This window comes from Balaenoptera musculus, chromosome 6, assembly GCF_009873245.2.
Source record: "Balaenoptera musculus isolate JJ_BM4_2016_0621 chromosome 6, mBalMus1.pri.v3, whole genome shotgun sequence".
Taxonomy (NCBI): domain Eukaryota; kingdom Metazoa; phylum Chordata; class Mammalia; order Artiodactyla; family Balaenopteridae; genus Balaenoptera; species Balaenoptera musculus.
In genome coordinates this window covers 79,722,478-79,783,425 of record NC_045790.1, presented here as the reverse complement: position 1 = coordinate 79,783,425, position 60,948 = coordinate 79,722,478, and the positions used below count along the sequence as shown (strand labels likewise).

General features: G+C 43.4%; 3 protein-coding genes, 1 non-coding gene and 1 pseudogene across 4 annotated transcripts; 2 read left to right on the top strand and 3 right to left on the bottom strand.

The window, feature by feature from the left end:
- Positions 1 to 2,431: 2,431 nt before the first annotated feature.
- On the bottom strand, positions 2,432 to 5,194 carry LOC118896391 (olfactory receptor 13C7-like). The gene is made up of 2 exons (XM_036854164.1): positions 5,140 to 5,194; positions 2,432 to 3,495 (listed from the first exon to the last, which is right to left on the bottom strand). Exon 2 carries the CDS (start codon positions 3,401 to 3,403, stop codon positions 2,432 to 2,434), a length of 972 nt encoding a protein of 323 aa, XP_036710059.1. The 5' UTR covers positions 3,404 to 3,495; positions 5,140 to 5,194.
- A 3,647-nt stretch (positions 5,195 to 8,841) lies between these two features.
- Positions 8,842 to 8,998, bottom strand: LOC118897582. Its single transcript, XR_005020474.1, has one exon. It is a non-coding gene; the product is annotated as a small nucleolar RNA SNORA69 (small nucleolar RNA).
- A 15,536-nt stretch (positions 8,999 to 24,534) lies between these two features.
- LOC118897506 (olfactory receptor 13C7-like) lies at positions 24,535 to 25,495 on the bottom strand. The gene is given in 2 exon segments (XM_036856784.1): positions 24,535 to 25,353; positions 25,355 to 25,495. Coding segments are annotated over 2 exon segments (960 nt in total).
- Positions 25,496 to 36,952: 11,457 nt separating this feature from the next.
- LOC118896390 (olfactory receptor 13C7) lies at positions 36,953 to 37,969 on the top strand. The gene has a single exon (XM_036854163.1). It carries the CDS (start codon positions 36,953 to 36,955, stop codon positions 37,967 to 37,969), a length of 1,017 nt encoding a protein of 338 aa, XP_036710058.1.
- Positions 37,970 to 47,288: 9,319 nt separating this feature from the next.
- LOC118897507 lies at positions 47,289 to 48,250 on the top strand (annotated as a pseudogene).
- The last annotated feature ends 12,698 nt before the right edge of the window (positions 48,251 to 60,948 follow it).

The following is a 60,948-nucleotide window of genomic DNA, read 5'->3' as shown; positions in this document are numbered from 1 at the left end:
TATGAAAGAAGTTCTATTTGTTACAATTTGAGAGCTTCCCCCTTAGAAATTAAGGCCATTGTTTTGTATTTATACTCTCAAGCCCCTGGTCAATCACTCCGCCTTCCTTTATACTCTGACAACACGCATCATTTTTTCCTTGACACAGTCTGTCATGTCTGGAATTATGTTTTTTCCCAATTATTTGGTACTTGTTACTACTGCAAATAGGATATTATTTCTGTTTTGTTTTGTTTTTTTGTTCTATACTGATGGTATGTAGGAATACAATTGATTTTTGAGAAGTTATTTCTGTCTCCTTAGCTTTTCTGAACTCATATTACTGATAATATTTTTCTGGTTAATTTTTAGAAATACAATTTTGTTTTCTGCAAAATTTGACATCCGTTTCTTTCTCTACTATATTTATGCCTCTAATTTTGCACTTGACAACATTGTTTTATCTATTTGCACTTGCACTTGACTGCACTTTTAGAGCTATTTGAAGTGGGAACGGTTGGTTTCTGGTCTAGCATGGAAGAAGCTTGGAAGACACCACTCTGTACTAACAAGTGAAAAGCTGAACAAACTGATAAACCAAAAATTCTTCTTAGACCTGTAAGAGCAGAGAGGTCACAGGGCAAACTGCTGCCCCCAGAGTGCAGAGAGCAGCCTCGGTTGCCGATGCTGGAGGACTTGGCACACACAGGAGTTGCTTCCCTGACTCTCCCTTCAGACCCTTGGCCCTAGTCGCACATCTTGCAGAGCCTGCTACTCAAAGTGTGGTCCGAAGGGCAGCAGCATAGGCATCACCTGGGAACTTGTCAGAGATGCAGAATCTCCAACCTCACCTCAGACTCAGTGAATCCGAACTGGCATTTTCACAACATCCCCAGGTGAATCAGGAGCACGTTAAAGTTCCAGAAGCACTGATCTCAGGAGCTTGCAGAATGTCCACCAGATGGCGGGTTTGCAGCAGGCACAGGTATCCAGAGCCACAATCAGCCCACCCAAGTCTCCTTCCAATAGTGCCCTAAGTGGCCTTAGAAATTTGGAGCCATTGCTCTTGATCTGCGAAGGATGGGGAGAGAGCCCAGAGGAGATCCCTAATCAATGAGCGGCAGTTTGTGGGGTGTGAGCCCTGAACTACTCCTCTCTGGGCTTTCCCCAGGTGTTTTTACACGCATTGTCTAGTGAGAGGGATGGGCCATAAGCTCTTATTTTACAGACAAAGGACTTAAGGTCCAGAGAGGGAAAGACACTTAGCCAAGCGCTCAGCAGTGGCAAATGGTGTTGGAGGTGGAATTGGAAGGCCGGTTTCTGGCTGCCTGGCCTGGGCTGAGAGCACCTCTAGATGGACAGGGCAGGATGGTTCAGCCCCAGTCTATGCTGACCTGGGTGGCCTGCTTATCCCCTTCCCTGTCCTCTCCCACCCAGCTGCTCTTTGAACAGCTATCTTGTTTTCTCTGGGAGTACTAGAAGCAGCTGTTGTAATAATACAATAATTTGGAATGTTAATGGGCTTTTCCCAATACTTAGGGTTCTGGACTTAACCCCCAGGGGAACAAAGCATCAGATTTAATTGGGAACAAACAGGACAAGCCATGGTCCCCAGACAGTCCCCCTGGGAATCTTGATGGTCCCTGAGTCTATGGCCAGGACCAGCTATGAGCCACTGACTCTTCAATGAACTTTCATCCCAATCTATTTAGTTTTGTTTTTTCAGTTATAAGAACAAAGAGTCAGCTTCTGGTTGCAGAGGATCTTAGATTTCATTGGCATAAAGTAGCTATGATGTGACATCACCATGGTTATGCACAAAGCCAACAACTAGCCAGCATTTCTAGAAATGCGAAGCTCTTTCCTTCTAGATTCTTAGATAGAAGATTCCATTGCCTATGTAACAAGGGGAGGAGGGCCAGTTTACTTTTTAGTCTTACTCACATGGTCCACAACATGAACCTTGGGAGACTCCCTTCTCTACACTGGGCTCCCACTTCCCCAGGAGGACACTGAGGAGTTTGGAGATCATGTGTTCTGGCAGTGTGGAATTCCATGACAGTCACTCAGATAGGTGTTCCTTTTTTTTTTTTTTAATTTAAATTTCTTTTTTAAAAAATTAATTTTTATTGGAGTATAGTTGCTTTACACTGTTGTGTTAGTTTCTACTGTACGGCAAAGTGAATCAGCTATACATATACATATATCCACTCTTTTTTGGGTTTCTTTCCCATTTAGGTCACCACAGAACACTGAATAGAGTTTCCTGAGCTATACAGTAGGTTCTCATTAGTTATCTATTTTATACATGGTATCAATAGTGTATATATGTCAATCCCAATCGCCCAATTCATCCCACCTTCCCCCCTTTCCCCCTTGGTATCCATACGTTTGTTCTCTACATCTGTGTCTCTATTTCTGCTTTGCAAATAAGATCATCTATACTATTTTTCTAGATATACAATGCAACATTACTCAGGTGTTTCTGACACACAAAGTTCTTCACAGCATCCTTTACATCTTTGTTCCTCAGGCTGTAGATGATGGGGTTGAGCATGGGAGTCACCACCCCATAGAAGAGGGAGATGAGCTTGCCTGAAAGGTCCTGTTTATCTGTCCCCAGTGGGTCCTTAGACTTGGGCTTGGCATACATAAAGACAATGGTCCCATAGAATATGACCACAACTGTGAGGTGGGCAGAGCAGGTGGAGAAGGCCTTTTCCCTCCCCTCAGCTGAGGGGATCCTCAGGATGGTAGCAATGATGAACACATAGGAGAAAAAGATGAACAGAACTGGGATGCCCAGGAAGATAATAATTGTTGTCCTCAGACTGGTCACACTGATGGAGATGTCAGCACAGGCCAACTTCAGGACAGCCAGGATCTCACAGGTGAAGCGGTTGATGATGTTGTCCCCACAGAGGGGCAGTCGTATTGCAAGGGATGTTTGGACCACAGTGTTGATGATACCAGCTGCCCAGGAGCTGGCCATGGGCAAATAGGCAGCCTTGCTCATGACCACAGAGTACCTCAGGGGGTTGCAGATGGCCACGGAGCGATCAAACGCCATCATGCTCAGGAGCACATACTCCGTGGTTCCCATGGCAAAGGAGAGGAACATCTGCCCAAAACAAGCTGAGAAGGAGATGGTTTTCCTGGGGGTCAGGAAGCTATCCAGGATGAGGGGGACTGAGGAGGCTGTGTAGCAGATGTCCAGCAAGGAGAGGTTCCTCAGGAAGAAGTACATGGGCTTGTGTAGGCGGGAGTCAAGGATGGTCACCAGGATGAGGACCCCGCTGCCCAGCAGGATCACCAGGTACATGGGCAGGATGAGCACAAAGAACATTTTCTCCAGCCTTGGGTGGGCTGAGAGGCCCAGGAGAATGAACCTCACCAGGGGGAAGGTCCAATTGGACCTGGCCATGGTGCATCTGCTCTGTCACCTGCAGGAACTCAGGTCAACCTCAGCATCCTCTGACTCTGCAGTTGCTGGCTTGCTAGTGAGGAACGCCCTCTCTGCTGAGCAAAAGGAAAACAGCTTTAACAATGGATGGTCTCTCTGTGATTCTCAGTAAAATTCAGGGGACTAGAAAAGAATCTACTTTGACATCTTAAGCCACTCTCTGTGCGAGAGACATTCGAGATGCCCCTGTGGTGATTTAATTTACCTGATCAGACATATTCATTTCTACTGGTATATGCTGGATGATGGACTTATCTTGTTAAATCTTGTTATCTTGTTAAATCTTGGTCAGAAAAGTGAGATGAGATTCACTTCATGTTTTTCTCCCTTGGTGCCCAGGGCTGGTGAAATGATCAGCCCTGAATCTACAGCTCTTGGCAGGCTTTCTTCTCTTCATGTTACCCTCACAGAAACATCTTCTGACCTTCCCCTTATCCTCCTGTAATAGACAGCCCAGGCCCCAGGCCATCCTCTCATCTGTCCGTTTACGCCATCCTGTCTTCCTCTCTCCATTCATCAGCCAACATGACTCACTCACACATGACAGAAAATCCACAGCCTTTCAGGGAAGGATGCATTGGCTCCAGAATAGACTACAGTTCCATGGCGGGGGCACTGATAGGTCACTTTGGAAGGGCAGGATGGACAGGAAGGCCACCTGGGGAAGGTGACATCCAATCAGGTCCTTGAAGGAGGCTGAGGGCTGGGCTTGGGCAGCTGTGTTGTGGAGTATGGTTGCATTCTAAGGCGCTTATCATCCCCCTGGCTGTAGTGCTGTCCTGGCCAGTCTGCACCGATGCCCTGGGAAGCCAGGCTGCATTAACAGCCACCATCTCAGCCTCCAGAGAGCTCCAGTTCCCTGGGTAGCTTCTCATACCACTGCCACTGAAGTCAGGCTAATGCCGCATCCCTGACTTTAAAGACTTCAGCCTTGGAAAAGGGACCTCCAAACATCTAGTCTCCCTGAATTTTCCTTTTTTACATCCAAGCTGCTACTATCCAGTGTTTGCTTGATCCCATCCACCAGTGAAGATCTCATCACCTTTTTAGGAAGCCAATTCTAGCTTTATACATCTTTTATCATCTGAAAAATTTGTCTCTTGGGTCAAGTCTCTTTATATTTTCCTAGTTTTAGTCCTAGTCCTGCTCTCTGGGGACACACAGAGCATGTCACCCCTTTCTGCCCCATAACAGCTCATCAGAGATCTAAAGATAATGGTTCCCTTAATTCTCCTCTTTTCCTAGGTTACACGCTGGGCCAAGTAAATCCAAATGTCTGTGATGGAATCCAGGCATCAGGACTTTTTAAAGCTCCCCAGATGGTTTCAATGTCCAGCCAAGGCTGACAACACTATCCTAACTTTGTATTCCCAGGTATTCCATTCTGCTGTCACGACCTTTTGAAAACAGACAATCAACAGACAAACAAATGAAAAGCATTCTTTAGAGACTTGCGCGATTTCTTCCTGGACATTTGCCTGATCAAAAGACTTCCCCAGAATAAGCAATGTCCACTGACAGGTTTTGAGGACAAGCCATCCTCACCCTCCTTGGGTTTTTCTGAGGCCCTATTACCAGCCGTGTTATCCCCTCTGCCCCTAAATGCAAAGGTCAGGCTAGATGACTGAATGCCCATCACGCCTGACCTCTTCCCCACACAGGTGGTGTCTGCAGGAACTCTGTATGGGGCCCCATACCTCCGAGGTCAGAGTCCCTCTCCGATCCAGGGGTTGGATGTCATGAATCCCCTTGAGCAGCTCCTCTTCCACTGGAGGAAGGAAACCATTTGGTTTATTCATGACTGGAATCATGGTTCCAACCTCCCCCTCCCTAAGAATAAAGAATGCTTCCCTTTGGCATCACTTAAGCCCAATTAATTGATTTGGAAGTAATTCATGTTTGGAAAGATTTTCCAAAATATTTTCTTTCAGCAGATGTGCAAAAATAGTCATAGAAACAGTCATGGGGTGGATGCCACCTGCTTATGCAGGGCTTCCTAAAACACACCTTCTTGGCCATCCTTCAGTTCTGGCTTTCATTATGCTGACAGACAACTGTAGATCCAGGCGTGGGAGAGGCCTGAGGGTCGACCCAGGCCAACCACCGCACCCCCACCCCCAAAGCATGCAGGCCCACTACTTCCTTGACCATGGTCCTCTGGCCTCAGCTGGAATACCTGAGTAAAACAGGCTCTCTGGTTGCTGAGGAGGTTTATTACATTTTAAAGTATCAATCCTATAGATAGGAAATCTGCCTCCCTGCAATTTCCACCTGGCTCTGCCTTCTGCAGTCCTCAAGCAAAGTTAGTTCTTCCCCCATGCCCTCCAGATATTCAGAAATCAGTTGGTTTTGGCAATAAGATGATAGAGAATCAACGTTGCTACTCTTATAGCGTCCAAAAAAAATGTCATATAGTTGAGAGGAACTGTGCATAATTCCTGAATAATTTTTAGATGTCTTTCAGGATATTATGTCCCACCATGAGGGGCTGTGCTGCATTCAGCACTTGCCATACCACTGAAATCACCTCTTTTCCCCCATTTTGAGCCCTATTCCACTGAACAATCAGATCTATTCTTAGAAATGAGCTTGTGCTAATGAAAATCTCAGAGTCCTTTTACCAAAACCTTCACTTGCCTTTATCAGAAACATGATGTGAAAGAGTGATCACTCTTCTAAGGGTTGGGAACAGGCCACGTATCAGAAATAGCCACACTGGGTCTAAAGCAGGAAGAGGGGGGAGATTGTCAGTCCCTGTGATGGATGAAGGTCCAGGTCTCCCCACTCCACTTGCCTTGGTGCTCCAGGAATGATCTCCAAAGAACTTGCCATTGCCTATAGAAGGTAATTTGAGTCTCAGTTTCCTTTTGGGGACCAGTTTTGTCCCTAAAGTCATTAAAGTTTGGAAAGTGAGTTGTACTCAGTTTAGAAACTGTGTATTGGGACTTCCCTGGTGGTGCAGTGGTTAAGAATCTGCCTGCCAATGCAAGGGACACAGGTTTGAGCCCTGGTTCGGGAAGATCCCACATGTCACGGAGCAACCAAGCCCATGCACCACAACTACTGAGCCTGTGCTCTAGAGCCCGCGAGCCACAACTACTGAGCCGCGGGCCACAACTACTAAAGCCCGCGCACCTAGAGCCTGTGCTCCGCAAGAAGAGAAGCTACCGCAATGAGAAGCCCGCACACCGCAACAAACAGTAGCCCTAGCTCACCACAACTAGAGAAAGCCTGTGCGCAGCAACAAAGACCCAACACAGCCAAAAATAAATAAATCAAATAAATAAATTTATTAAAAAAACAACTGTGTATTGTTCTGGGATAATATCCCCAAATCTATTGATACTGAAGGCCCCGGAGGAGGTTTTCTTCTTGCTGCCTCTCTCCCTCCTTTCCACGTCCTCCTCTCCTTTCTTCGGTCAACGTATTCCTATGAAGACATCACCCAGAGCCCAGAGCCTGCTGGTCGGTCATCCTGTAGCCCACTCAGCCCCCAGGTCCTTTTCCCTCAGCTGCAGCAGCAGCTCCATCATCCCCAGGCTGGACTTTGCAGTGGTTTTGGGAGGAGAGTTAGAGTTTGATTTCAGGATGGCTACTCATCCACAGAGTGGTTAGGCTCCTTGAAGCAACATGCTGTGTTCCTTCTGGATCCTCAGTCTGCCTCTAGTAAGTTACTGTCCTTTCAGCTTCCTGTCCTCTGTGCATGCTCAATTCCTCATCTGAGTCACTGACAGGAGCACAACACAGGACAGGAATGGTACAGAGCCCTGAGGCACTCCATGAGAGACTGTCTCTGTGGACATCACTTTTTCAGGATGGAGTGGGAGGCATCCACATGTAGAGGAGTAGCACACTGGCTCAGTCTTTAGGGCACTCACCCTCTGTATTGAGAAAGGTGAGTTAAAAGTCAAGTATCGCTCTTCTTAAGTTGGAACATCAACCTCTTTACTCAGACACCACAGCTCCTTGTCCTCGGGCCTTCAGACTCTGACTGAATTATACCTTGGCTTTCCTGGTTCTCTAGCATGCAGATAGCAGACTGTGGGACTTCTCGGCCTCTGTAACTTTTATCAATACAGTACTTCCACCCAAAAGTAGCAAAATATACATTCTTTTCAGGTATACCTGGAACTTTCTCCAGAACAGATCACATCTTAGGTCACAAGACAAGTCTTAACAAATTTAAGAAGAATGAAATTATGCCAAGCATCTTTTCTGACTACAATCAAATGAAACTAGAAATCAATAGCAGAAATAAAACTGGAAAATTCAAATATGTGGAAATAAAACAACACACTCGTGAACAACCATTGGGTCAAAGAAGAAATAAAAAAGGAACTTAGAAAATACCTCAAGACAAACAAAAACAAAACACAATATACCAAAACTTATGGAATGTAGCAAAAGCAGTACTAAAAGATGTGTGGGAGGATATTGGTTGTATTGGGCAATAACTGATCTCCAACAACACTAGAAACCAAGTATTTTGGTTAACTCAAGAATAGTATAAAGGGGCTTCCCTGGTGGCGCAGTGGTTGAGAATCTGCCTGCCAATGCAGGGGAAAACGGGTTCGAGCCCTGGTCTGGGAGGATCCCACATGCCGCGGAGCAACTGGGCCCGTGAGCCACAGCTACTGAGCCTGCGCGACTGGAGCCTGTGCTCCGCAACAAGAGAGGTCGCGATAGTGAGAGGCCCACGCACCGCGATGAAGAGTGGCCCCCGCTTGCCACAACTAGAGAAAGCCCTTGCACAGAAACGAAGACCCAACACAGCCAAAAATAAATAAATAAATAAATAAAAATTAAAAAAAAAAAGAATAGTATAAGGAACTTGGATGCTCTTCCCAGCACATACTTCTAAAACTTCATAGTGTAAGTGATAAATTCAGACAAAGTATTAGTACGAGAGCTTACTGAATGGGAAAGACCAAAGGAAAAGATGAATGAACCTATGACTGTGATGTGAACTATGTGGATTCTGCATTGAATGTGGAACCCAGGAACAGGGATCACACCCATCGACTGTGAAGTAGAGCTGAAGAAAAGGTAGAGCTGGGATTGTGAGTGCAAACAAGACGGATGATGAATCTAGAATGAAGGATGGAATATGACGGTTGGCCTTTATATAACAATGTTTATGTAACTGGAAGAAGGGGGCTGGAGTTGGCTGGGCGAAGAAAAACAGGTGACAACAATGGCTTCTCATCAGAGACATCTTATTCTGACAGCTAAAACTGACGTGCTCATGATAGTGGTCTTGTATTCTTCAACTAATCAGAGCTGGATTAAAATATCCTCAGATTACTTAGCCAAGGGTTGTACAAATGTACTGTTTCTTTTTTAAAGGGCAATATACTGAATTGTAGACTGTCTCAGGTAGTATGGGTGTTTTTTCTCAGATTTTTTAATGTCAATCTGTCATGAGTTTACCCCCATAAAGGCAAAATCAAAAACGATCAACACAAATTTTCTTTCAGCGGGATAATGTCAGTAGTATGGTTATTTTAACAATATTAATTCTTCTAATCCATGAACACAGTATATCTTTCCATCTGTTTGTGTCATCTTCAATTTCTTTCATCAGTGTCTTATAGTTTTCTGAATACAGGTCTTTTACTTCCTTAGGTAAGTTTATTCCTAGGTATTTTATTCTTTTTGATGTGATCGTAAGTGGAACTGTTTCCTTAATTTCTCTTTCTGATAGTTCATTGTTAGTGTATAGAAATGCAACAGATTTCTGTACATTAATTTTATATCATGCAACTTTACTGAATTCACTGATGAGCTCTAGTAGTTTTTTGGTAGTGTCTTTAGAATTTTTTATGTATAGTATCATTCTTCCCAGTTTTATTCTTCCCTTCCAATTTGGATTCCTTTTATTTCTTTTTTTTATCTGGTTGCTGTGGGTAGGACTTCCAACACTATGTTGAATAAAAGTGGCAAGAGTGAGCATCCTTGTCTTGTTCCTGATATTACAGGAAATATTTTGAATTGAATCTACAAATTCAGTGCAATCCCTATCAAAATACCAATGGCATTCTTCACAGAACTAGAACAAATAATTTTAAAATTTGCATGGAAACACAAAAGACCCTGAATAGACAAAACAATCTTGAGAAAGAACAGAGCTGGAAGTATCACACTCCCTGACTTCAGACTATACTACAAAGCTACAGTAATTAAAACAGTACAGTACTGGAACAAAAACAGACACATAGATTAATGGAACAGAATTCAGAGCCTAGAAATAAACTCATGCATTTATGGTCAATTAATCTATGACAAAAGAGGCAAGAATATACAATGGAGAGAAGATAGTGTCTTCAATAGTGGTGCTGGGAAAACTGCACAGCTACATTAAAATAATGAAATTAGAACATTTTCTCACACTATATACAAAAATAAACTCAAAATGGATTAAAAACCTAAATGTAAGACTGGAAACCATAAAACTCCTAGAACAAAACACAAGCAGAATACCCTTTGACATAAATTGTAGCAATATATATTTGGATCTGTCTCCTAAGGCAAAGGAAACAAAAGCAAAACTAAACAAATGGGACCTAGTTAAACTTAAAAGCTTTTGCACAGCAAAGGAAACCACTGACAGAATGAAAAGACAACCTACTGAATGGGAGAAAATATTTGCAAATAATATGATTGATAAGGGATTAATATCCAAAAAATATAAGCAGCTCATACAACCCAACATCAAAAAAAAACCCCAAACAAACCAAGATTAAAAAATGAGCAGAAGACCTGAATAGTCGTTTTTCCAAAGAAGACTTTAAGATGGCCAACAGGCACATGAAAAGATGCTCAACATCACTAATCACTGGAGAATTGCAAATCAAAACCACAATGAGATATCACTTCACACTTGTCAGAATGGCTATCATCAAAAAGATCACAAATCACAAATGTCGGTGAGAATGTGAAGAAAAGGGACCCTTGTACACTGTTGGTAGGGACATAAATTGGTGCAGCCACTGTGGAAAATAGTACGGAGGTTCCCTAAAAAATTAAAAACAGAACTATCATATAATCCAGCAATTCCACTCCTGGGTATACATCTGAAGAAAATGAAAACACTAATTCGAAAAGATATATGCACACCAATGTTCATAGCAGCATTATTTACAATAGCCAAGATATGGAAGCAACCTAAGTGTCCATCAACAGATGAATGTTGCTGTACAGCAGAGACTGGCACAACACTGTAAATCAACTATACTTCAAAAAACAAACAAACAAACAAATGAATGGATAAAGAAGATGTGGTATATATACACAATAGAATACTACTCAGCCATAAAAAAGAATGAAATTTTGCCATCTGCAACAACATGGATGGACTTGGAGGGTATTATGCTCAGTGAAATAAGTCAGACAGAGGAAGATAAATACTGTATGTTATATGCAGAATTTAAAAAATAAAACAAACTAGTAAATAGAGCAAAAAAGAAACAGACTCACAGATACAGAGAACAAACTAGTGGTTACCAGTGGGGAGAGGGAAGGGGAGGAGCAAGATACAGGTAGGGGACTAACAGGTATAACTACTATGTATAAAATAAGCTACGAAGATATATTGTACAGTACAGGGAATATGGCCAATATTTTATAATAATTATAAATGGAGTATAACCTTTAAAAATTGTGAATTACTATGTTTTACACCTGAAAATTATATAATATTATAAATCAACTGTACCTCAATTTAAAAATTCATTAAAAAATCTTTTTTAAAAAGGGCAATTTAAAATCTTTTCCTCAGTTATAATAGTGATTAATATGCATTGTGATGCCATGGGCTGTTTTTGTAGAAAGAAAATATTTGAAAGCATTTTTGCACACTGTTTCTTCAGATGTGGTTGTTAAAGATTTTGTTTTGTTCATGTATTCTTTTTACAGTAGGAAGTCAAAAAACGTGGGAAATGACTGATTGGAATAAAGGTCTGTGTGAAGGAAATAACTGAGTTATGTTAGTAAACTATGGGAGAAAGCTTAAATGGGGCAGCCATAAATCAAGGCATTGTTATTAATCTTTTTCCATTCCAGTTATGTAATAAAACTTCACACAGAGACATATACATGCACACACATACATACATCATTCTTAAAAGGGATACCATTTTCAATAAGATAATTTTTTCAGATATTGTAGATAGTACAATGTATAGTAGGTAACATGGATTCCAAACTTCTATTTTTTTTTCAACTCAAATAAGTTCCAAATATGTAGACTTTATATAGTTTTCATTTCTACTATCCCTCTTTTGAAAATTAGTGTGTATGGGAAAGCAAAGTTGATTTTTCACAGAATTTAATAACAGCTGGATTCCAAAGTGCTGAAAATAAAAGATTTATTTTGTTTATTTTTTTATACAGCAGGTTCTTATTAGCTATCCATTTAATACATATTAGTGTATATATGTCAATTTCAACCTCCCAATTCAACACACCACCACCACCCCCGCCACTTTCCCCCCTTGGTGTCCATACGTTTGTTCTCTACATCTGTATCTCTATTTCTGCCCTGCAAACCGGTTCATCTGTACCATTTTTCTAGATTCCACATATATGCGTTAGTATACGGTATTTGTTTTTCTCTTTCTGACTTACTTCACTCTGTATGACAGTCTCTAGGGCCATCCACCTCACTACAAATAACTCAATTTCGTTTCTTTTTATGGCTGAGTAATATTCCATTGTATATATGTGCCACATCTTCCTTATCCATTCATCTGTCGATGGACACTTAGGTTGCTTCCATGACCTGGCTATTGTAAATAGTGCTGCAATGAACATTGGGGTGCATGTGTCTTTTTGAACTATGGTTTCCTCTGGGTATATGACCAGTAGTGGGATTGCTGGGTCATACAGTAATTCTATTTTTAGTTTTTTAAGGAACCTCCATACTGTTCTCCACAGTGGCTGTATCAATTTACATTCCCACCAACAGTGCAAGAGGGTTCCCTTTTCTCCACACCCTCTCCAGCATTTACTGTTTGTAGATTTTCTCATGATGCCCATTCTAACTGGTGTGAGGTGATACCTCATTGTAGTTTTAATTTGCATTTCTCTAATGATTAGTGATGCTGAGCAGCTTTTCATGTGCTTCTTGGCCATCTGTATTTCTTCTTTGGAGAAATGTTTATTTAGGTCTTCTGCCCATTTTTTGATTGGGTTGTTTGTTTTTTTAATATTGAGCTGCATGAGCTGTTTATATATTTTGGAGATTAATCCATTGTCTGTTGATTCATTTGCGAATATTTTCTCCCATTCTGAGGGTTGTCTTTTCGTCTTGTTTATGGTTTCCTTTGCTGTGCAAAAGCTTTTAAGTTTCATTAGGTCCCATTTATTTTTGTTTTTATTTCCATTACTCTAGGAGGTGGATCAAAAAAGATCTTCTGGTTATTTATGTGAAAGAGTGTTCTTCCTATGTTTTCCTCTAAGAGTTTTATAGTGTCCAGTCTTACATTTAGGTCTCGAATCCATTTTGAGTTTATTTTTGTGTATGGTGTTAGGGAGTATTCTAATTTCATTCTTTTACATGTAGCTATCCAATTTTCTCAGCACCACTTATTGAAGAGACTGTCTTCTCTCCATTGTATATCCTTGCATCCTTTGTCATAGATTAGTTGCCCATAGGTGCGTGGGTTTATCTCTGGGCTTTCTATACTGTTCCATTGATCTATATTTCTGTTTTTGTGCCAGTCCCATATTGTCTTGATTACTGTAGCTTTGTAGTATAGTCTGAAGTCAGGGAGTCTGATTCCTCCAGATCCGTTTTTTTCCCTCAAGACTGCTTTAGCTATTCGGGGTCTTTTGTGTCTCCATACGAATTTTAAGATTTTTTATTCTAGCTCTGTAAAAAATGCCATTGGTAATTTGATAGGGATTGCATTGGATCTGTAGATTGCTTTGGGTAGTATAGTCATTTTCACAATATTGATTCTTCCAATCCAAGAACATGGTATATCTCTCCATCTGTTGGTATCATCTTTCTTTCATCAGTGTCTTATAGTTTTCTGCATACAGGTCTTTTGTCTCCCTAGGTAGGTTTATTCCTAGGTATTTTATTCTTTTTGTTGCAATGGTAAATGGGAGTGTTTCCTTACTTTCTGTTTCAGATTTTTCATCATTAGTGTATAGGAATGCAAGAGATTCCTGTGCATTAATTTTGGGTTTTTTTTGAATTTTTGAATTTTATTTTTTTATATATCAGCTTCTTATTAGTTATGTGCATTAATTTTGTATCCTGAAACTTTACCAAATTCATTGATTAGCTCTAGTAGTTTTCTGGTGGCATCTTTAGGATTGTCTATGTATAGTACCATGTCATCTGCAAACAGTGACAGTTTTACTTCTTCTTTTCCAATTTGTATTCCTTTTATTTCTTTTTCTTCTCTGACTGCCGAAGCTAGGACTTCCAAAACTATGTTTAGTAATAGTGGCAAGAGTGGACATCCTTGTCTTGTTCCTGATCTTAGAGGAAATGTTTTCAGTTTTTCACCATTGAGAATGATGTTTGCTGTGAGTTTGTCATATATGGCCTTTATTATGCTGAGGTAGGTTCCCTCTATGCCCACTTTCTGGAGAGTTTTTATCATAAACGGGTGTGGAATTTTGTCAAAAGCTTTTTTCTGAATCTATTGAGATGATCATATGGTTTTTATTCTTCAATTTGTTAATATGGTGTATCACATTGATTGATTTGCGTATATTGAAGAATCGTTGTGTCCCTGGGATAAATCCCACTTGATCATGGTATATGATCCTTCTAATGTGTTGTTGGATTCTGTTTGCTAGTATTTTGTTGAGGATTTTTGCATCTATATTCGTAAGTGATATTGGTCTGTAATTTTCTTTTTTTGTAGTATCTTTGTCTGGTTTTGGTATCAGGGTGATGGTGGCCTCATAGAATGAGTTTGGGAGTGTTCCTTCCTCTGCAATTTTTTGGAAGAGTTTGAGAAGGATGGGTGTTAGCTCTTCTCTAAATGTTTGATAGAAGTCACCTGTGAAGCCATCTGCTCCTGGACTTTTGTTTGTTGGAAGATTTTTAAGCACAGTTTCAATTTCATTACTTGTGATTTGTCTGTTCATATTTTCTAGTTCTTCCTGGTTCAGTCTTGGAACGTTACACCTTTCTAAGAATTTGTCCATTTCTTCCCAGTTGTCCATTTTATTGGCATAGAATTGCTTGTAGTAATCTCTTAGAATACTTTGTATTTCTGCAGTGTCTGTTGTAACTTCTTTTTCATTTCCAATTTTATTGATTTGAGTCCTCTCCCTCTTTTTCTTGATGAGTCTGGCTAATGGTTTATCAATTTTGTTTATCTTCTCAAAGAACCAGCTTTTAATTTCATTGATCTTTGCTACTGTTTTGTTTCTATTTCATTTATTTCTGCTCTGATCTTTATGATTTCTTTCCTTCTACTAACTTTGGGTTTTGTTTGTTCTTCTTTCTCTAGTTCCTTTAGGTGTAAGGTTAGATTGTTTATTTGAGATTTTTCTTGTTTCTTGAGGTAGTCTTGTATTGCTATAAACTTCCCACTTAGAACTGCTTTTGCTGCATCCCATAGGTTTTGGATCGTCGTGTTTTCACTGTCATTTGTCTCTACGAATTTTTTTATTTCCTCTTTGATTTCTTCAGTGAGCTCTTGGTTATTTAGTAATGAATTGTTTAGCCTCCATGTGTTTGTGTTTTTTACATTTTTTTCCCTGTAATTGATTTCTAATCTCCTAGCGTTGTGGTCAGAAAAGATGCTTGATACTATTTCAATTTTCTTAAATTTACTGAGGCTTGATTTGTGACCCAAGATGTGATCTATCCTGGAGAATGTTCCATGCACACTTGAGAAGAAAGTGTAATCTACTGTTTTTGGATGGAATGTCCTATAAATATCAATTAAATCTATCTGGTCTATTGTGTCATTTAAAGCTTGTGTTTCCTTATTAATTTTCTGTTTGGATGGTCTGTCCATTGGTGTAAGTGAGGTGTTAAAGTCCCCCACTATTACTGTGTTACTGTCAATTTCCTCTTTTATAGCTGTTAGCAGTTGCCTTATGTATTGAGGTGCTCCTATGGTGCACCATATATATTTATAATATTATATATATTTATAATTGTTATATCTTCTTCTTGGATTGATCCCTTGATCATTATGTAGTGTCCTTCCTTGTCTCTTGTAACATTCTTTATTTTAAAGTCCATTTTATCTGATATGAGTATTGCTACTCCAGCTTTCTTTTGATTTCCATTTGCATGGAATATCTTTTTCCATCCCCTCACTTTCAGTCTATATGTGTCCCTAGGTCTGAAGTGCGTCTCTTGTAGACAGCATATATATGGGTCTTGTTTTTGTATCCATTCAGCAAGCCTGTGTCTTTTGGTTGGAGCATTTTATCCATTCATGTTTAAGGTAATTATCGATATGTATGTTCCTATGACCATTTTCTTAATTGTTATGGGTTTGTTTTTGTAGGTCCTTTTCTTCTCTTGTGTTTCCCACTTACAGAAGCTCCTTTAGCATTTGTTGTAGAGCTGGTTTAGCGGTGCCAAATTCTCTTAGCTTTTGCTTGTCTGCAAAGCTTTTGATTTCTCCATCGAATCTGAATGAGATCCTTGCCAGGTAGAGTAATCTTGGTTGTCTGTTCTTCCCTTTCATCTCTTTAAATATATCATGCCACTCCCTTCTGGCTTGTAGAGTTTCTGCTGAGAAATCAGCTGTTAACCTTATGGGAGTTCCCTTGTATGTTATTTGTTGTTTTTCCCTTGTTGCTTTCAATAATTTTTGTCTTTAATTTTTGTCAATTTGATTACTATGTGTCTTGGCATGTTTCTCCTTGGGTTTATCCTGCCTGGAACTCTCTGTGTTTCCTGGACTTGGGTGGCTATTTCCTTTCCCATGTTAGGGAAGTTTTTGACTATAATCCCTTCAAATATTTTCTTGGGTCCTTTCTCTCTCTCTTCTCCTTCTGGGACCCCTATAATGCGAATGTTGTTGCATTTAATGTTGTCCCAGATGTCTCTTAGGCTGTCTTCATTTCTTTTCATTCTTTTTTCTGTTCCGCAGCAGTGAATTCCACCATTCTGTCTTCCAGGTCACTTATCCGTTCTTCTGCTTCAGTTATTCTGCTATTGATTATTTCTAGTGTATTTTTCATTTCAGTTATTGTATTGTTCATCTCTGTTTGTTTGCTCTTCAATTCTTCTAGGTCTTTGTTAAACATTTCTTGCATCTTCTCGATCTTTGCCTCCATTCTTTTTCCGAGATCCTGGGTCATCTTCACTATCATTATTCTGAATTCTTTTTCTGGAAGGTTGCCTATCTCCACTTCATTTAGTTGTTCTTCTGGGGTTTTATCTTGTTCCTTCATCTGGTGTATAGCCCTCTGCCTTTTCATCTTGTCTATCTTTCTGTGAATGTGGTTTTTGTTCCACAGGCTGCAGGGCTGTAGTTCTTCTTGCTTCTGCTCTAAAAGATTTAAAAGGTACCTGCAAACATTTTTTGGTCAACTTCTATGGCTTTTCTTCCTCTTTCATCTGATAATCATATACTCATTTCTCTTAGGACATAAAAACAATGCTAACTATTTCTATTTATCTAAGATTGTAGTATATTTCTTATCTGTATTGAAATAGCTGTCATAGCATTAATAATAGTAAAATTGACATTTTGGTTAGGCTCAATTTTATTTGGTGTACTTAAAAAAATACTTGTATATATTCAGAAAACCAAAAACTGAGTTTTTCTATTTTCTTGCTCTTTACTAACATTAAGTAATATAATCCATGTGATTTACTGTTTTATAATCAGTTAAAATATTGTTTTGAGTGTACCATGTATTATAAGTGAGACAGAGGGTAATAAAATAAGGCAGGTATCATGCAAACAGATTGTGTATGGGGGCGCCTCATCCTTTGACCTGATGGGTCACGCTGGGGGTTCTCACCATCCCAGGCTTACACAAGTGGACACAGAACAAGGTGCTTAACGACCCATAGACTGCTTTTGGCAGTGATTCATCTGAGGCCTCCTCATTGTCCCAGAGACGATGAAACATCAGATGCTGATCACCCAGAGTGAGGTGGATGTTTATGAAGCACTTGCTGTGGTTCTTCGCATCCTTCAAAGTCCAGTTCAAATACTCTTTTTTTCTTTTTTAAACTTGAACAACATAAATTTATTTTCTTTCTGTTTTGGAGGCTGGAATTTTGAGATCAGGGTGCCAACATGTTCAGGTTTTGGTAAGAGCTCTCTTCTTGGCTTGCAGACATCTTCTTGCCATGTCCTCACATGTCAGAAAGAAAGAGAGCTCTCTGTTGCCTCTTCTAAGGACACTAATCTCATGCCAGCTCAAACACTCTTTCTTCCTTGAAGCCTTCCTGAGGATCAGTTTCTAGTTGCATTTTTCTCTGGTTGTACTCATGTATGTCTAAGAGGAGTTAACTTCTTTTTTGCTGCATTCTTTTTTCACTCTGCCACTTACAAGGACATCTGACAGGCTGCCTGCCGTGTGCTGGTTATTTGGGGATGTGCTTGTGTGTCTGTCCCTCTTTCCAGCCCTTTGAGGGCAGGAACTGAGATGGATTCTTCCCAGCTTTCTTTCAGCACCCTGCACTAACAGGAGCTCTACAGAAGTGGGATAGATTTGTTTAGAGTTTATTTGTGACTGGGCCATCCAAACCATTAGATCTCCAGAAGTAAACATCTTTGGGGTGAGGAGAGCCATAGAACCTCCATTTTTCTATTTACACATCCCCTGTTCCTATCCTGACCCATGTCAATCGCTCCCAAGGTTGCTCCCTCCATTTATATCATCACCTGCCTTTATTCCCTTCTGCCTTCAGACATGCCCAGGCCTTTCTGATCTAGACTGGTTGTATAAAAGGTGCCCGTTTGTTTTTGCACAAACAGCATTGGACATTATTTCTTTCTGAACATGCTTGAAACTAGAGTTTATGTTTTCTAGTATCAGAGTCACGGCAATATCTCCCAGTTTATAGATAAAACAACTGAAGCCCAGATAGGAAAAGGAGCTTGCCAAGGTCACTGCACTAGTATACAGTGCTAGAGGCAGAACTAAAAGGCAGTGGTACTCTTGGCTGTGTAGTCTGGGATGGGACTTCCTCTACTGGAACAAAGAAGGGCAAATGAATCAACCTAGTCTATGGTGGCCTCTGTGGTCTGTGGTCGCACAGAGGCCAAACCTGTCTCATATCTACCTTCTTTGAACAGCCACCTGCCATACTGAGAGTGTGATAGAAGCAGCTGTTGTAGTAATTTACTTGGGATGGTTAATGGACCCCCCCATTCTCTCCTCCTCCTCCTCGTAATACCTAGGATCTCCTCCTTATAATATTCAGGGTCCTCAGGGAATTCCCTGGCAGTCCAGTGATTAAGACACCATGCTTCCACTGCAGGGGGCATGGGTTCGATCCCTGGTTGGGGAACTAAGATCCTGCATGCTGCGTGGCATGGCCAAAATATAGGGGAAAAAAGTTAACTCTAAATTAACTCTCAAGGGCACACTGAACCAGCATTAATTGGGACCAAACAGGTCAGCCCTGGTTTCCCCACTGGGGTTCCCCAAGAAGCCTGCTGGTTTCTAAACTAGGGCCAGGACTGGTTGTGAGCAACTGGCTCTCAATAACTCTCATCCTGATCTAGCTTAGTTTTGCTCTTTTGGTTATAAGAAACCAAGACCCGCTCAGGCTAGCTCAGGGAAATTTTCATTGCTGCAGTGGTTCTAAATAAAGATGCATTTGGGGCAATTATGGAATCATATAAATCAAAGAAAAAGATTCTTAACAGGGAAAAGTGAAAGGATTGTAGAGATGGAGAGTATTCTTGATAGCAGGCAGCTCCAGGAAACCCAGAAACAGAATTCACAGGTTCACCTTCTGAATCTCCTCTATTAATGAGACAGACGCTTTCTTTTTTTTAAATTAATTAATTTGGCTGCGTTGGGTCTTAGTTGCAGCATGTGGGATCTTTAGTTGCATGTGAGATCTCACTCCCTGACCAGGGATTGAACCCAGGCCCCCTGCATTGGGAGCGCAGAGTCTCAACCAATGGACCACCAGGGAAGTCCTGACACTTTCTACATATGTTTCTTTTTTTCCTCTTTTCTAATGGGCTTCATCTGCTAACTCAGAGTTTTTTCTTCCCACCCCACTGCTATAACATCAACCTTACCTCATGGAATCTTTGGTGGGTCCTTTCTGATTTGAGTCTCACTAAACTGATGTAGTCTCCCTGTTTCCCAATTCCAAGTTCCCCAAAGATCAATCTAATTAGCCCAGTTTGTCCTTTTGCTTCAGATATATTACCCTCAAATTTATAGGTTACCTCCTCTTGGATCAGTTGCTCTGGTCCAGTGAACTGCAGCTGCAGGATAACTGGTAGTGTCACGGGGCTGAAGCTGGAACAGATCCCTTTGGAGGAAATGTGGATAGGGCAGGCTCTATGACATCTCTAAGATGTGACATGAGCTTGGCTCTACAGATCTATCCATAATTAGCAAATGCTACGGTATCTCACTTCCCAATCTCTCAGTCCACCTATGATTTCAGGTGGACAGTTTGTGCATGTTAGACTCACCTTGAGCTAACAGTATCCCACCTCAAACACCATCCATCCTTCTGCTTCTCTGCCCCAGGCCTTCTCCAATGCTATGGAAGCCACCTGTATGTAGTCCAGAAGAACAGGGGTTACAACTGTGGTAGGCAGGATTCTAAGCTGCCCCCAAGTTTTCTCTCCCCCTGGTGTATACACCCTGCATAATCCCCAGGACTGTAAAAATGATGGCTTTTACTCCCATGATTGGGTTATACTACATGACATAGTTGGCCTTAACATAGGGAGATTATCCAGGTGGGCCTGACCTAATCATGAATCCTTTAAAGGCAGAGAGTTTTTCTCTAGCTAGTGACAGAAATGGAAGTCAGAGATTCAAAGCACTGAAAGGATTTGATGCACCATTACTGACATGAAGATGGAAGGAGCCACGCAGCAAGGAAATGGGGACCTCAGTACTGTAGCTGCAAAAAACTGAATTTTGCAACATAAATGAGCTTGAAAGTGGACTTTTCCTCAGAGCCTCCAGATGAGAACTTACTCCAGCTGACACTTTGATTTCAGCCATTTGATACCCTAAGAACCGAGTCATGCCATGCTGGATTTCCAACATACAGAACTGTGAGCTAATAAATAGGCATTGATTTAAGCTGCTAAATTGTGGTGATTTGCTACACATCAATAGAAAACTGACACAACCTTGGAGGAACTATAAACCAGTAGGGGAAGGTAGCTGGGGATAAAGTCACCAGCCTCCCATCCTTCACGTAGACAATTCTGAGAGGCATTGTTCATGCTCTTTGGGTCCCTCCAGCAGAACTGATCCCCTATTGCGCACAGCAGCCACCTTAATCATGCGCCCCTGTATTGGCTTTTCCTCCTTTCACATCTCACTCCTCCTGTTCCCTCATGCCAGCTTCCTGAGATCACCTCCAAAATAAACTGCCTGCTCCCAAGTCCTTGCCTCAGGCTCTGCTTTGGGGGGAACACAACTGCTACCAGGAGTAGCCCTAGAAAACATGCCCTCCCCACTCAGACGGCAACAAGGACCCCATTTCTGTTGGTAAGTGAAGTGGCGATAACCCCTGGCCTGTTGTAGCATCATACTCATTAAGACATTCACCTGCAGGGGGCTGAAATGTTTTACAGGTTGAAGGGGATGCATGAGTTATTCAGTAGCTCTAGTACTTTGATAATATGAGGTATTTTTAACGGTGGTAAAATTGACCCTCTTTTGTTAACTACCTTATAAGACTTAAAGAAAGAAAAACAGGCTCAGGTAAGCTAAGTGTAAACACAGAACGTGCTATGAAAGCCAGAAGGCATCCATGGCAATTTTTAAAGAGATTCTCATCTCCTGCACCCACAAGGCAGATTGTGCTACAAGGCAGGGCCAGGACTTGACTGTAAAAATGGCAGAGCTACAAAGGAGACTGTGCAGCCTTGCCAGGTTTCCAATGCTAAAGTTGGGGCCTTGACAGGGAAAGAGTGGGACCCTGCATCCTGGGATCAGGGTATCTGGGTGGATGCTCCTGAGAATCTAGAGCCCTCAGATTCCTCTGAACCCTCCAGACCCACAGAATCAGCCCCTGAGTCCCCTCCCTGGTGGTGCCACAGAGCAGCCTCCGCTTGCCTGGAGACCGTGCAGGGATCTCATCTGAGGCAGATACTCTTCTCAAGATAAAGCCTGGACTCCCCTCAGTACAGTTCCTGCTCTGAGAGGAAACAGCGACTCCGCAAAAGGATGCTAGGACCTGGGGAATCTGTGTGGGAGTGGACCTGGAGGGTGCTGGAGTGGAGAGCAGGGTGTGGGCACACTGGCTACACGGGGACAGCGTCTTGATGTGGACAAGCTCTCCTTGACTCAGGACTGAAGACTCAGCAAGAATGCCGGAGCTGTCCTAATGTGCAGGACGATGGGTTCATGAAGCTGGGATGTGACAGTGGTCCACATTAAATGAGGTGAGGAGGCTGGCACCGCCTTGGCAGCGTGTGGAGGAAGAAATGAGAAGGTTCAGGGAGTGTGAATGTTAGAAAGGGCTTCTGAGGGGAGATCAAAGAACCCACCACCCTGGAAAAATCCAGAGGCCACCCCCCACTAAGGCAATAAGGCATGCACTGGTGAGGCATCTTCGAAAAGCTTGGTGTTGGCTGTCCTCCGTGCGAGCATTAAGCAGCCACTCTCTCCGAGACCCCAGGACACTGTCTAAGGGTAGGGATGAGTCCCACCCAGAGTAGGATCTGCCAACCTCCACACCTCCACACCTCCCCGCCTCTAGGAATCTCTCCTCCTTCATCTCACAGATGATCTTTCCCTTCCGCTTCAGGACATCTAAATGAGTTTCTTTAATGGGCTTAGGCTTTTAAGAAAGTGAAGGGAACTGATGAATGCCAGCTCTGGCATTCTGTTTTAGTTCTCTGGACCATCCCCCATATGGTTCCACTGCACTTCCACCTACAAAAACATATCTGAGGCAAGGACATGGATCTGGTTTAAGGGACAGGAGGGAAGAGGGAGGAAAGAAAGAGAGGAAACGTGTTACATACTCACAAAAGTCAAAGGACCAAAATTTGGCAATCGCTGACTTTTACAAATGTAAAATGGATTAAAAATCATCACTATAGGGGCTTCCCTGGTGGCTCAGTGGTTGAGGATCCGCCTGCCAATGCAGGGGACACGGGTTCGATCCCTGGTCTGGGAAGATCTCACATGCCGCGGAGCAACTAGGCCCGTGAGCCACAACTACTGAGTCTGCGCGTCTGGAGCCTGTGCTCCGCAACAAGAGAGGCTGCGATAGTGAGAGGCCCACGCATCACGATGAAGAGTGGCCCCCACTCGCCACAACTAGAGAAAGCCCTCGCACAGAAACGAAGACCCAACACAGCCAAAAATAAATTAATTAATTAATTAATTAATTTAAAAAAATCATCACTATAATACAGTAAATCTCACTTCTATTTCAATACGTTCCTTGAGCTTGGGAGAAAATCATGGACATAGAGCTCTGGGAGCGGCACTGGCCTCACAGCCCATCTTGCCTGTGCCACAGAAGGTAAGGGGTGACCAACACTGCTGCTCTCATTAGTTGTAGGGTTGAGAACATTTCTGCATTTGCTTTCCTACTGTCTTTCTGGGGTTTCATCTCAGTGTGGGCATACTCATGGAGCGTGTGCTGGGTGTAACTGGCATCCATGAGCCATGTGGGTTGCGTGGACACTAGTGTAGGAGCTGCAGGCCCCCTGTCCTGCGGCACTCTACTTCTGCTGCGGCGGAGTGGCACACTTACCTCTGACCTCCCTGCAGTGACAACAAAGAGGAGAACATGGTACATGACAATATTCTTAGTGTCCATCAGATCAAAACAAAGCGACAGCTCAAGATAAGCCTCACTATGTCTAGTGCTAACATACGAGAGGAATGCCTGCCATGGTGCTAACGAGCACTATTGTACATTGAGGCAGTTGTCATTTTCCAATTTATCAGATGAAGCCAAGGTCTCTAGGATGAGACCAAAGCAGAACAGGGGAAGCAATAGTTCTGAAACGGAGCAGGACCCTATGGTCCTTCCCCCATGTCCTCCACCTGCCTTTTGTCTGTTAAGAAAATCTTTAGTCAAAAAATAAATTTAATCAGAGAAATGAAAAAATGCAGAAGCAAAGGACAAAATAATAGTTTAGTCATTAAAGTCAAGGGCCTCTAGTTCCTCCTCAAGAGCTATAGATAATATTCTGAGCCATGTCCTGGGAGCTGTCTTGTAGATACTAAAACCTCCATCAGGTGGAAGAAGTTAACTACATGATGACCAGACTGTAGCCATGACATAAGCTGCCACAATTCCCTGAACTGGCCTCAAAAGAAATGGCAACAAACTGACCCTGGAACTGAAGACTAACTGCACTTAAAACAATCAAGATGACGCTGATCAGACCACCGCATGACCAATTTCAAGACTACTGTCAGAGCTGACTGTGCTGTTTCGGCATGTAGCCCCTCCCTCTGCCTATAAAAGCTCTTGCCCACTGATTGTCAGTGGAGGGGGAATCGGCCTTCGAACGGGAGTCTGCCACCCACCCCCAACCCCAGTTGTCAGCCTCCAAAATAAAGCAATCTTTCCTTTCCACTAACTTTGCCTCTTTATTGGCTTTTGAGCAGCAAGTAGCTGGACCCCACTTTTGGTAACAGATATACACAGAGAAAAACAAAATACTCGAAAGTCTCAGTACCACCAAAATTTCTGTTTGTCTCTCTTGACTATATTTATAACTTTTTTATGGGTATTCATCAAATTCTGGTATCAGAGGATTTCAGATTTAGGCAGCAAAATAAGCTATGATATGATACAGTATCATTCTGGGTGAAGCCAACAAACTAATCAGCAGCACCAGAAATGAAAAGGCTCTTACCACCGACAACCTGAGGACCTCCCTGGGTTACCACTCCCCCACGAGGACAATGAGGAGTTTGTAGGCCTTGCACTCTGGCAGTCGGAGAATCTGTGACAGTCACTCAGTTAGGTGTTTCTCATGAAGCAGGTCCCTCACAGCGGCCTTCACATCCTTGTTCCTCAGGCTGTAGATGATGGGGTTGAGCATGGGGGTCACCAGCCCATAGAAGAGGGAGGTGCGCTTGTCTGCAAGGTCCTGTTTGTCTGCCCCCAGGGAGTCCTTGGATTTGGGCTTCCCATACATGAAGAGGATGGTCCCATAGGAGAAAAGCACAACTGTGAGATGGGCAGAGCAGGTGGAGAAGGCCTTTTTCCTCCCCTCTGCTGAGGGGATCCTCAGGATGGTAGCAATGTTGAACACATAGGAGAAAAAGATGAACAGAACTGGGATGCCCAGGAAGATCACATTGGCCACCGCCAGACTGATTATATTGATGGAGATGTCAGCACAGGTCAACTTCAGGATAGCCAGGATCTCACAGGTGAAGTGGTTGATGACATTGTCCCCACAGAAGGGCAGCCTCACAGCCTGGGATGTCTGAACTACAGAGTTGGTGATACCAGCTGCCCAGGAGCTGGCAGCCATGGGCACGTAGGCAGCCTTGCTCATGACCATGGGGTACCTCAGGGGGTTGCAGATGGCCACATGGCGATCAAACGCCATCATGCCCAGAAGCACACACTCTGTGGCTCCCATGGCAAAGGAGAGAAACATTTGCCCAAAACATGCTGAGTAAGAGACGGTTTTCCTGGGGGTCAGGAAGCTGTCAAGGATGAGGGGGACGGAGGAGGCTGTGTAGCAGATGTCCAGCAAGGAGAGGTTCCTCAGGAAGAAGTACATGGGCTTGTGTAGGCGGGAGTCAAGGGTGGTCACCAGGAATGAGGACCCCGTTGCCCAGCAGGGTCACCAGGTACATGGATAGGATGAGCACAAAGAATGTTTTCTCCAGCCTTGGGTGGGCTGAGAGGCCCAGGAGAACGAACCCCACCAGGGGGGAGGTCTGATTGGACCTGTCCATGGTGCCTCTGATCTGTCACCTGAAGGAAGTCTCTGAGGTCAATCTCAGCACTCTCTGACTCCAAAAGTACCTGGGAAGCAGGGCAAAAATCTTCACCCTGCTGAGCAACTGGAGAATAGCTCTGACAATTCTGTCATGTCTAAGGGGTTCTAGAAAAAATATAGTAGAGATCAGTATTTAACTTGTTTTCAGTAAGAATGAAGAGTTAATTTGGATTAACTCATCTGCAGGTGACAATTTTAAAAACTGGGCAAATGATTTTTTTTAATAAATAAATTATTTATTTTTATTTATTTTTGGCTGCCTTGGGTCTTCATTGCTGCACACAGGCTTCCTCTGGTTGCAGCGAGTGGGGGTTACTCTTTGTGGCAGTGAGCGGGCTTCTCATTGCAGTGGCTTCTCTTGTTGCGAAGCATGGGCTCTAGGTGCGTGGGCTTCAGTAGTTGTGGCACATGGGCTCAGTAGTGTGGCTCGCGGGCTCTAGAGCACAGAAAACTGGGCAAATGATTTAAAACATCTGTGTAAAGCACTGGTGAGGTAAGTAAGACAACAAAGAATCATAGGGTCATAACTCTGGGGGAAAAAAGGAATTCAGAGAAGTAAATCTAGCATTTGAGGCTATGTTTCAACTAGGGCATTTGCAGCTTCTGGAGGTGGCCACTGAGAGGCCAAGAAGCACTACGCATAGCCTCCTGGAGGTGGGAACAGGTTTTGAAGTGCAAGGCCCACTGTGAAGGGCTCCTAACTAAACCGCCTCCCTTTGGTAGGGAACCCAAAGGGCAGCACCATAGGAATGAGTGAATCAGAAAGAAACAGGCATTTACAGGTGCTGCAGCTCAGCTTCAAATCAAGCCCTGAAATTGGATTGAGGTGGTCCCAAATTTTTGATGCTCCCAAATACCTAACAGAAGCAAACATAAATCTACCTTGAAGGAAGGCAGTATCACCCCGTCTCTAAATCATGTCTACAAGTAATTTTGCAAATACAACATCCAGCACACATTGAAAAAGAATAAGGCACACAGGAGACAAGACAACATAAATGAAAACCAACAGGAAAAAAAAGAAAATCAAGCCTCTTCTCTTAGGGGGAGGTGGGAGCCTGTAGTTCCTCTGCCCTGGTGTTGCCTGTTGAGAGAATTAACCCAGACACAGTGCCAAGGTCTTAACCTCCAGTTGATCCTTTTGTACATTTGGGGTACAAGTGAGCCTCTTCTGCACTGTGGCCAAGTTGAAGGAGAGTTTGACTGAATGTCCCTTCTTTTCTTCATTCTCCATCTGCCTCACCAGAGGCACTGGCTTCTTCCTAAGACGGTTCACAGAGCCCTGAGTCCTGCTCAGTCAGGCCTTCTTTCTGGGAAGCTTGAATCTCTCCTTAAACTTCTAAGAGCTCCCCAAACTAGGATTTATTCTGGACCAGTGAAAAACTGTAGGTGACATTGAGGATGTTGGGCATTTGGTTTTATTTGCTCCGTATCGAAAATATTCATGAACTTCCCAGATCTCCATCTCTTCAAGTGCTCTCAGTCATCCAGCCCCTGCCTCAATTATATGGGGGCACTTCCTGCCTGGGGAGCTCTGAGACACTCCGCTGGCAGTGCTCAGCATTGTAGTTGTGACCAAGTCAGTGCCACAATAATTCAATTCAGGTTGACATATTTATTGAGCATCTGTGCTAAGCAAGGCATAATTCTAGGTGCTGGGATCACAGCAAAGACAGTCACAGCCCATAACCTCAAAGAGCTCAAAATCTAGTAGCGGAAATAGTCATGCAAATAGTCACACACACAAGTGATTATATCATCCTCATCCTTATCAACCCAAACGATCGCTCTGATGCTACTGACAACAGGCCTTGGGATCTGTTTCGCAATCTGCTCCCTTTCCAATGTGGAAAGCCCCTTGCTGCGTTCCTCAGTCCTCTGGCCTGCATTTGGCTCCTTGAATGATGTGGGGCGCTGTACTTCCTGGCAAGGCTCACTGCACTTTGAAGTAGTTCCCCTTTGATACTGAGCCAAAATCTGCTCCTTTGCAACATTAATCCCTCTTCCACAGACAGCCCTCCAAGTGTCTAGAAATAGCTTGGCTTCAGCATGAAGATAAACAAGAGTCCATCTCCCTTTTCCTCCCAGGGCCTTAAAACAGATATATCTCTCACACGGGCAAATGTACCAGCCAGGAACTGACTACAAAGGTTGGTCAGCACTGAGAACGGCCCCCAGCTTGAGGATGGCTCACGTGCCACACTGCTAGGTGGATGTGTGTTCTGGGGCAGTAGATCAGTCCCAGGCTGGGGTTTCACTCTACGTCAGCCAGCCCTCCAACCTCTCTCCAAAACCTGGATCCTGTGAAGAAGATATTCCCTCCATGTCATCATCACGAGATCCAGAATCGTGGCTCATTATTATCGCTGGACTTTGGATTCTCAACTACAAAAGAAGAAACAGCACCACCCCACACACCAGTCTCAATCAAGAAGAGACAACTGTGTGAGAAGGTTAGGACTGCGGGGTCCCAGGCAAGACCTTTCCCGTCAGCACAAAGTGGGGTGAGGGCAGAGGACCTCAGAGACACTTGCAGTTTGATGGGTCTATTTGACTCTGTGAGAATAACATCATATCAATGAAAGGGCTTCCCACCTCCCCTTTTCAACTCCATTCCATTACAATCAAGTCTGACGGCCGAAATGCAGCCGCACTAACGAAACTTTTGGTGTGATCAAATCCTGTGCTTACCTTTATCAGAGACATGGTGAGCAAGAAGGATCTGCTTCCTAAGAGTTGGGAAGAGGTCACATATCAGAAATAGCAATACCAGCTGGGAAACATCAGGGTGAGGGTTCGGAATGTGTGACAGGTGAAGGGTCCAGCCAGTCCTCTGCCCTCCACCTGTCTCCTGTGTTCAGGGCGCAATCTCCAAAGGACTGGCCATCACCCTTAGAAGATCATTTAAATTCCAGTCTGTTCTTCGGGACCATTTTAGTCCCTGAAGTCATTTAAAGTTTGGAAAGTGAGTTGACTCAGTTTAGAAACTTTGTATCCTTCTGGGATTACATCTCCAAGATCCAATTATGTTGAAGGTACTGGAGGAAGTTTACTGCCTGCTTCCTTTCTCCCTCCCTCCTTCTCTCCCTCCCTCCCTTCCTTCTCTCTGAACATCATAATCCCATTAACAGAGTCCAGCAGCCTGCTGGTCAGAACATGACTCACTCAGACGCCAAGTCTTTTCTCCTGTGCTGTTGTCAAGTCTCATTACCCCAAGTGTGTGCTTATGCAGTGGTTTTTAGGGGTCTGAGTGAATATCTTATATTCTCCTCTGGATTTTCAACTTGTTGGATTAGGGCCCTTGAAGTAACCTGCCATGTTCTTCCTGAATCCTCACTTGGCATCCATCTAAGTCACTGTCCTTTCAGTGACCTACCATCTGCACGCATGCTCCTAGACCTTACGGTAGTCACGGACAGAATGTGACCCAGAACAGGGATGGGTCCAGAAAATGGGTACCCTCCTTTATCCAGCAAACGATTATTAAGTGTGTACTACATAGAAGGCAGAAATGTGCCGAGAACCATGGTCTAGAGACAGGAATGTGAAAAGAAAACTACCAAACAAGGAAGGAAGTGCAGGCCAGGGAGAATGCCCACGCTGATGTGGCAGCCCAGAGGAGGCAGGGGCCAGACCTCCTGGAGGAGGTGACCCAAGGTCTGTGGTGTGCTGGCGCTGGCTCGCAATTGTGCACGTCTCTTCCCAACTCCGATTCAGTGACTTTGTTGGTAGCTTGAAATGGGTCATCCTGGGAGTGTTTATATCACAGAAATCATCAAATGCTCCAGATCAGGGCTTTTTTTTGACTTGGAGATGGCAGTCGTTAAATATTCACCAGCACACCACTGGAATGGAGGAATGTCAATCTGCCCAATGAAGGGGAGTGGGTAATTATCCCAGGCAGAGGGGGCTGCATAACCAAAGACACAGAAATGAGAAAGAGCCCCAGGAGTGAGGAGTGACCAGCAGTGCAGTGTTGCTGGAGCACAAAGGGGCTGCTGATGGGGAGGAAGGCAGGGCTGGACCCAAGCTGATCTTTTGGGACATCCTAAGGAGTTAGGACTTTCTGCTGTAGGGGATGAGAAGGCACTTAGAAATTTTAAGTAAAGGTCCGACATGATGAAATTTGCATCTTAGGTTGATCCTTCTGGGCACAATGTCGAGGCAAGACCTGGGGCAGGAGGACAAGGTCTAAAGAGACAGGGAAACACTTCAGGCAAACAAAGATAAGAACATTGACTGGGGAGTGATTGAGGGGTGAAGATGGGGAGATTCAGGAAAGGTTTGGTAAGTACAAAATACAATAGTAGATTTTGGTTGGATATAGCAGGCGGGAAAGAGGATAGAATCAATATTTCTAGCTGAAATGATGGGTGGATGATGGTGACACCACCAAAGTAGAGAATATCAACCGAGTTTTGGTTTTTGGGGAGAAGATGAATTCATTTTGGAGTATAGTGTGTTTGAGGAACTTCCAGCTAGAGATGGGGGAGATGTCTGAGCTGGAGACTCATCAACTTATCCAGCACTTAGGGAGAGTGGCTGGAACCCTGGAGATGCTAGCACTGCTCTGCTGTCTGTAGATACAAGTCTAACTGTACTGCCATGCAAGATTGTTGGGGGCCCCCTGAAATGCAATTCATAATATCTACATGGTTTCCCTGACCTCTGGGCCACTAGGGACCCATCCACTCTGTCATGAGAACCCTCTGAGCAAGTGGATTCTGAGGATAGGAACGAGGTTTGCTGCTGGCAGAGGAGAGGGTAAGGCCCCAGAGACCAGTGACCCAGAGGAGGTCAGCAGGGGTGTGGACAGTCAAGGGTCAGAAGTCAGGAGTTAGGGGCAAGCAAGGACTGGAAAAGCAGTTGTCTCCAGAGCAGAGGAATTACAGGCAGCTGTTCTGATCCTGCATAAGAAACACCCTCCTTCCTCTTGGATTCCTTAAAAGGAATAACTGGGACCCCAATCCTAGGAAAAGTCTAGATAGACCAGTGCTTCTCAGACAGTAGCATGCATCAGAATCACCTAGAGGAATTGTTAAAACACAGACTGGAAACACATAGGCACACACGCACACACATATAGGTGCATGCACAGGTTGCTGGGCCCCACCCACAGAGATTGATTTAGTAGGTCCTGGGAAAGGCCCAGGAATCTGCATTAACAAGTTCCCAGGTGATGCCGACGCTGCCCTCTGTTTGTCACACTGAGTAGCCCAGGGTTAGGCTTCTTACTCAGTGTGTAGGGTCTCAGGGCACTGTAATTTGAGGTATTGCAGAAAATGCTTCTCCTCATTATTCCTCATTGTCTAGGGAAGCCTTGGACAGACCAGCCAAGGGGATACTGGGTTTTAATCGGCCAAGACAAAGCTTTGTGTGTCAGAAATCTCCTTTCTACAAGTGTGTTTGTGTGTACGTGTGTAAATGTGAGTTTGCCATAGATAATTGGACCAAAGGGGTAGTCTGAACTCCACCAACCCCCGCATTTCCTGGGAGGCATCTGTTGATTGTGGCTTTCTAAGGACAAATGTGGACGTGACACCCCGCGAAGTTCATAAGGTCTGTAACCAGATCCCTGCTCAAAACACTTTGAGATGCTGTTGGGAGTCATGAGTAACAGCACATTCTCTGTAAAGGTGGAAAAGAACCACCACCATTTTGAGATAATACCAGGGCTGGAATCAGGTGCTATAAAGGTCAGAGAGACAGAACTTCCCTGAAGAGAGAGAAGGGAAGAGGTGGAAGGGAGAGGGGCCAAAGCACTGCGCCTTCATGGAGGGGAGCCCTCTCATGCAGCAAGCACTCAGGGGAGAAGTAAGTGTATAATTTCTCATGTCTGAACGCTGGATCGTCTAAACAATATTTGCCCGATTCGCTGCTTCATTCCAGGAAGCATCACAGTCTCCTTCTGAGGAGGAGACTGCTCCTCAGTTTCCATTGTTTCCATGCTCTGTACCACGAGGCGCCCTGGCCACAGGACTCACCTGACTGACCAGTGGACCCCTGTCCCAGGGGCAGTCAGCATATGGGCTGTCTGGTGGCCGATACTGGATGATGACTAACCAAACCCCTTAGTTCTGTCTCTCAGGAGCTTGAACTCAAAACACCAGGACAGAGTCAGCAGCTGGTGTAAGGAAGGAAGGACAGGAAGGAGAAACCAGAGTAACACAAAGAAAGCGGGTAGTGAGGAGAGGCCTGGCCTGTGGGAGCTGAAGCTGAGTCACAGGGAGAAGGGTAGGGGGTAATTAGCCCCAGCTGGAGGAGGAGGAGCAAGGCCAGGGTGGCTGAGTCTCTAACATGGTGGACCCTGGGCAGTCGCCCCTGGAGGTGGGGGACAGAGAGTTCTGCCACAGAGGGACCAGCAGGAGCCACTCAGATCCTGACTGACAGTCCAGTGCCTGTTCAACCATGAGGCCCGACTGTGCCACTGTCCCCCATGAACCCCAAGACATCCCCTAACCCTTGAGGAAGCCCAAGCGTGAAGGAGGGGGAGGCTCCTGGCATTTAGAGAGCAGAGGTCAAAGATGCTAGACATCCCGAATACGAGTCACTACAGCCCAGCGAAGGAGGGTCCTTCCACCCGCTTACATCCAAGTATCCCTCATACCTCCTTCATGGGGCTTGGGGAGCATTAGATAAGATTAAGAAAACAGTTGTAAATTAATGGCAACCCATATTAATATTAATACCTCACCATTATCTCAAATACAACAAATCAAACTGGCCATAAACTCCCTCAATCACAGAAACTATCTCTCAGTCATATCTCTATTTCTAGTAACCAGCCTGGAGCTGGGCACAAAGATGTACAGAAACTGTACACAGAAATGTCAGAGACAACCCTGTAGCCACCCTACCTCCACCAGCCCAGACAGGCTCTCCTTCTACCTTCCTCCAGGTCTTCCTTCCCATTCACAAGATCTGGGGATTTAGCCATTGTTCATTTTCCTGTCTCCTGCATGTCCCACCCCAGATCTATCTCTAAATTCTATCATTTCTTCCTCCTAAACGTCTCCCAGGGTCACTCTCTCCTCCATCCCTGTTATTGTCATCCTGGGCTAGTTCTGCCCACTCCTCCCGTGACTAGCCCCCTAGACAGCTTTGTGACATTCTCAGTCTTGCCTCAGTCTCTGGATGTTCCCACTCTGCTGGACATTCTCTGAAGGCAAAGACTCACTTCTGCCATCGTGTCCCCCACTCACCCCTACCCTTTGGTACCTGGCACAAGGCCTAGCACACATGACATGTTTGTAGCACAGAGATTGTTCAGAGTGGAGGGCAGGCTGGTGGGGGAGAGAGAGGGTGAGGGAGGCAGGGGGAAGAGAGAGAGAGAGAGCACACACCCTGGGTCACCCAGTGGAGGGGAGGAGATGCCTAGGTGGCCAGGAACCCTGCTGGTTCCACAATGCTATGAACACAGAGTGTTCCTAAATAATTTTTATCTCCCCAACTGTTATTTTCAAGAAGTTTAAGCATTTTGAAGTTCGTAGAAGTTCAAGCAGCAAATGGAAATGCTTCCCCTGATATCCTTCAGTGGCCTAAGAGTGGAAAGTTACAGCAGGAACAAAGGAAGGAGAAAAGGAAGTTTTCCTGGAGTGCTTTCAGCATAATTGGATCTTGGGGACATTGTCCCAGAAGTATAAAAATCTTCCTGACTTTGTATGATTCCATTTCCAAACTTTTAATCACTTCAGGGAACACAATAGTCCCAACTGCAGTACTGATTTCAAATTGCCTTCTACATGGACTGGTTGTTCCTTTAGAGATTTTGCCTAAAACACAGAACTAAGAGTGGGAGGAACTGGCTTTCACCCCTTCTTCAAATCAGAGGTGGACAACTCAGCCTGGGCCTGTCAAACTAGTGTTGATACTTCTGGCCCATGTACTGTTCCCAGGCCATAGGGACCCTTTCTCAGTAGGTTCCTGAAAAAGGTAAGTGAGAGTACTTATAAGAGTAATCCTCTTATAAGAGTAAACCAAGTATTTCACTACTTGGACATACTGCCGCTCTTGCAATATGCTACAGGATTAATAAGGCTAAATTCTAAGTGAATTTAGAACACCTGCCTGTAAAACATTAGTAGTTGCTCTAGAATTAATTACAAATTAGCCTATAAATTTTTCACATATTATTACATTTTGTTTCCCTTGTACCAGCAATACACCTCATATTCAACTATTCTAAAAGAGTAAGTAGTTTTCTCTAACTAAAATACTATTGATAGCCCATTTATACTATTTCATTCTTTAAGGAAATCTGATTTTTTCCACAGGCAATTTATGTTCAGAAAATAGATAAACAATAAGAAAACAAAAAACTTGTATTGCTGGAGGCCAATGTTTTGTTTGCAGAAGTTCTTTTAATGTATGTAAGTGTTGGAATCATTTAAAATATTGTGTGACATGTATATACTATTTAATAACTTATTGAACATTTACTTCATTATTCTTTAAGATTAAATATATTAACTTCCTTTAACATTAACATGAAATTGTCTAAACTCACAATTTCTTCCAGAGTTTTAAAAGATATTAGCCTTCAAAATTCACAAAATTTTAAAATACATTCTACCCATATGCAACTAAGAAATTGCCAAACCAATATGTATATTTTTAACCATGTGGTGAGAAAACGTTGCCTTTGGCTGAAACTATTCTTGCCAGTTTTGAGGCCACAGAGTAAAGCTTTATGCTTACTAGCTGATAAAAATCAATTGAATTCGGGAGACTTAACAGGCCCTAAGCAATCCCTGGTGTTCCAGATCCACACCATAAAGATTATGAGGGCTGCTACTTCTCCATGGTTTTACCATGTGTCATCTTAAGCAAGATGAAGAATTTGGTTCTTGTTTTCTTGTGGTTGTAAGAAACTATATGATGAGTTTCTTCCAACATAGTTAGTATTTGGATGCTGTGATGACTACCCAAGGTGAATGATTATAGGTAGCCTTGCCTGAGTCTCTTATACTGGCCTAGCCTGTGTGTTTTTCTCTCCCATCCCATGTGGCTATTCATCATGAATAGAATAAAGTCAGCACTAATTGTAAAAAAAAAAAAAGAGTAATCCTCAACCTTTTATTGGCCCAGGGACATTTCCAGCTTCTGACTTGATTTTTCAAAGGGGTTGGCGCTTGAGAAGGGAGAAGATGAAACAATTTCAAAGATTGAGGGCCATGCAAAACCCCTTGGTCAGAAAAACCTAGATGGCAAGAAGCCTGTGAAACTTTGTCTTATTTCATGGATTCCTCTAACTTCAAAGACACCCCCAGGATGAGATGATCCCACAGTTTCAGAGCCTCTTCTTGTACAACTCCAGGGAGCACCATTCACATTGTAGCCATGGAAATGGCTGGAGTTGTACCGTTGTTATGTTACAGAGGTGCCATTTACATTGACTACAATGAAAACAGAGTCTCCGGGAGCTGCGTATCCCTGTAGTCTGGCCTCTGGGGGGCCTCATGGGCTGAGCAGCCCAGACTTTCTGAGCCCTCCTTGACCACTTCAGCAACAGCAGCTCTGCTTTATCCTTGGGGGGTGGGGGGAGTCTGAATTTAAGAAAACAAGAGTTCTCTTTCTTAAAGAGTTTGAATATCATTGATCTCTTCCAACCCCAACATAGAATAGGGTAACCTGAGGGTCTAAGAGAGGGAAGCAGTACTGAAGTCTACACAGCAGGTTAGAATGCGGCCCAAATCTCTGTGGTTACAGACCTGGTGTATTTGCACAAATTCAATGCAATTCTTGAAGGAAGCTGACCACCATCATATGAACAAGAAAAACTTAAGAAAACTGCCTGCTGGGCTCAATACGAAAAAGAATTTTCTAATACTCTAGAGCTCTGCAAATATGGAGTAGGTTGTTTGGGAATGTAGTGGGCTCTTCATCATTAGAGGAAATCAAGCTGAAACTGAAAAGCCATGCATCACTGTGGTGCAGAAAAAGATCTACAATGGCAGACAGAGTTGGACTAGATTATTTGGGGAAGCATAATCACGATATAAGTCTGTGTAACATACCTAGAAGCTTAGCCAAAAGGTTCAAGGACTATTAATGTCCACTGATTCCTGTGCGGACATTCACCAGGAGGGAATGATAACAAAAAAATAAAATAACATAACATAAAATAGACGTTGTTTAAGGGTACAAACTTGCGACAAGTAGTAAATAACCCAGTGATCTAATCCACATTTCAATGAATATAGACAGCAATATTGTACCATAATTATGTAATATAATAAATATCACAATAGCAATCATATTACAATATGTAAATGTATCAAAGTAACACATTGTACACCTTAAATTTACATGTTTTATGTCAAATATATTCAAGACTGAAAAAAAAAGAAAAAAGCACTGCTTTTAGTTATCTAAGAGAACTAGATTTCCAGAAGCTGTGACCCACTGTGGATTTATGGAGACAGTCCTCTGTCTATCTTCATAAAACATCAGATTCAAACTATTAGGAACATACCAGCATTTCCAGATCACAAAATTACCTTGGAGACCTCCCCAAGGTATCCCTCCATGTCCAGTGTCCTTTTGTCCTTAAAAGCCCAGCTAGATTCTACATCACTTAAGAAGCATTTCGTGACCCCTGTTCTATCAACACAGTGCATGTCATTTTGGATGTTCTGGCCTCTCCTGAATCCTTCTGTTTCCCCTCCCTGACAGGTTGTGTGCCCATTTAAGCCTGGGCCACAGGTCACCCTTGTTCCTCATAGGAATTCTCACACCCATATACTGGGTGATCAACAAGTGTTTTGATGGACGGATGGATGGATATTCAGACACAGACAAATAGATTGATGGAGGGATGGATGGATGGATGGATGGATGGATGGAGGGATGGAGGGATGGAGGGATGGATGGATGGACAAACGGACAAGACAGGTGGCTGGACAGACAGATGAATGGAAAGCCCTGGAGCTAGCATTGCTCATGAGAAAAGAGATCTTGGGAACAACAGGAGTATGTTTTCTGTGAAAATGATCTGGAGAAACAGAGTGAGTATTCACAACTAATGATTTCCCTAGTACCTAGCACAAAGTGGGAGAACACAGAGCAAACTTAAAGTCACTTTTCTGGCCAAGTTTAATGAGATGAACTGCCATATAGGACATAGAACCACTAAAATGAATATGTTATGTATCTTGTCTCTGATCGAATGCATTAAATAATCAGAATCATCACTTTAAACATTGTAAATTTGATATTCTATGACCCCAAAGTAATTTCTAATTTTATTTCTCCTTTTTCTTGGAAACAAATAGAGACTGTGGACTTTCCCAACGGTTTTTCAATCACTCAGCCAGACTGGAACTCCAGACCAGATGCCCTGGACCTACATGAGACAAAGGATGTTGAGTTTGGATCAATGAATATTTTATTCAGTTGAAAGACGAGACAGACCATGGAAAGTGCCAACCAGACAGGCTCTGTGACAGAGTTCATTCTCCTGGGCCTCTCAGCCCACCCAAAGCTGGAGAAAACGTTCTTTGTGCTCATCCTGCTCATGTACCTGGCGATCCTGCTGGGCAACGGGGTCCTCATCCTGGTGACCACCTTGGACTCCCGCCTACACAAGCCCATGTACTTTTTCCTGGGGAACCTCTCCTTCCTGGACATCTGCTACACAGCCTCCTCAGTCCCCCTCATTCTTGACAGCTTCCTGACCCCCAGGAAAACCATCCCCTTCTCAGCCTGTGCTGTGCAGATGTTCCTCTCCTTTGCCATGGGGGCCACGGAGCGTGTGCTTCTGGGCATGATGGCGTTTGATCGCTATATGGCCATCTGCAACCCCCTGAGGTACCCTGTGGTCATGAGCAAGGCTGTCTATGTGCCCATGGCTGCCAGCTCCTGGGCCGCTGGAAGTGCTGCCTCCATGGTTCAAACATCCCTTGCAATGAGGCTGCCCTTCTGTGGGGACAATGTCATCAACCACTTCACCTGTGAGATCCTGGCTATCCTGAAGTTGGCCTGTGCTGACATCTCCAATGATGTGATCAGTATGGGGGTGACCAATGTGATCTTCCTGGGCATCCCAGTTCTGTTCATCTTTTTCTCCTATGTGTTCAACATTGCTACCATCCTGAGGATCCCCTCAGCTGAGGGGAAGAAAAAGGCCTTCTCCACCTGCTCTGCCCACCTCACAGTTGTGGTCATCTTCTATGGGACCATCCTCTTCATGTATGGGAAGCCCAAATCCAAGGACCCACTGGGGGCAGACAAACAGGACCTTGCAGACAAGCTCACTTCCCTCTTCTATGGGGTGGTGACCCCCATGTTCAACCCCATCATCTACAGCCTGAGGAACAAGGATGTGAAGGCCACCATGAGGAACCTGGTAAGTCGGCAACACTTCACCTGGTGGTGTTTGGAGGACAGATGCCCCTGGAGTTCTGTGTCTCTTGGCTGCTTTCACCCATGAATCTCAGAAGAATGTGCCTCCCAAAGAAGATACATGTAGAGTGATTACCAGAAAACTGAATTACACATATAATGGAAAATTTTAGCTGTTACTGGACTTAATTTTTAAAAACAATGAAACCTAAAACCTGATGGGAGTGTGACGTGAGGGGATGGAAGTGGAATGCTGCTGAGAGAACAATTAGTGATTTTCCCGCTTCTCTATTGGGCAAGTCTGAATTCACCTTTGTGAGCAGGTTGCTCCTTCACTTTGAGAAAAACAGCTTAGTTTGCCTTGGTGCCGCAGAAAGATTCAAAATCCTGCTCTCAAAGGAGGCACTGTGGAGACAGTGTGGGGCAAAACTTCATGACACAGCAGTATAAAAGATAGTCTTCCTTGTAGATGAAATGGCACGTCTTTTTATTTTTCTTGGAAGCAAGGCTGAGGCTGGAGATAAGAATGAAGTCAGTCTTCTTCCTTTCCCTGAGACTCAGAGGAGTTGGGATTGTGTAGATTCTAGGTAGGGCATTTCCTCTGAGAGCAAGTAAGGTGGATCCTGTAACATGTGTGTGGAGGGTCTTAGCCTGGAATGTGGTTTTAAGCTTTCTTTTCCTGCCCTCGGTAAGTCTTTTTTTCTTTTTTCTTAATTAATTAATTTATTTATTGGCTGTGTTGGGTCTTTGTTGCTGTGTGCGGGCTTTCTCTAGTTGCGGCGAGTGGGGGCTACTCTTCGTTGTGGTGCACGGGCTTCTCATTGCGGTGGCTTCTCCTGTTGCAGAGCATGGGCTCTAGAGTGCAGGCTCAGTAGTTGTGGCGCATGGGCTTAGTTGCTCCGCGGCATGTGGGATCTTCCCGGACCAGGGCTCAAACCTGTGTCCCTTGCATTGGTAGGCAGATTCTTAACCACTGCGCCACCAGGGAAGCCCCCTCGGTAAGTCTTAAGTACACAGTCTGGTCCTGTAGTTTGGAGAGTTAAAGGATGGATCTATGGGGAGAGCAGGGCAGGGGCACCACAGTGATCTGAGGGAAGCTGGAGTCAGGACGGTGAAACGTGACCACAGAAGATGGAGCAAGGTGGCTGTGCTGTGGAGAACTGGGGTGATAAAATTGAAAGGCAGAGCCAGTTCACGTGTACCTGACAAGAGGTCCAGAGGTAAAATGTGTGAGGATCTCAGTCAGCAGTGACACAAAAGGGGGCAAAGATATCATAAGGGAGAGAAACTGCCTCTTTTTTCTCAAGGCAGTCGGATATCCCGTTTTCCCTGAGAATCAAAACTTTCTAGTGAAAACAAATGCTCTCAGCCTGCCTTGCTTGGGTGCCCTGGGTTCCTCCTGCCTGAGACATGTCCAGCCACTCTCTTGGTCCCCACAGCGCTCTCCTGCCCATTCCTGGCAGAAACTCAGGCACGGTCACTGCCCACGTGGCTTCTTCAACAGTCTCTGGGGCTGTGCAAGAGCAGGACATGTTCCTGTCCCACCCTTTCATCCCCAGTATTATCTGTCCCACCCTGGGGGTGGATTTGCCTTTCCCTATTGAGCACAGAGCCCACTTACACCCTTCTCAGCTCACCACAGGGAGGAGGACATCAACTCGGGATTAATTCTGACCTTTATAAATCAAGAGTTGACTTAAAAATGAAACGTACTTGTAGAGCAAAGTTCCTTTTCAACATACTTTATTTCACTAGTTTTGGCTTAGAGAACTGTGCCTAGCTCCTACCCAACTCTTTCTAAAGGACCAAAGGAGGTGTTCCCCAGTTGCTGAAAGAGCGGCTGGCAGACAGGCTTCAGCTGTCAGTCATCTTTGGGAATTAGATAAGGGGGCTCTTAGCTGAAGGGAGCTGACTCACCCAAGGTCATGCTCCTTTCCCCAAGGCAGCCCATACCCAATGACTGATTGGCGAAGGGATATAAATGCCTTGCCCCGACTAGGGACAACTCTGAAGGGCCATCCCAGTACCAGAGTCCCCCATGGGGTTGACTGAGGCCTTTGTTGAGACTGCATCACAGCCCAACTTCCCCCTCTGCCCAATCCTCCGTCCTCATCCTCCCTTCCACCAGTACTGATCCCAAGAGTACTCCTTAATAAACCTCTTGCACTCCAATCTCTGTCTCAGAGTTTGCTTCCTGGCAAAACCAAACTGTGACACCATGCAAAGTCCAATGCTCAAGTAACACGTGCCCTCTTTTCAGAATCTTGGACATTGGTGATACTTAGCAAAAATCATGTAGAATAGTTGTGTTAGCATCAGAAGCTCTGGAACGAGACCTTGGTTAGATTCCAGCTCCTCTCTTTAGCATGGTTATAACCTTGAAGTTTGTTTTATACTGTATATAACTTCTCTGACATCTTCCTACCACCACACCCTGCCTACCTCTCTAGTTCAGTGTTTTGCTATCTTTTTCTTGCTATGAAACACACAGAAAATAATGGAATTTGTATGCATCCTGGGTTAAGTGGATGAGTCTACTCATGGCTGAAGGCAATTCACCTGGGGACTTAGGTCACTACATGTTCTGCTTAGTGACCCCCTGGGGACACTGAGCTTGGCATATCTGGAGCCTGTGGCATCCTAGCTAGAAAGCCCTGTTGGCAGTGAAATGTCTCCTCCTTTAGCACCTGATGAGAGGACAGTCATGCCCCTCTGGCCACAGATGACTGGACTCTTGACCAAAACTGGGCTAATAATATTTTTTCTCCAAGGAATTTGGAATTTGGATATAGAGACCCCTGTTAGTTGGCATAGGGCTCTTGACCACATAAATCCAGGTCTGATGTGGACATGTCCCTTGCAAGAAAGAGAAAGCTGATCTGCAGAGACAGATGACAAATCAAAGACACAAACAGAACCATGAAAACAGAAACAGAGGCTGCAATACATTAGCTAAGACTTGGAGAAGTCTTTTTTTCTTTCATTTTGTGGGAAAATCTAAACCTATAGAAAAATAAAGAGAATAATAAAATGGCTAACTAACAATGATCTGTTCGTGGTCAATCTTGTTCATCCATACCCCCATGGATTATTTCTCCCTCTCCTGGATTATTTTGAAACAAATCCTAGGTGATCATAGCATTTCATCCTTTAACATTTCAGTATTTATCTGTAAAAATTAGTACTCTTGTAAAATATAAATAAATTATACTGAAACCAAGCAGGACCCTGCAAGGCCCTCCTGGGTACAAAAAAGTTTTTCCGTGTCCCCAGTTTCTTGTTTGTATAAAAAGGCTTTAGGGACTTCCCTAGTGGCGCAGTGGTTAAGAATCCACCTGCCAATGCAGGGGACACAGGTTCGATCCCTGGTCTGGGAAGACCCCACACGCCACAGAGCAACTAAGTCCGTGCACCACAACTACTGAGCCTGCGCTCTAGAGCCCACGAGCCACAGCTACTGAGCCCGCGTGCCACAACTACTGAAGCCCACACGCCTAGAGCCCATGCTCCGCAACAAGAGAAGCCACCGCAATAAGCCCACGCACCACAACAAAGAGCAGCCCTCGCTCGTCACAACTAGAGAAAGCCCGCGGGCAGCAATGAAGACCCAACGCAGCCAAATAATAAATTTAAAAAATAAATTTTAAAAGGCCTTAGCCTCATAGACCTTCCCTGAGTTCCGAAGAGCAGATTCAAACAGTTACTAACTAGGGACGTGAGGGAAGGCAGAAACAAGGAAAAGCAAGCCCAACATAATCTTTTCCATGATTGTTAGCTTAACCTTATGCCTTGATTTATGACCCCAAACCGTTGAGATAATGTCCTGTGGCTGCAACCAGCTGGCCCCAAGCGGACTTAACATTGATGACACCAGGAGGGTCAATCAAGAACTGAAACTTCTGAACCATCATGAAGGCTCTAAGTAAATAATAAAATGCCTCAACCACTGTTTTTGCTCTCTCCTAGAAAGAAGTGATCACAAGACCATGATTTACTAGTTTGCTTTGCAGGAACACATAGATCAATCACAATCACCAGTGACACACTGAGTGATGAGATGGTGCCAGGAAGTCTGCAACCTTGAACCCTGGCCAGCCAGCAAGATGGAGTTGAGACAATCTAGGTCTCCCATCTTCCAGGTTGGCACCTCCTCAACTAATATACCTTTCTCTGCTCCAAACTCCGACAGTTCAGTTTGTTTGGCCTCACTGTGTGTCAGGCACATGAACTTAGATTCGACAACACTATTATTATACCAAAAACTCAAAAGTAATTCATCGATATCATCAATTATCCAGCATTTATATTTCCCCAAATGTCTTATATATGCTTGATCTCAGTTTGTTTATTTGAACTAGAATATAAATAAGACTATATATTATAATTAGTCTTTTTTTTTCCCCCTCCTTTTTAAGTTACATTTTTGGGGAAGGAATAGTTTCCCACTAGGGAAACTGTAGAGTTTACCTAAGAGTTCTGGTACCAATTTCAATGTGTGGGTGTAGACTGGGGATTCCCCACATCCCACCAAGCAATGCCCAGACACCAGCTGAGTGTCCTACAATTTAACTCAATTCTGACACTATCTACCAGGAGATAGCATCAGATTCCACAGGTTAAGGGCTCAGTCTTGCAAGACTGCTCTCTCCCCTCACCCCTCCCCTACTCAGACATTAGTTACAAGTCCAGGTTGTCACTTGTGCTTCTGACTGACCAGCTGTAGATTAGAGATTCCAACGACCCCCAACCTGGGTTTGATTAATTTACTAGATAGGTTCACAGACCTCAGAGAAACCTTTTACTTACTAAATCACTGGTTTATTATAAGAGGATATAATTCAGGGACAGACAGATGGAGAGTGCCCAGAGCAAGGGATGGGTAAAGGGCGCGGAGCTTCCATGCCCTCCCAGAACACACCACTCCTCCACGTCTCCACATGTTCACCAACCCAGAAGCTCTCCAAACCATGTCCTTTAGGGTTTTTATGGAGACAGCGTTACAAAGGCATAATTGATTAAATCACTGGCCACCAGTGATTAATTCGACCTCCAGCCCTTCTCCCCTTCCTGGAAATCAGGGGGTGAGACTGAAAGTTCCAACTCTCTATTCAGGGTTGGTTCCCCTGGCAACTGACTCCAATCTTAGGTGCTTTCTAAAACTTACCTAGTTAACATAAACCTGGTTGTGGCTGAAATGGGCTTGTTATGAATAACAAGACACCCACTTCACCTTATGGCTCTAAAGTGTTTTTCAGGAACTGAGGATAAAAGACCAAATACTATGACGAAAGTTGCTCCCACTGCTCTTATCACTCAGGAAATTCCAAGGACTTTAAGAGCTGTGACAGGTTTGGCAGCTGTGAGCCAGGAACTGTGGACGAAGACCAAATATACATGATAAAAATATTTTGGTCATCTGAATGAACAAATATGTATTTCTTATAAATCACAGTACCATGTTACCATAGTCTGCATTTTGCTGATTACAGTCCTGTAGTATCTGTCCCTGTGTTTCCTATAAATTGGTGATTATATCTAGATACTTGAGAGATTTTTGTTTCAGTGTAGTGATGAACTCATGGCTCCTGAGACCTTTTGACAGGATCCTAGTATCTTTGATGGCTTCTTTGCTTTCTGGTTCTATCTAGATGTTCCAGGCTCAACATGTACAGTTCCTCTCCAGACCTGGAAACAACCATTTTCTCTAAGGAGCTTTTGTTTCCTTTTGGTATTTAAAAACCACAATCTGGGTGCTATGGGTGCTATTGAGTTTGTCATAGTTTCCAGGCCTTTTCCGTGCAAAGAAAATACATATGTACAATTCAAATTAAGATCCACAGAATTTTTACTTAACCTCATTGATTTCTTCCCCCACGTACTATCTCCTCATAGTACTTTCTCCTCATAGAAAAGTAGGGAGAGGCCTTAAAGTTATGTCAAGAGCTAACATGGGCACAGCTCTTGTAAAGAGCAGAAGTGAGTCAAGTTGTCCCTGTGATATGTATCCTGATTCCCATGTTCCTGGCAGTAACTGGGGCCAGTTATAACAGCTGAGGCAACGATGTGGGCCCTTCTCTTCCATTTACCCTTGAGCTTTCCACAGGAGACCCGAACTCATGAGTAGAGTACCTGGGGGTGGGGGGCGACGGGCTGGGGAAGAGTTCAGGGAGAAACCCAAAGGAGGAAAGAAAGACTCCAAACCAGACCCTTAAGGCATCTTACAGCTCAGGGGTGACTTTCCAGAATCTTGGTGAGGGCAGTCACCTGCCCCTGTTTACCACGGGTGGCGTCTGGCAAAAAAAGGCATTTGGTGCAGACAAGAAGGAAGCTGGCAGATCTCCTCTGAATGAGGCCAAAAGCCCTGAATTCTGCAGTGCTGCTCTGTTCAAGATAGAGGTTTCCAGTGTTTAACAGAGGTTTGCTGACTATTTAAAAGGATGTAGCCACAGCCAGAAGCTAGGTACCTAGGGTCAATGGTCTCCTAGGTTTTAAAGTCATGTTTTCTTACAATTTACACTGTATGTTTGTTTATTCATTTATAAACGTATAGATGTTATGTACAAATATGTTATGTACATTATAAAATGCTTATAAAAATAGAAATTAAAGGGCTTCCCTGGTGGCGCAGTGGTTAAGAATCTGCCTGCCAACGCAGGGGACACGGGTTCAAACTCTGCTCTGGGAAGATCTCACGTGCTGTGGAGCAACTAAGCCCGTGCGCCACAACTACTGAGCCTCTGCACTAGAGCTCACGAGCCACAACTACTGAGCCCACATGCCGCATCTACTGAAGCCCGCGCTCTAGAGCCCGTGCTCCGCAACAAGAGAAGCCCGCGCACCACAACGAAGAGTAGCCCCGCTCGCCGCAACTAGAGAAAGCCTGCAGCAATGAAGACCCAACACAGCCAAAAATAATAAATAAATAAAAATAAATAAATTTATTAAAAAATAGAAATTAAAAAGATGGGATAGAGATAAAATAAAATATAAAAAAGAAGAGCTAACATGGGGCAAAGGAGAAAACAAGGGTAGGTCACAAATTTATTTATTAATTCATTCAGCAACTATTCATTGAGTGCCTACTGTGAGCCAGGTACAGTTTTTATACATAGGATACATCTGCGAACAATGCAGGAAAAAAAAAAACAAAACCTCTGTCTCTGTGAAACTTATTTACATTCTATCAGGAGAGAAACAGACAAGAAACAATGACTAATATAAATAAGAAAATAATAGAGGGTGTTAGAAACTGTATGGGATCAGGACTGAGGCATAAAGGAGGACTGAACACATGCATCTGATTTTGCTCCTTCCTGAAACCCACAAAAACTACAGTAATATGATTTTGTTTTGTTTAATTTTTGTTTTTAATGACAAAATCAACAAGGTTAAGGAGAAGAAGGGAGACATCACAGTGATAACATTTTGAAGGCTGGAAAGTGAATGGACTAGTGGCCGTTTCCACAGCAGATCTGATAGAGTCAAATCCTAAGCCAGAAACTAGGAGAGCTGAGACACAACCAGACCTACAGCACAGAGGACTCGCTGTACCAGGTCCCTCTGGGACCAGGGATGAAGGGGGGTGCTGCTAAAATAAGGAGGATTAGGCAAAAAAACATATAAGAAACAGAGTTCCTATACCCCCTCCCTCATTCCATGACATTGGTCGACTGTCCCTTACCTACCCCAACAAAAAGTTTATTCTCTGGAGAGGATAAAACACATGCACTTAAGAAAGACTTCAAGCAAAAGGACATCACTTCTGCGATCACCTGACCTTTTTTACAACTGACCTTTTACAGCAGCCCACAGCTGCGGTACCTGTGAAACTCTCATGGCAGGAGCCAGGACCAGATTCATTTATGACTCTCCCAATACCCTGTGAAAGCCTGGCTTATGGTAGGCGCTCAGAATCTATTTAGTGGGACACAGACAAGAGGGAAACTTCTAGGTCACTTGCTTCTTTCCAGTCCTGAGATCCTGAATTTGAAATGCCAGGGGTGCTACAAGGATTTGTCCTGTGCAGTGGGTTTCACATTCTCCCAGATCTATTGTGGGCTCTGCTGAGAGTTCTAATTGATTGGGGGTTCATGTTAATTCTGGCAGGACCAGAATGACCCTTCTTCTCTAACGCCTTCCAGTAGCTAAGCAGGATGGATACAAAGGGAGGGAGGGGGAAGAAAGTATTTCTGGAGGGACTTCAGAATAATTGGATCTTGGGGACATAATCTCAGATGTATAAAGTTCCTAAATTTTGTCACTTCAATTTCTAAACTTTAAATCACTTCAGGGACTAGAGTATTCCCAATAGCAGGGTGGGATTTAAATGGCTTCATATATGCAATGTATGGTCCTTTGTGGATTTTTCTGAAACACAGAACAAAGACAAGAAAACTTAGCTTTCATCGATTTCAGGCCTAACTCCTCTGGCTGCTACTTTCAGACCAGATTGGCTATTTTAGGCCTCTGGACTATTCCCAGACCGAAGAAAAGTGATTTTATCGATCTATTTACAAAAAAGGTAAGAGAACACTTTAAAATATATGTATATATATATATATATATATACACACACACACACATATATATATGTGTAAACTTTTGAGGGCCCAGCCCCATTCCTGGCTTCATTCCTTGTGATTAAGTGGCATGTGGGGAACTTGAAGGAAAAGGACATCTTAGTGGTGTGACAGAAAGTCCAAGAACAAGAAATCTGTGAGATCACTTAGTTCCTGGGATGGAAAACCTTTAAAAATAATCCATTCCAGAGTGAGTATTAGGGAGCCAGATGTCCAAAGAGGAAAAGGGACTTAATGATTCCCAGGCATTGAGTAGTTGGCAAAGGCCAGCTCTTTGGGAAAATTCTTCCACAGAATTTGGCAGGTGAGTGAAGGAATAAAGGAATGAATATCCCAGGGGCCTGGGGGTTGTAAGAGAGAGAACTATGAAAGATGAGGAAGGTAATATCGAAAAGTGCTTGGAGAGGAATGGTCAGGAATTGAGGATGAAGAAGATCAGTTATTTCTACCAGTCTTATACCCCAAAGCGGGGGAAATCACACAAAGGGAATGTTAATACTTCTCACAAAATTGATTAAAATGAATTGGCCACACATGGTATAACTTGAAGTAAATGTGTGATATCAATCTTGATTATGATTAGAAAAATTCAATCCAATCTGGTGACATGTCAAACACCTCTATGGGCAGCCAAATATCACAAAGTAGATTTTGATCAATTTCTCTCTGTTTTACTTAGAACAACACAAAGAACCCCCCAGATTGCTAGAGCTGTTGTCTAGCTGCTCAGCAGGACAAGTTTCCTCACTGATTTTCTGGCTACTTTAGGCATCAGAGAATCATGAAGTTGGCTTTTTGAGTTCCTACAGGTGACAGAGCAGAGGCATCATGGACAGGTCTAACTGGACCTCCCCCTCCCGGTGGGGTTCATATTCCTGGGCCTCTCAGCCCACCCAAGGCTGGAGAAAACATTCTTTGTGCTCATCCTGCCCATGTACCTGGTGATCTTGCTGGGCAATGGGGTCCTCATCCTGGTGACCATCCTTGACTCCCACCTACACAAGCCCATGTACTTCTTCCTGAGGAACCTCTCCTTCCTGGACATCTGCTACACAGCCTCCTCAGTCCCCCTCATTCTTGACATCTTCCTGACCCCCAGGAAAACCATCCCCTTCTCAGCCTGTGCTGTGCAGATGTTCCTCTCCTTTGCCATGGGGGCCACGGAGCGTGTGCTTCTGGGCATGATGGCGTTTGATCGCTATATGGCCACCTGAAACCCCCTGAGATACCCTGAGGTCATGAGCAAGGCTGCCTATGTGCCCATGGCTGCCAGCTCCTGGGCAGCTGGAAGCACCACTGTCATGATGCAGACATCCCTAGCAATGCAACTACCTTTCTGCGGGGACAACATCATCAACCACTTCACCTGTGAGATCCTGGCTATCCTGAAGTTGGCCTGTGCTGACATCTCCATCAATATAATCAGTCTGGCGGTGGCCAATGTGATCTTCCTGGGGGTCCCAGTTCTGTTCATCTTTTTCTCCTATGTGTTCATAACTGCTACCATCCTGAGGATCCCCTCAGCTGAGGGGAGGAAAAAGACCTTCTCCACCTGCTCTGCCCACCTCACAGTTGTGCTTATCTTCTATAGGACCATCCTCTTCATGTATGGGAAGCCTAAATCCAAGGACCCCCTGGGGGCAGACAAACAGGACCTTGCAGACAAGCTCACCTCTCTCTTCTATGGAGTGGTGACCCCCATGCTCAACCCCATCATCTACAGCCTGAGGAACAAGGATGTGAAGGCCGCTGTGAGGAACCTGGTAACTCGGAAACGCTTCACCCAGTGATGCTGGAGGGGTCCTGATGGTTCCTGTTCCCTGGTTTCTCTCACCTGAGGGTCTCAGAGGATAAGATGAAGGGCTAATTTCATGCAAGTTTACGTAGGTAAATCTAATTACACGGAATCTCATTACACCCAAGAGCTCTGTGTGAACAGAAAGCATTTAATGTGAATTTTCCCCTCATTCTATAGGCGATTCTACAAAAGTACATTCCTGTTGATCAAGCCTTACAGTTCTCTATATCTGTGATGCATACTAAACAAATTGATGTCAAGGAAAAGTAACTCTTCAAGATATATTGTTTAACTCATGAAAAGCTCTAGTCTGTAGGACCATAATTCAATTACTCCTTGGCTCGCCCTTTGAACATATTTGAAAGGGTTCTTATTTTTATGTCACCTATCAACTCTTCCTACTCCATTATTAAATAACAGTAATTTTTTTATCCTTATTCTCATTGCCTCTTTCTCCTTATTGTCATTTAAATTCTTAAAACTGTTTCTTGAATCATTATCTTCCTGTGTCTTCAAAACTAACCTCTTTCTCTTGTCCTTAACCAAGTCCCCCACCAGAAAATCATTTACATCTTTGGAGCAGAGAGGAGAGTAAGGTGTGGCGAAACTGACGCAAAGGTCAAAGGTTCAGGCCTATTTTCTTTTCCCTTTTTTGAAAATGTTATTCATCCTTGGGTTCTTTCCCTAGATATCTTTGTCCTCCAAGGGTCATCAGAGTAATGTCGAAACTGAGAGGTATGGAGGAGAATCAAATGAATTCTATTAACCACCTGACCTGGCTTGACCGAGTGTGCAGCCAAGGGGTGACCATCACTTGCTTTCCTACCTAAGAAACCCCAAAGCCACACGGTAGTCAGAGGGAGAGGAGGTGGTGCTCAGAGGGAGGAGGAGACACCTAAGAATCACCTACATGACTGGTGAGGAATTCCAAGGCAGCTCTGTAGAGTAATTAATCTAGAAGTCTAGTTAAAGAATGAGCAGAATAGAAAACCTCTGACAGTTGATATCAATTTTTAATCCAATAGAGAGGAAACTAACAATCGAAACAATCAGCCTTTGCTGAAAAAGAGTTATTGCAGAAAGATGGTGAAAGCATTAAAGAAAATTCTCAGTGGTTTTCTCAGCAGAATTCAAGAGGGTAGTGAGTCAATAAAACAAGAGAAGTCTATAAAAAAAGAAGCTAGGACAAAAGATAACTGGGAAATAAGAACTTTTTCTTAGGGGAAAGATTCCACTTACTGGATCAAATAAAATTCAGTAGAAAGTATTTAAAAGTAGATAGCACAATTTTTTTAAATGAACTTTAAAATTAAAAATAACTTAAATTCCTCTCCTAGACTTCAGAGAGAAAAACAAAGAGATTTAAGTTATTTGAGAAAAGATGAGAGGCATGGGAGATAGACCAGGGGGATCCATCATGGAAATCATGAAGAGAAAACAGAGCAGACTAAAGACAATAACTAAAGAGAAAAAAACACATTTCACTGAATAGAAGTTTTAGATATTTTGTTCATAAAATGTTCATCAATCACCAGGTAAGAATTGTAGCAAAAGACACACCTACCTAGGATAACTATTCAAGGATAAGTTTTGATTCCTATATATACCAAAATAGTTCTATAGACTTTTACACAGAAGAAAAGCATATTTCCTAAGAAGGAATGAGAATCTGATTGCCATTGGCCAGCTGTTCTGCAGCCCTAAATGTAGACATCAGTGGAACAAGGTTTACTAAGTTCTGAGGGAAATGGGCTGTGAGCCCCGAGTTCTACATACCCCTCATCATTGCACAGATACGAGGGTTAAAAAGACACTTGCTGTCATGTGTAAACACAGAAAGCACATACCCTTGCAATCCCTTCCTGAAAAAAAAATTGTTTAGAACATTCTCCCAACAAACAGTTAAAAATAAATAAATGGGGCTTCCCTGGTGGCGCAGTGGTTGAGAATCTGCCTGCCAATGCAGGGGACACGGGTTCGAGCCCTGGTCTGGGAAGATCCCACATGCTGCGGAGCAACTGAGCCCGTGAGCCACAATTACTGAGCCTGCGCGTCTGCAGCCTGTGCTCCACAACAAAAGAGGCCGCGATAGTGAGAGGCCCGCGCACCGCGATGAAGAGTGACCCCCGCTTGCCGCAACTAGAGAAAGCCCTCGCACAGAAACGAAGACCCAACACACCCAAAAATAAAAATAAATAAATAAATAAAATTTTAAAAAATAAATAAATAAATAAATGAAAGGATGTGATGGATATGCCATAGAAGAGACAGTGGAGAATGATGAAATGCATAAGACCAATGAAGTCTAGTCAATTCTTATACCAAATTTGCAAAGACGAATATATGAAGGAATTATTAGCAATCATGTCGAGGTTAACAGTGACAACAAAGCAATGATGGAGCTCCAGTTACAATTCTAGATGACTTCATCAAGCTGGGAAATGGAGAAAGAGAAGCAAAGGCCACTGAAGGCCTCATTTTACAAAGGATATGGTGGGAAGGGGTTCTTATAAATACAATCCACTGCATTGATACTGAAATGCAACAAAAGTCTTAACATGCTTGTTGAAAACTTACGAGTAAATACCAGTAGACAAGTATTAGAATTCTTTCTTTGAAAGAATCAGAGGATTATGAAAGAACAAAGAAAGTTCATCAAATGAAAAAACTCATCTATTGAACCTGAGTAGATTTAAATCATTGTACAGTAAACAAATAATACACATTACCCAGTGGGTTTTTTTTTAGGAATTTCAAGGTTTCTAACATTAGGAACATTAGGAGATCAATTACTACAACCATTTTGTTAACAGATTAAAGAAGAAAAAGTAATCCCATCCACAAATGTTGAGAAGTCATTTGGTAAAATCTAGCATCTATTTCTGACTTTTTAAAGTAGTGGACTTGAATAGAAGAAACCATCCTTGGCAAGAATGGAAAGTATCAGAACAACAGCAAACAGCATACTTGATGGCAGAATACCAGTGACATGCCTACAATGCATGTCTGGATTAGGACCTCTGCTCTCCATGTCTGCATCATTCTAGCTAATTAAATCAGATCAGAAAAATAAATAAGGAACAAAATATAGAAAAGAAGAAAACTATTCAGTAAGTAAACAGATGTTGTTTACTGAGGAAAAAGGTTTAATCAAGTGCAAAACTACTACAACTAGTAAGAAAGTACAGTAGGGGGGTTGTATATAATTCACACCAGTCACAACTTTAAAATACCTAGGGAAAATACATAAAGAAGTTTGAGTACATCATATATTTACAATGGTCATGCATTAACAGAAGATATTTTAAAAAGATGTTTTCATTTTGGAGGGAGGAAAAGCCCTGAATGTAAACTTCAGGGCAGTCTAGAGTATCCTCCAAGTGCCCTCATTCAAAGCCTTTTTCCCCCTTTCTAACAGGTTGGGATGACCCCTGCTCCATCCATTTTCCCATCCCTACAGCAGGTCCAGCCTATTTGTTGGGAAAAGGTCCAAGCCCTGGGCTTGGAGGCAAACACAAAGGCTCACTCATCAAAGGTTCTCAGAAGCAAAGAAAACCAGTCTTTACTCCAGCCCTTGGTTTTGAAGATAACCAGAGTTTAAACCAGACCACTGACAAATGGAGTCTTTCAGAGCTCTGCGTACGTGCAAATTAATTTCTACCTGATTACTACTGGTGACCATTTCTCTCAATTTAGGATGATCCCTAAAATTTTCAAGAGAGTATAGTATCTAATGAAGGTTATCACAAAATATGACCTAATCAAACATCACAGATGATCACAGACAACGTGTCTAGAATGTAATCACCCAAACTGCATTTAAGGAATCAGAGCATTTAAGGAATCAGAGCATTTCAGATGCCGGACAGGGAACGTGTCCCCTGTGGACACGACCAGGTGGGAAAGGACCAGGACCAGGTCCTGGTGGAAGGACCAGGTGGGAAAGCAGGAGCTAACTGCCTCTCCCTCCTCAGGTCCAGCCAGCTGCTGCCAGGCAGGAATGCAGGAAGGGGGCGGGGAGGGAATGCAAAGAGCTGCTCCCTCTGCTGCAGGCGCCACATTTACCTCTGGTGTTCGCAGAGTTGAGTGCTTCCCATAATTCTTCAACAGTATAAGTATTATGAGGACCAAACAAAATTTGTTCCTCAGCCATTTTTGGCTATGGGTTGCAATTTACGACCTCTGCTAGAAGCACATGTAAGTCACAGTATTGTTGGAGTTCCTAAGGATGCCGTCACAGAGGTCACTTACATCTTCACTGTGCATCTATTGTTTGGGGAGGAAACTGCCCTCTCACTCTTATCATGTGATTCTAGTGGGGCTGCCAATTGTACTACACCAACGCTTGGCCACAGCAATCAGTCTAAGGGAAAGCATGTGACCTAGGTCAAACTAATCAGAACCATTCCCCAGCATATTTCAACTGGAGCAAGAAGAAAGGGGTCCTGTATTAGCTTTCTATGCTGCATAGCAGATCACCACTTAGTGGCTTCAGGCAATACACATTTATAATCCTGCCATTTCTGTGAGTTAGGAATTCAAGCAAGTCCTCTGCAAGGCTGCAGTCTAAGGTGTTGGCCAAGGCTCAGTTCTTATCTGGAGACTCAAATAGAAAAATGTGGATTAGGCTGCTGACAGCTCTCTTCCCTAGCACGTGAGAAAGTCTGCTTAAAATGAAGCCAGGAAAAGACAAGTAGAGATAAGAACCAGATGAAGGGACAGAGAGTCCTAATGACATTGGTGAGTCCCTATTCCAGCTGTGCCTGAGACTGAATCCACCCTTAAACTTCTCAGTTGTATGAGCATTAAAGTTTGTATTGGGATTATGCTGGTTGGAGTAAGTTTTCTATCTAGAAACTTACAAAGCCCTGACAATTACAAAGCCCAAAGTAAAAGCATCTTTACAAAGTCACCCTCTCTTGCTGACCACTGCATACTCCAGCTGCAATCCTATATTTATATTACATGGTAGATAATTCCCAATTGAGATACAAAAAACTGCAAACTAGTCTTGATCAAATTCCAGGCTCTTTTTCAAATAAAACAGAAGGAATAAACTCTTTTCAGGCCTGCACTCTCCCTGAACATTGATGCCAAAATGCTAAATTACAATAAAACAAATATAGTAATACACTTAGAAGATAATACACTGTGAGCAAGTTGCATTCATCCCAAAAAAGCATGGATAGGGTGAACATTAAAAATTTACCACATTAATAAATTAAAGAAGAAAAACCAAATGATCATCTCAATAGATGTAGAAAGTGTTTGATAAAACTCAATGTCCTGGGACTTCCCTGGTGGCTCAGTGGTTAAGAATCCGCCTGCCAATGCAGGGGACATGGGTTCGAGCCCTGGTCCGGGAAGATCCCACATGCCTCAGAGCAACTAAGCCCATGCACCATAACTACTGAGCCCATGCGCCACAACTACTGAAGCCCTCGTGCCTAGAGCCTGTGCACCGCAACGAAGAGTAGCCCCCACTCGCCGCTCGCCACAACTAGAGAAAGCCCACACGCAGCAACAAAGACCTAACACAGCCAAAAATAAATAAATTAATTAATTTTTAAAAATTCAATGTCTTGACAATAACCACTCTACTCCAGCCAGACAGCTCAGGAAAAAAAAACAAAAAACAGCACCCTCACCCCACCAGCAAAGGCTGAGCAGACAGCCTAGACTTCCATTCTAACCAGGCTATGACAAGGCAACCCAACCACTACCCTGTCAATGTGGTATCAGAGGAGGCTGGATAGGGAGGTGGGATGTTTATATCTGCTGGGCAGTAACAAGTCCCCACGCCAACCCACAGTGTCAGTGGAGACCACGTGGGAAGCTCCTCTCCTTCCCACTTGGGTGGTATCAGAGGGGGCCTAAAGGAGGGTCAGGACTTGTGCCTGTGCTAATGAGGCCACCCCTTCCCACAGTGTCAGTGGAGGCCGTGGGAGTAGTACTAGGCATTCCTGCCTCTGCCAGGCAGAAGGGAATCAGCAGAGCCCTAGTAGGGAGCTGAAATTCCCACTCCCCACCCAGCAGTAAGGAGAATCCCCTCCTCCCAGGAATACAAGGCTGATTCAATATTCAAAGATCAGTCAATGCATCTACCACATTGACAGGCTAAATAGGAAAAAAATCACATGATTATATCAAGTGAAACAGAAGAAGCTTTTGAAAAAACAACACTCATTCATGATAAAAACTTTCAGCACTGAACTGGAAGCCCCAGCCAGTGAGGCAGGACAAGAAAAAAAGACTACAAATCTAACATTTTTGAAGGAAGAAAAAGAAACTGTCATCATTCACAGATATTATTATTATCTACTATATAGGAAATCTAAAATAATTTAGAGATATAAGTATTTAAAAGAGAGTTGAGCAAGATTCCTAGACAAAATCAATGTTTTAAAAAACCCAATTGCATTTCTATATTCCAGCAGCAGATTATGAAATATTTTTAAAGATATCGAGAAATATAAATATAGATATTTATATATTAAGATATAAATACCACCATACAGGGGTAAACCTAGTAAAACAGCTCCAAGACTTTTATGCATACAATTATAAATTATAAAATGTTTTGAATGATATTAAAGAGAGAAATACTTCTCATTCATGGGTAGGAAAATTCAGTATTATAGAGATGTTAATTCTCCCAAAATTGATCTCTATATATTCAGTGTAATCCCAAATTTTTAATCCCCAGAGTTTAAGAAGCTGGTTCAATAATTTATATGAAAGAACAAAAGACCAAGAACAGGCATGACGTATTAGAAGTACTGGAGGGGGGGGAATAAAGGGGTTTACCCTACAAGAAATCAAAACATACAAGAAAGCAATATTTATTAGGGCAGTATAGCATTGACACAGGAATAGACGAACCAATGGAAAAGAATAGAGATCCCAGAAGCAGATCCATTTATGTTGGGAGACTTGATATATGACAGAGATGGTACTGCAGACTGGTGGAGAAAGGATGGGCTATAAACACAACTAGGACAATAGGGAAGACATGTGTGTACCAGGAGAAAAGTATAAAATATTTATAGCAGCATTCAGTTGGGAAGCAACCCAATTATCCATCAAAATAGAACGTATAAATAAGCTGTGCTACGGTCATATAATGGAATATAGCAATACAAACTAATGAGTTTAGCTACACTTATAAATATGAATGAATCTCGCAAACATAATATTGAATGAAGAAACAAGTCAAAAAGAACACCTACAAGTGATTTGATTTTTAGAGTTCAGAAAGCGGAAAACCTAAACTACATTGTTTAAAGATGGATCCATAGGTGATAAAATTCAAGAAAAGCAAGGAAATGATTATAACAAAAGTAGGGAGTGTGATTATCTCTGGGAGGAGAGAGAGAGAGAGCTGGGAGTGGGAGGGAATACCCAGGAAGATTTCAAGGTGCTGACAATGTGGCAATGTTCTACTCCTTAAATTAGGTGGCAATTGCTTTATTATTCTTTAAATTAAAAATATATGTTTTATATACTTTCATATGCATTTACATATATGTGCTATATTTCACATTTTTAATCATTTTAAATACCAAAAGTTTTAAATACTGCAATGAGATGTCACTTCTCAACTATCAGTTTGGCAAAGACCAAAAAGTCTCAAGACCAACATATTATGTTGACAGAGTATGCGAAAACAGACATTCTCATATACTGATAAGACCTTGTAAATTTGGCAATATCCATAAAAATTACAAATGTACATAAAACATATATTTTTACCACATGTGCTAAATTATAAATATGCAAGGATGTTTGTTGTAGCACTGATTGTAATAGCATAAGATTGGAAAGGACTGAAAAATCTAAATGTCCTTCAATATCAGACTGGTTAATTAAATGATTATCTATATTTACAATGGAATATATGCAGACATTTAAAAGAATGAAACAGTACTACATATGTTTTCTTCAAGGTATAGATCTCCAAGGTATATTGCTAAGTGAGGAAAAGCAAGACAGTAAGATAGTGTGTATCTGTGCTAACTTTATTTTGGAGACAAATTTAGCACAAACACACAATGTCTTACTATCTTGCCTTTCTTACTTAACTATGCATAGAACACCACTGGAGAAAAAGCATACAAGAAATTGCTAATATTGTTTGCCTCGAGGGAGAAGAACTGGGTGACTGGAGACAGAGGCTTAATTTTATTATACCTTCTATACCTTATAAATTTTGTTCCAAGTACAAGTAATACCTACTAAATAACAGTGATGATAATCACGATGATTATGATGATGATGATGATGGTGATATCAATAATGACAAAGAGAATTAGATGTATTGAGATTGAAATCCCAGCTCTGCTGTTCACAAGATGTGGTCTTTGGTAAATCGCTTAACTTTTTAAAGTCTGTTCCCTCAAATAAAAAAATAGGGGGATAATAAATACAACCTCCCAGGGAAGACTGGAAGTAGATACTTAACATACATGCATTGCTGGATTTTACTGAACTTACATAATGTGTGTAAAGTGTTTGTCACAGTGACGGGAACATGGGGGAGCTCAATGAACGTAGTTAATTCTGCAGCAGCTGCTGCTGTTAGATATCTGTCTGCCTCCCCATTCTGGGTGTCTAGGCCTTCACCTTGGGGACAAGGTGCTTGGCCCCTAAAGCGAGCACTGGCTTCTCTGAGACCCTGGGGAAGGCTCAGGAGGAAGGCAGCATCTGCTGTGCCCACCTCTCCATCTCCAGTTGGCCATGTCCCAGTCACTGCCTCTAACTGCAACGGACGGCGGGGATGTGGAGCCCCCAAGTATGCTGGAGTCCCCAAGTATGCTAAGCCCCAGCACTCTGTGCACAATCGACATTCCAAAGTTTAAATTGCTTCTGGGACTAGCAGGGTCCCTGTAGGAGTCCACGGCTGCAGCTTCAGGACTCCCTTCACTGCTGGGGAAAATGGACCCTTGGGATTCCTCAGCCTCAGACAAGGATGACAGGTCCTGTACAGGAAGAGTCTGTAACTGAGATACCCAGGGCTCAGCCAACACAGCTGGGAGGAAGGACGTGAGAGAAACAACCACCAGAGCCTAAAGTTCCCATAAGGATTCAGGGGGAAAAAGAAGAAAGAGGGTCTCAGAGATAAAGGAAGTCAGGCAGGGGAGTGTCTGGGTCTTTCCCTGGCATCTAGGGTCTGGTCCTGGGGTGCAGTGAGGAGTTGAGAATTGTGTCTGGGATCAGGAGACTCAGAGAGGCGGTCACAAGCAGGCCACAGGTGGGGAGAGCTGGGCTGTGACGGGGACAGAGGTAGTTGGCCATGCCTTCTGCAGAGCATTTCCCAAAGATGTACTTTCCCCTCCCCTGCCTCTGCTCTGAGAAACCTTCCCGCAGCTGATGCTGGAGCAGGGAGGAGCAGCTGAGAGGAAGCGCTAGGCAGTCCATCACGCTCTCCAGGGCTCACCACTTTCCAAGCCCCTGCCCTGCCCTTGCTGCTCCCTCCTCACAGGAACCCAGGGAGGGAGGCAGATGGGATTCCCGTCATCCCCCTCCTGCAGAGATTTCTCAGAAGAATGGTCTTCCTCAGGGTCAGAGGGTCAGCAGACCCGAGCCTGGTCCATCTGGTTTCCAGTCTATGGCTAGTTCTTTCTGTTTTTCTCACTTTCCTTTCATAATTACTAAGATTTTTTCCCTCTGAATACCAAGTAACTTGTGCCCATTGTATTAATAGAAAATGGGGTAATACTGAAGAGGTACAAAGAGGAATCCCTCCCTTACTGATTTTGCTATAATTTCCTTCCGGTAACTTTAATCCACACATATCGTTTACCTAATTGAGATCATAACAGTGTGTAAAATTTTGTATTCTCCCTTTTCATTTACCATTATAGTGGAATAATATTATGGTGTAAAAAATCACAAATATAACTTTAATTATATATTAAATATATATATATAATTTATGTTCCATTATATGAAGTGGCATAATTTACTTAGGCATTTCTTGGTGGACAGTTATTTTGTTTCCTATTTTCACTTGCTAGTATTGCTATGTAAAAGCCTTTACTGTGAGACACTGGCCCTCTACTCTCATTGATTCTGTAGAATTATTTCCCAGAGGTGGAATTGCTAAGGTGATGGGTATGCAGGTTTTTCAGGTTTTTACTTTTTCTAGGCAAAGAGCTCCTCAGAAAGGCTGTATGAACATGTAAGGGGCTTTTTGACTACCCTGAGCTGCCTCCACTCCTCAGCTACCTGCTGGCTCCAGAGACAGGTAGAGGTGGGACCACTAGCCAGGCCAGGTCCTCGGGACAAGCCAAGGAGCCACACTTGCATGTACAGCCCCACAAAGGTGAAAGCTTCCGTTCCTCTCCCTGCTCTCCCGGCTGGCCCCCTCTCCCTCCTCTCACTGGGCTGTATGAGTCAGAGCTCTTTGTTTTCTTCCATCCTGAGTCCCCTCCAAAGCCTGACACAGCCCTACTTTATCTCCCCTACACACACACACACACACACACACACACACACACGCATACGCACACATGCACACACACCACACCCGAAGGAGTGGGCAGCCACCTTTACCAAAGACTGCTCCCAGCACGGGATAGTCCACAACAGAGCTGGGATGCCCAGGGAAGCACCTGATTCAGCCTTCTCAGGATGCACGTGGGGAAACTGAGACCTCAGGAGGAGAAGGGACTCGCTCAAGCCACAGAGAAGACCCATGTCATGGGCAGGGGCGGGTCCCACAGCTCCGGTCTCGGTGTGCAAGGTCTTCCTAGCTGTTCAGTTCATCCTGATTGAACCAACTTTTATTCAGCATCTCCCACGTGACAGGCACTAAGATTTCCATGGATGCAGCTCTCACGGAGGTCAAATCCTGTGTATCACTCACGCCCACACCGTATTGTTCATGGGCAGGACTTTCTGTGTGCACAGATTTGTCTGCTGGGAGTGGACACGACGGCTTCTCTAACAGAAGCCACTTTCCTTGGCTTCTGCCAGCACAGCATGTCCTTGTCACTATCAAATTTTGTTTGTGACACTGACCATAATGTTTACTTTTCATTTCCTGGAAGAGCTGGGAGAGACACTGGGAGGAATGTGAGATAAGTTGGGGCAGAAGTTCATGGCGGGGCACACAGAGTGGACCTGCCTCGAGCAAACAGAAACATCCTCATGTGCTGAGGGACTGGGGGAAGGGTAATAGGCTTGCACAGGAAATACAATGAAACCCGTGATTGCATAATGGGGGAGCCGTCTCCTGGGTTAGGTCAATGGCTCTCTGCTGGGTGCAACTCTGCACACCCCTCTCCTCCCAGAAACATTTAGCAATGTCTGGAGACATTTTTAGCTTTTACAGCTCAGGGAGTAGGTGCTACTAGCAACTGGTGGGTGGAGGCCAGGGATGCTGCTGCTAAACATCCTACAATGCACAGGACAGCCCCTCACAACAAAGAATTATCCAGCCCCAAATGCCAATAGTGCTGAGGTTGAGAAACACTGGATTCAATTCAGGGCAGGAGCTGAACTGCCTGACAACACATCTGACATAAACTCTTCCACCATGAGTGAAGCAAAGGCATGCTGAACAAAGAGATGGATCAGAGAATACATAGAGCTGGTATTGGAGAGACAGGAGCTTTCAAAAATCTGTGCACCAAGACATCAAGGCAACTATTTGGTGGAAAGAACTCAGAATTGGAGCCTGCAATCCAACCCCAGAGAGAAAATCATTCAACCCCAATCTGTCATTCAACCCCAGAGAGAAAATCTTCCACTCCTCCGAGCTTTGGTTACTTCATCTATAAACCTTGAATGACAGTATCTTCTTCTTGGGGTGTTTCAAAGAATGTGGCACAGAGTAGATGCTCCTTAATATTTACCACTCATCTTCCACCATGCCCCCACTCCTACACACACACCCATTGCAATTAAGAAGGAGCTAGAGAAATATTATCAATGAGGATTCTGAATTTAGAGTCTGAGCAATTGCAGCTAAGAGACTAGAAATCCTCTACACAAAGGCATATAGGTCTCCCTATAAGCTAGTTGCTTGTACGGAACCCAAAGATGGGGTCAGAAAGCCAGAATATTACACAAGGATAAAATATAGCATAAAAGGACAAAGGAAAAACATTTCTTAGTTACCTCTGGCTAAGAAGTTCACCAGTATTCCAGGGAGATGAGGTTAGAAGTTAATGCTGTACAGCCTACTATCTGGTATGTGTAGTTCATATGGTTATTGATCACTGAGTTAACTGGTTAGTAAGCTGCACAGTTGTCAGCCCATAGTGTGTGTTCAATCACTCCAATCAATCCTGTGTTGACTTCATAAAGTTCCTCCCCATATAGGAAGCTCCCCATATATTGCTATCAATCTGTATTAAAACAGGCAGATTCCAATGCTGACAACATCAAGTCTGTGTCATTTATGGTAGGCAGACTGGAGAAGTCATCCTCAGTATGGTTGAGTCTTTACCTGGGCTTGTCTCTGTCTGGAAGTGGATTGACATTTTATACAAGTTTTGTAGTCAAAATTTAAAGAGGCTTTAAAATTTACTGGTTCTAAGAATTGGATCAGCTTGGGGATTTTCCTCCCTGAGAATCTAAGAAAACTCAGATTAAATGAAATGTCTACACATTTACTTTAAAGAGAAATCATTCATAGGATTTTCCAGCCGCTAGTCATAATGTGGAGGAAAATCTCTCCTTGAC

Excerpts from the sequence above, each read along its gene's own strand:
- LOC118896390 (XM_036854163.1), top strand. The coding sequence starts at position 36,953 with ATGGAAAGTGCCAACCAGACAGGCTCTGTGACAGAGTTCATTCTCCTG.
- LOC118896391 (XM_036854164.1), bottom strand. The coding sequence starts at position 3,403 with ATGGCCAGGTCCAATTGGACCTTCCCCCTGGTGAGGTTCATTCTCCTG.